Here is a 60948-nt window from a genome sequence, read left to right on the forward strand (position 1 = left end):
GGAACAACAACGCTTAGGCCTCTACTTCCAGCATATATATTTTATGGACACAGTCTATTTTACAATAGTTCTATGTTGTTTGTGTTTACTCCTGTCCTTCCTCTACCCTCAACCTCTCCCTTCTATTTCTCATTTCTATTTGCCATATCTTTCAAACTGTGCTCTTTCACAACAGTTCTTAACCTATCACCTATTTACGTTTTACGGACACAGTATGTTTTACATTATTTATCTTGTTGTTATTAGTTGTTGTTAGTGCCAACCTTCAGCTCCATTCAACCCCTCCCATCTATATCTTAACACCATCCATATTGGATTTCTATTTGCATTATATGTTTCAACTTTGCTGTGATGTTTCACAAAAGTTCTGAACCTTTCTATTCTCATGGTTTCTACAGATTGTAAATTGAAAATAAATGTTTTTGCTAAAAGTATTATTATATTATTGATCAATTGACTATGACTTTTTAGATCACCCAGTAATGCTATCTGCAGGGTTAGTTCCAGGTAAATATTTCAATTCTTCAGCCATTCCTGGACCTGTGACCAAAAACAAGCAGTACCAAAACAAATGATCTAACGATTCTGTCTCTTCACAGCAAAATCTGCAGAGCTGGGAAGGTTGTATCCCCCATATAAATAACATTACATTGGTTGCAAGAATTTTGTATAATAATTGTAATCGAAAAATTTGATTCGTTTTGCGTATCAGTTCATAAACCATGTGCCATGGAATCGGTACGTCAAAAATCTCTTCCCAACTATTTTGTAATCTATATGGCACGGCTGTCAATTTTTTGGTCCTTAAATGAAACTGGTATACTTTTTTATTTATCGCAATTTTCTTTAACCAATTATGGTCTTTAATGCAGGGCCAACAGACAAGTTCCTTACTTTTTCCCCCTTCCACTTTCCTCTTCCATTTTTGCGGTAATGCTGCAATTAGTTGGTTGTAATTTTGGGAAGAGCAGATATTTCCATATGTTTTTGTTAGCTGCATGTGCGACATAACTCCACCAGTCCTACCTATGATATCACTTACGAAGATTATACCTTTTTAAAACATTTTTTCAAAAAATAACATTTTTTTAATCAATTAGTATATTTGAGTTTAACCACAATATTTGCTGTATTATTTGTTCTGTCTTTTCTGGTGGATGAAATTGAAATTGCAACCAACTTTCTATGGCTTGTTTTAGAAATAGTGATATTTGGGAGATTATTTCCTTTTAAAATAACTGAAAGTGAGAGGTTGTAATCTGAATAAAGGGAAAAAGGCCATTCTTGAACATAGGGTGAGACATTCTTACTGATTTGCTAGAGAACCAGTTCGGATTTATGTATAACTTTTGTATGACTGAAGCCTGTAGTGAGAGGTCTAATGCTTTAATATTAAATAATTTCTGCCCTCCGAATTCATATTCATTATATAAATAGGTCTGTTTAATTTTGTCTGGCTTGCCTTTCCAAATAAAATTGAATCTTTTTTTCTCATATAATTTAAAAAACTGTAGGCAAGATGTAGGCAAGACCATAAACAAATAGGTAAACTGGGATATTACTAAAGAGTTAATCAGGGTGATTTTTCCACAAGTAGACAGGTATTTACCTTTCCATGGTAGCATGCAAACTTTCTATTAAAATGTATTGGAGTGAGATCATTTCTTTCTTTCGGGATATGTATACCGAGTATATCCACATCACCATCAGACCATTTAATTGGTAAACTACACGGTAATGTAAAAGTTGTATTTTTTAGTGATCCAATATGTAATACAGTACACTTATCATAATTTTGCTGTAATCCAGAGAGGTTAGAAAATGTATCTAGATCCTCTGAGGCTGTGGAGGGATCCAAGTTGTGGATTTAAGAGAAAACATAAATAATCAGCGTACAATGACACCTTTGTTTTTAAGCCCTGGATTTTTAATCCCTTGATATTATTGTTGGATCTGATTTTAATAGCTAACATTTCGATGGCCATGATAAATAGATACGCCGATAGTGGACAACCTTGTTTTTCTCCTCTTGACAATTTAAAACTTTCTGAGAAATAGCCATTATTTACTATTTTACACCTAGGGTTACTGTGTTGTTGGCTAGCTTCTCTGAACAACAGTGTCCTGACGAGTGCGTACATTCTCCATGCCAGGTGAAATCGCACCTCATTAGCTCATTGTTATGGATGTATCCAAATTAATGTCACTAGAAAACAGCTTAAACAAATATAAATCCATCTACTTTGCTGTTATTCTGGCTGCATTTTTTGACGTGACTGTAAGTTAGCCGTGGTTGGCTAGATAGCAAGCAAGGGATAAGAATGTTGCCAGCCAGTATGGCAATGAAACATATAGAACGTATCTGTCCATAGATACAGAACAAAAAGACTGAACGACTGGGTCGCGTCTCTGGCAAACGAACCAATAGATGAAATAGTTGTATTCTAAAATTGATTACAATTAGTTTTTTCCATCAATCTACACACAATACCCCATAATGACAAAGCGAAAACATGTTTTTAGAAGAAATGTTTGCAAATGCATTAAACATAAAAACAGAAATACCTTATTTACATAATTATTCAGACTCTTTGCTATGAGACTCGAAATGGAGCTCAGGTGCATCCTGTTTCCATTGATCATCCTTGAGAGGTTTCTACAACTTGATTGGAGTCCACCTGTGGTAAATTCAATTTGATTGGACATGATTTGGAAAGGCACACACCTGCCTATATAAGGTCCCACAGCTGACAGTGCTTGTCAGAGCAAAAACCAAGCCATGAGCTCGAAGGAATTGTCAGTAGAGCTCCGAGACAGGATTGTGTCGAGGCACAGATCTGGGGAAGGATACCAAAAAATGTCTGCAGCACTGAAGGGCCACAAGAACACAGTGGCCTCCATCATTCTTAAATGGAAGAAGTTTGGAACCACCAAGAATCTTCTTAGAGCTGGCCACCCGGCGAAACTGAGCAATCGGGGGAGAAGGGCCTTGGTCAGGGAGGTGACCAAGAATCCGATGGTTACTCTGAGAGAGCTCCAGAGTTCCTCTGTGGAGATTGGAGAACCTTCCAGAAGGACAACCATCTCTGCAGCACTCCACCAATCAGGCTTTTATGGTAGAGTGGTCAGACGGAAGCCACTTTTCAGTAAAAGGCACATGACAGCCTACTTGGAGTTTGCTAAAAGGCACCTAATGGACTCTCGGACCATGAGAAACAAGATTCTCTTATCTGATGAAACCAAGATTGAACTCTTTGGCCTGAATGCCAAGCGTCATGTCTGAAGGAAACCTGGCACCATCCCTACGGTGTAGCATGGTGGTGGCAGCATCATGCTGTGGGGATGTTTTTCAGCGGCAGGGCCTGGGAGACTAGTCAGGATCGAGGGAAAGATGAATGGAGCAAAGTACAGAGAGATCCTTGATGAAAACCTGTTCCAGAGCGCTCAGGACCTCAGACTGGGGCGAAGGTTCACCTTCCAACAGGACAACGACCCAAAGTACACAGCCAAGACAATGCAGGAGTGGCTTCGGAACAAGTCTCTGAATGTCCTTGAGTGGCCCAGCCAGAGCCCGGACTTGAACCCGATCGAACATCTCTGGAGAGACCTGAAAATAGCTGTGCAGCGACCCTCCCCATCCAACCTGACAGAGCTTGAGAGGATCTGCAGAGAAGAATGGGAGAATCTCCCCAAATACAGGTGTGCCAAGCTTGTAGCGTCATACCCAAGAAGACACGAGGCTGTAATCGCTGCCAAAGGTGCTTCAACAAAGTACTGAGTGAAGGGTCTGAATACTTATGTAAATGTTATATTTCAGTTTTGTTTTATTATACATTTGCTAAAATTTATTAAAAGCTGTTGTTGCTTTGTCATAATAGGGTAGTGTGTAGATTGATGAAGGAGAAAAAATAATTTAATCAATTTTAGAATAAGGCTGTAACATAACAAAATGTGGAAAAAATCTAGGTGTCTGAATACTTTCTGAATGCACTGTATACCTTGAGATTGTCATTTAGTTGCACTGAAGCAAAGGCCATTGTTTGCAGAGCTAATATCAGAGCAGCATGCTACATAATCAGATGTTCATATTTTGTAAAACACCACGGCAACTAGAATAACAGAATATTCATTAAAATCCAGTTTACTTGCGATTTAGACGGAAATTGGATTCTTCTTCTGTCCCTTTCATACTGCTGCGTCATCCCCAGAATCCCCAGAGTGACAATGGACATTGAAAATGTAATATTCAGTCCCTGCTATATAAGACTTCATTTAATTTCTCTCTTTCTCTCTCTCTCTCTCTCTCTCTCTCTCTCTTTCTCTCTCACGCGTTCTCCCTCTCTCTCTTTTATACTAGACCCAATCGATGCCTTGCATATGCTCTGTCTTCATACTGATTGTAAATCTCAGTTTTTAACAAATAAATTAGAAAATAGTTTCAAATAGCCTAGTATTTATAGGACATTATTTAAAAAGAACTTTAAAATACTTCAAATAGAAGTATTTGAAAATAGTAATCAAATGAATAGAAAATAAGTATTTAAAATACAAATATGTATGCATTTGAAGCCAGATCTGCTGACCTCCAACTCCTCCATGTGTATGTGTCTAAATCATAATTTAGGCTATATTCTGTCTTGTTTTAAAATATTATTCCTGACCACGTCGTGTGCTTTGCCAGGGGCTGTGGGTGGGAGGGGGAATGTAGGGGAGATTTGGGGTGGTCCATAACGGGCTCTGGTTGGCACACCTCACACAAAGCCACACCACCAACCCACAGCCTAGGTTACAACACGCGCATTTGTCAAGGCAATCTGGAATATACCGGGGCTGGTTTTGCGAAGACTGCGGTTGCAGCATCCTTCTCTGATCTGTTCTACCCTGTTGGAGTTTCATTTTCTTATTCTGCCTGGCGCTTCGACTTATTTCTCTTATTATGATATTTTCCTTATATAACACGGACTGGTTGTGATTATTCTATGTGTGAGAACAGTTCCTCTCGATTTGCTATTCAGATGCACGGGGAAAGAAGACAGGGCAGCTGCCCTTCAAGAATGTTTAGTCCTAAAATACCCGATTTTTGTGACGACATTTGAAACGGTTGCGTTGCTTTTCTATGGTGTTTTTCACGAGCACCTGCCTTTTACCCACTATGAATTTATGAGGTAAGAAAGTAGCTTATTGGATGCTTTGAGGTTGATCTCTTTTATTTATGTTTAAAATGTGTTTTGTGTGTAGGCTCTTAAGAATAATAAAATGACCGTTATTTGATCATTTAAAAACATAAAAAGTATTATTGAGGCCATACCTAGACGTCTAGCCCATTTTGTAGGCTAATCATCTTCGAATGAAAGCGTATTCTGTTGCACTGCGGTAAATCACATCTCGGCGCGCTGTCGTCGATTGTTCGCTGTCACATCTATCCTGTGACTTGGCGTTGCGCGAGAAATTACTTTTCCACAGGTGCCGCCAGCCTTTTATCACAGTGTTTTGCATTAGACTGCATTAGATCACTGAATTCCTACACCTACATAATAGGGAAATAGCTTTTTATTCAAAGGGAAAATAAAACACTAAACATTTACAGAGTAAAAATAAATGTTTATTATTGACACATTTTGGGATTTAAACTTATGGGTTGTGTGCCACCAGTATTGACGAACAACTTCTTAGCTACGTTAATTTGTATTTTAGATCAATTCATTTTTAAACTGAAAACCATCGTTCTTATCTGTGAAGTATAGAGATTATAGATATTAGTCGACTAGAGAAGACCTTACAGTATAAATAGCACATGAAAGAGAAATTAATAAATATTGGCAAAAATGTATCCTCGAGGCTACATGAACAATTGATGGTATTTAAATCAATTATGTTCTGTTGATTGTAATAGGCCTACTGCGGATGGAGATCTGAAGATGGTGGAGTTCTTTTAGATGGAATCTACATCAAATATGACCATTATGGAAATTAGAATCTTCATTATGGAATCTTAGATCCTAGGAATCCTAGTCTTTGACGTTGTATGCTATCTCATTGCATAAGCTGTATTTTGTGGTTGCCTGCTGCTCAAAGTACAGAAAGGCTATGGAACATAACAGCAATAACAACAAAACATCAAACTTGGGTTTGATTGATGTATTTGACAGTATTATACGAAGGTCATGCCTTTATTACAGTTCTATAAAACAACAATTATAATTCGTTTTGTAAGGTCACAACAGTAACTGTCTAGGAAGAACATGTATGGGATTCAAAACACTAACATTTTATTTCGTGGTGAGACTGTATAATGTAAGCCGTTTTGCTGCTCCTACTGTCTCTGTGTGGGGATTCTATACAGCATGAATAATCGTTCTAAAAGTGTTATCCTATTTTTATTATTTTTTTTGCTCCGCCAGGATCTGAACAGACTGCATCATCTATCTAAATGAATGAATTCAGCCATGCAATGTTCCTGGAAGGCTGTGATTCTGCTAGCCTTAGCGTCCATAGCGATCCAGTACACAGCCATCAGGACGTTCACAGCCAAGCCATTCCAGATGTGTCCAGTGACAGTCTCAAACCCTCTGAACTGTGGCATGCTGGGGCAGGATGCGGTGGACTCATCCTTTGACCAGCGGATCTGTGACGACTTCCTTTACTTCACCTCCAACGTCTCCAGGAAGACCCACGTTCTCATCCTGGCCACGACCCGCAGCGGCAGCTCCTTCGTGGGTCAGCTGTTCAACCAGCACCAGGATGTGTTTTATCTGTTTGAGCCCCTCTACCACGTCCAGACCACCTTGCTTCCCCGCCTGTCCCACAGCAGGACGGCAGGCGACACTAGGGTGATGCTGGGGGCCAGCAGGGACTTGCTCCGGAGCCTCTACGACTGTGACCTTTACTTCCTGGAGAGCTACATCAAACCCCAGCCGGCCAATCACAGCACAGATAAGCTGTTTCGGAGGGGAGCAAGTAAGGCTCTGTGCTCCCTGCCTGTCTGCGACGCCTTCAGTCCTGGAGAGTCGAACATCGATGAAGGAGAGTGCATCAGGAGGTGTGGAGGTCTCAACATGACGCTGGCGTCGGACGCCTGCCGTGAGCGGCGCCATGTGGCCATCAAGACAGTGAGGATACCGGAGGTGAGCGACCTCAGGGCTCTGGTGGAGGACCCTAGGCTCAACCTCAAGGTGATTCAGCTGGTCAGGGACCCCCGAGGGATCCTGGCCTCCCGCATCGAGACCTTCAGGGACACCTATAGACTCTGGAGGATCTGGAGGGCCACTGGGAGGAGGCCCTACAACCTGGACCTCACCCAGCTCACCATGGTCTGTGAGGACTTCTTGGGCTCTGTGACCACTGGCCTCAGCAGGCCCCCCTGGCTCAAAGGGCGGTACATGTTGGTCAGGTATGAGGACCTGGCCAGGAACCCTCTCCAGAAGACCAAGGAGATCTATGAATACCTGGGTCTGATCATGGACAAGAACGTAGGCGACTGGATCCAGAACAACACCAGGGGAAGCAACGATCTGTCCGCCAAGCATAAATACGGCACTGTTCGGGACTCAGCTGCCAATGCGGAAAGCTGGAGGCTCAAATTGTCTTATGAAATGGTTGATTACACACAGACTGTGTGTCAGCAAGTTCTACAGGAGCTGGGTTATAAGACTGTCAGTTCCCCTGAGGACCTGAAAAATCTGTCTCTGACTCTCATCGAGGACAAAACTTTTGTACCTTTTTTGTAGTAAAGCAAGGTCTATCACAACAACTATTTTTGATATATTTATATTGTTGCCTTAATTTCTTCTCAGATTTGCACTAAACCTCAGAAACCTTGAAGACTCCTGTGGTAAGATTCAAGTCAAGACATTCAGAAGAGCACAAGAAACATAATTTAGTAATGCTCTTTGAAGATATCAGTATCAATGTTTTAACGATATCGAAGAGACAGTAAGTAATGTTAGTTTAATTGACATGAACAAACTTACAGTAAAGCACCATCCTACTTAAGATCCCTGAATGCTGGCTGTTGCATTGACAAAAGTGAATGTTGATATTTGTACATCAAGTAAACTGGACCTACTGTAAAACATTGTTAGGGAATGTACCTAATCATACCTTACTGATAAACGCTGATGTGTGTGTAGGCCTATGACAACAACCATGCAATAAAAATGTGAATGTTGCAGTCAACCTTAATCGTGTTGTTTAAGTTTTATTGAGGGTTAGGGTAATAATTAGGGAGTGGCCTTTTTATCATGTTAATATAGTTTAACTGAGGGTTGTCAAAACTCCCATCACCAAATAATAATGAGTGCAGGACAACAGTGATTTGACAGTGAATGCATTCCACATGGCACCCTATTCCCTATATAGTGCACCATTTTTGACTGGGGCCCATTGCAGGTCTCGAATTTCCCACCGGCATCGACGGCAATGCCCCCTTGTGTGGCCCTAATGCTCCCCCCAAAAAACATCCATGCCTTGCGGCCAAAGTGGTCTTTGTGCCCTTGGGCTGAATATAATAATTAATTCCCTTCTCCCGTGATTGCCGTGCTCCTAAGCATCTCTCACTCACATGCAATGTTCCCTCTAAACTGCGTGGGTGCGCAGTAGCCCCGAGACTGCTGCGCAGCTCGCCCCAGGACTGCCCCACAGAAGAAATATCAGCCCACAGAGAGAAGCACGAGATTGAACTTCACTCAACTTTCTAGAGCAGTGGTCAGCAACCGGTTGATCGCGATCGACTGGTCGATCTCCAAGGCATTCCTAGTCGATTGCCAAACATTTCTGTAAAAAACCCAAAGATAAAGCCTTGTGTTCCTATTTTTTTTATTAGTCTCAGGCTGTTGGCGATAGGTGCACCTGATTCAGCTGCCCTGCCATTGTGAACCAACATATAAAGTCCAAAGAAGAAGAAGAAGCCTGAAGGAAGCCTGAACTTGGTTTACCATTTTATCTGTGGATTAATTGTTGGAGTAGAGGACCTTGTGCATTTCAGGTAAAATAACAACCCAATGTTTATATCCCAGGACAAATTAGCTAGCTAGCTAAATTGCCATGAATGTTTAATGCTTTTCGACCTGTCCCCAAGTTAATATAGTTGGTTCAGAGTTCGTTTTGATATTTCAACATGCGTGTCCTGGTCGTGTCTAGTGTGAAAGGAAAAAATCTACATGCTGGCGATGGCGCACACTGAGTGCGGTCTGGTCAGTATGTAATCAACTTGCGCGCGATGGCTGCTGTGCGCGTGCGTCCACATGCGCTATTGCGCGCAAGGTGATTTTGTCCCCCCCACACCAGACACGATCAGGACATGCAGGTGAAATATCAAAATAAACTCTGAACCAATTATATTAATTTGGGGACAGGTCGAAAAGCATTAAACATTTATGGCAATTTAGCTAGCTAGCTTGCTGTTGCTAGCTAATTTGTCCTGGGATATAGACATTGGGTTGTTATTTTACCTGAAATGCAAAAGGTCCTCTTCTCTGACAATTAATCCTTCTCTGACAATTAACTGCCTCCGCTCAGATTTCAAGGTGGGTGATGTTGCAGTGCGCGACATGCACGGGTCTTTCTCTCCTATTGGAATTAACAGTGAATCAAGCCTTTAGATATTAATAACGATCCTACATTACATTTATCAAACATGACTGGATTTTAGCCTATATAAATGTAATTAAAAGTCTCATTAAGGTTTGGCTACAGTTGCCTCCCTCCTGTAAGCATCGGTCTGGACATGACAGGCAGTAGCCAATACTCATAGGCTATCACCTACACTTATGTACATTTATGTATATTTACATATACTTATGTTTTTCTTAACAGAATAGCTACTGTTTTTCGGTTTTCAAATCAATTTAATTGGCTATTGGGGGGGGGGGGGTTGAAGGTCAAAAGTAGTGCACTATGTAGGGAATAGGTTCCATTAAGGACAGAGACAGAGTTTGCCTGGATTGACCAAATGTCAGCTAGGTGTTGGAATTGTTTAATTAGACTTCCAGGCCATCTATTGGCGATGTGGAGCAGGCAGGCAATAGGAGACAGCTGCTGTTGCTGATTAGTCCTATAAAGCATTAAGTAAGAAATAAACTAGCTGCTGTCTTCACAACATTGTCAGGCTAGTGGGTTTTATGGTCTCTGGAAGGAATATAATAGAAATAGAATATATATTTTATGTTACATTTTTTCTACAGAAATTGATAATTTTGCTGCCACAATAATGTGAGGAAGGCCCTTGTTATTGCTTTGCATAAAACCGTGACAAGTACAGGTGGGGAACTGACCTTTCCCAACCTCCTTTGAATATTCTCTGAAATATTAAGGGGGTGTCATTCATAAAGTTGAGTTCTTTACTCCTCAAAGACACTGTTTATAAGGTTGCTGGTCTGGGAAAAGATGATGTCTGTCCACAGTGTCTCAATCCGAAAGACTCCATCTACTTTGAAATGAACACCCATCACTATCAGACCACGCCAACATGTATTGCTTTTTCATCTATAAACAAGTGTGCTGAGGCAGCAATCCACAGCCCTGTGGTCACTCAATCATTATATCAAGACAATATACTGTATGGCCCAAGTTCAGATACATTTATGTTGGCTATTTACTCATCTGTTGGGTGCAGCACAACAGACAGAGGTAATTTTTTCTACTTAGAATGCAATGCAAATATACTGCCTCATTCTCATTAGTATGCTTTTGTGGGTGTAAAGCATTGATTGAGAAGGATTATTTGAACAAATCGTAGCGATTGATTGGTGATAGTGACTCAATTCCTTTCAATTTTGCTGTAATAATTCAGAATTGTCAACATCCCAATCTTGCCAATACTAAAGTAATTACTTTGGGACTGTCGTGATGAGCACGCATATGGCAAATCAGATTACCATTCTGCCACAGTGAAAAGGCCTCAGGATCCCATCCATCCATTCTCTCTAACCTTTTTTCTTTATGTCTCTAATGATCTGTGCATATTCCTGCCAAAATACCAAAACCCTCCTACTGATGGCTAAGAGGCAGAGAGAGAGAAAGAGAGAGAGAGGGAGAAACAGAGTGAGAGAGAGAGGGACGGAGAGAGAGAGACAAAGAGACAGAGAGAGAGAGAGGTTGAGAAAGAGAGAGAAAAAGCAAGAGAGAGGGTGAGAAAGGGAAAGAGAGAGAGAAAGAGAGGGTGAGAGAGAGCGAGAGGGAGAGAGAGAGAGGAAGAGAGAGGAAGAGAGAGAGCTGTACTACAGTATGAATGGAGGAGAACAATCTGTTCTCACAATGATTTCATTACAGTTATTTTCAGGTTGGCAGAGGTACAGTTCTGTTCTCCTCTTAGTTTTGTACCTCTGTTCAACTCTGCAAGTAAATGAGATGCCCAAAAGGAGCAGAGCCTACCCTAGCTGGCTGGTACAGTAGTCATGGGCAAGGATTGCTGATACTTTAACAAAAGCTTCTGTATAAAGTAACACTGGTCTTTTATACTTTGAAAAATGCAAAGGGATTTACTTACACTTCCCTAATCTGTAAAGGGATCTCAAACCAAGGTTTACCTACACTTCCCTAAACTGTAAAGGCAGAGTGCGAATTACACTGTCACATTGTAATTCGTGGGTACTCCACTACATTCCTAAAGAAAATCATGTACTTTTTACTCCATACATTTTCCCTGACACCCAAAAGCAATTGTTACATTTTGAATGCTTAGCAGGACAGGATAATTGTCAAATTCACACACTTTCAAGAGAACATCCTTGGTCATCCATACTGCCTCTGATCTGGCAAGCTCACTAAACACATGCTTCATTTGTAAATAATGCCTGCGTGTTGCTGTGTGCCCCTGGCTATCCGTAAAATAAAAAAATCTGTAAAATAAAAAAACAAGAAAATGGTGCTGTGTGATTTGCTTAATATAAGGAATTACTTGTACTTTTGATACTTAAGTATATTTTAGCAATTACATTTATTTTTGATACTTAAGTATATTTTAAACCAAATACTTTTAGACTTTTACTCAAGTAATATTTTACTGGGTGACTTTCACGTTTACTGAAGTAATTGTTTATTAAGGTATCTTTACTTTTACTCAAGTTCGCCAATTGGGTACTTTTTCCACCACTGGGGGGGAGTGGGGAGTGGTTAATAATAACTACATAATTTAACGGTAAAAACAGTGGACCTTTTAATGTGGCATGAACACAACCATTCGTGATGCTTTTATTTGATTGTCAAACAAATCACTTCAAAAAGTAGGCTACCTGTGCATGTTGTCCACTCTAAAATAATCCAAACAGTGCAATGCATGTACACTCACGCCATTTGATTTACAAAACACCAAAATGTGTGCCTAATGACATTCGACGATTGCCATTGATGTGCCTTACTGACAAACTGATCTCGGAAAATGCACTGTAAGTGTAGCTATGCCTACGTAACATTTAATAATGTTTTGCCGTGAAAACAGTTCTCATGGGCACACAAATCCAAAATAATGTAAGCCTATGCCATTGCAAAATCAAATCCTTCTAACTGAAAGAGTCAAATATAGGCCTACTTTCATTAATGTTGGATGGATTGGTTGTGCATTGGTGTCTAGCTATAGGCTAGTTGTCTTGTGATATTGGCAACCATCATCAGTTGATCCAGGAAATAAAAAAAAATATGAATAGAAAATAATAAAGCTAAATAAATGGTCTACTTCTTCTGTCCATATAGGGCACAGAGAACACCAATACCCTAGCGCACCTGAAAAACAAAGCAATGAGCGCTCAACAATGATAAATCAATGGATAAATCTAATGCATTGGAATAAAGGCATTTTTTTTTTATCAAGGGCGTATGGCAAACCAATGGGTGGAAATGAGCAAGTACAAAGGAAAATGTATGTGTTTAAAGGAGCTCAGCTGAGGCTGAAATTCAGCAGGACTGAGTGGACAGCGCCGTGGACAGGGGGACTGTTTGTGCAGCCACGTAGAAATAAATGGTTTAAACCAGGGATCATCAGCTAGATTCAGCTGCAGGTTTTATTTCTTGAGTGGATGGTCAATTTTTTCTTGAGCGGATGGTCAGGTGGCCGGAACATAATTACAAATAATTTGTAGACTGCAAATTGACCATAAGAAGGCCAAACAGATATGTTTGACTAAAACATAGTCATTTCATACCTTGCTTACAGTTCTATATGATCTATTATATGTGAGGATACTTGGGAACAGATTTCTTAAGTTAAAATCACTTGGAGCTGATTTCCTGGTGTTTTTACAGTCTATTATGTCCAAGATCGAAATAAATGTATTTATTTATTTTTTGCTCAGAAAACTTGGGGGACCAAATAAAACCACCCGAGTGCCAAATTCAGCCAGAGGACCGCCAGTTGGGGAACCCTGGTTTAAACCATGAGAGGTTGGGGTGTTTGTTTAATTTGGAAGCTCTTATTTTCATTTATACAACGGGTGGGTCTAATCCTGAATGCTGATTGGTTAAAACCGCATTCCAGCCGGTGTCTATTCCACAAGTTACCACCTGCTAAATCTATGACGTTAAAATGCCTATTTACACTGTTCCATCTGACTGCGCAATCCACTGTCTCATCAACCGAGTCAGGCACTTTATAAACTTGATCTCCACTATAAAAAGCATCTAGACATTATATCACATTTCTTTTAGACTAACATTTAGTTTTCAACAATCGAGATTTGTATAAACCTTGCTGTCGGTCTCTCTGACATTTGCAACATTGTTTCAATATTCAAATTTGATCTCCAGCTGTCCCATAGTTAGGACGAGACAGACAGGCAGGCAGCGTTTCTCAGCCGGTCAAAATCATGAATAAGCTGGCATCATTTTTATGGATATATACAAAAAAAATGTCAATTGAATAAAGGTAAAACAAAACTAATTTGCAGTCTTTGCAGTTTGAAGTGATTGTGTTACTGTAGCTGTGTTGCTGGGTAGCTCCTCTGAACAACAGTGTCCTGACGAGTGAGCACATTCTCTTTGCCAGGCGAAATCACGCCTCATTAGCTCATTGTTATGGATGTATCCCCCTGGACAGGAGCAGAGACCATGTCAGTAAGAGACAGCTGCTAGATGAAGGCTGACAGTAACATCAGAGATAGATCCAACACCTCCCCTCGCCTAGGTGATTTGGTACAGTTTACAGCACAGGGGAGAGATGATGGAGCACAGCTTGAGCCACTTCCCATATGCTCAGTCCCAAATGACACCCTATTCCCTTTATAGTGCCCTACTTTTGACCAGGGCCCATAGGTGTAATATGTGTGGTGCTGACTGTGTTGCCATGTGTCACTGAACAGATTATAGAGGCATGACCGCAGCTAAAATGAACCGCACATCCACATACAGATGGAATAGAAACCTGAAAGTACATTATTTCACAGCTTTGGAGTGGTTGAAAACAACCCAACCTGAACGTCTATCCTCATCTCCTCTCCTATCACTGCATAGCCACCACAGTATAACGGAGGCGAGTAGAGGGAGAGAATAATCAAGAATGCAACAACACCAGCAGAAGCAGAAAAGTAATACTGAATGATGAGTCAAGGTTACTGAGATTTGAGTCAAGGAAATGTATACTATGTAATACAAAAGCAGACTTTGGAATATTCTGACAAATTTCTCTGCTTTTCCAATACATGATATTGATTTCCTTCCTATCAGCTGGACCTATAACTAGACCCATAACATCCTCTGAGGGTGAGGGTGGGGTAGAGTGACCGAATAAAATGCAACAATCTGAATTAAAATACAGAGTAGCTTTATTTATAGAATACAGCATCAGTTTTTGCAAAAATAGTTATATCAAAGACAGCAATCTACTTGGTCTTAAAAGTCCAGAGATGTGTCCCAAATTGCACCCTGTTCCCTATACAGTGCACTACTTTTGACCAAAGCCCCTATGGGCCCTGGTCAAAAGTGGTGCACTAAATAGAGAATAGGGTGTCATTTGGAACACACATCAGTTTATAGTAAGTCTCCAATACATACAGTACCAGTCAAAAGTTTGGACTCACCTACTCATTCAAGGGTTTTTCTTTTTTAAACTATTTTCTACATTGTAGAATAATAGTGAAGACATCAAAACTATGAAATAACACTTATGGAATCATGTAGTAACCCAAAAAGTGTTAAACAAATCAAAATATATTTTATATTTGAGATTCTTCAAAGTAGCCACCCTTTGCCTTGATGACAGCTTTGCACACTCTTGGCATTCTCTCAACCAGCTTCATGAGGAATGCTTTTCCAACAGTCTTGAAGGAGTTCCCACATATGCTGAGCAATTGTTGGCTGCTTTTCCTTCACTCTGCGGTCCAACTCATCCCAAACCATCTCAATTGGGTTGAGGTCGGGTGATTGTGGAGGCCAGGTCATCTGATGCAGCACTCCATCACTCTCCATCACTGGCGTATCGCTGCAGAATGCTGTGGTAGCCATGCTGGTTAAGTGTGCCTTGAATTCTAAATAAATCACTGACAGTGTCACCAGCAAAGCACCCCCACACCATCACACCTCCTCATCCATACTTGATGGTGGGAACCACACATGCGGAAATCATCCATTCACCTACTCTGCGTCTCACAAAGACACAGCGGTTGGAACCAAAAATCTCAAATTTGGACTCATCAGACCAAAGGACAGATTTCCACCAGTCTAATGTCCATTGCTCGTGTTTCTTGGCCCAATAAAGTCTCTTCTTCTTATTGGTGTCCTTTAGTAGTGGTTTCTTTGCAGCAATTCGACCATGAAGGCCTGATTCAAGCAGTCTCCTCTGAACAGTTGATGTTGAGATGTGTCTGTTACTTGAACTCTGTGAAGCATTTATTTGGGCTGCAATCTGAGATGCAGTTAACTCTAATGAACTTATCCTCTGCAGCAGAGGTAACTTTGGGTCTTCCTTTCCTGTGGCAGTCCTCATGAGAGCCAGTTTCAGCATAGCGCTTGATGGTTCTTGCGACTGCACTTGAAGAAACTTTCAAAGTTCTTGAAATGTTCCGGATTGATTGACCTTCATGTCTTAAAGTAATGATGGACTGTTGTTTCGCTTTGCTTATTTGAGCTGTTCTTGCCATAATATGGACTGGGTCTTTTACCAAATACGGCTATCTTCTGTATACCACCCCTACCTTGTCACAACACAACTAATTGGCTCAAACGCATTAAGAAGGAAAGAAATTCCACAAATTAACTTTTAACAAGGCACACCTGTTAATTGAAATGCATTCCAGGTGACTACCTCATGAAGCTGGTTAAGAGAATGCCAAGAGTGTGCAAAGCTGTCATCAAGGTAAAGGGTGGCTACTTTGAAGAATCTAAAATCTAAAATATATTTGTTTAACATTTTCTAGTTACTACATGATTCCATATGTGTTATTTCATAGTTTTGATGTCTTCACTATTATTCTACAAATGTAGAAAATAGTAAAAAATCAAGAAAAACTCTGGAATGAGTAGGTGTGTCCAAACTTTTTACTGGTAGTGTATATTAACTAGCAGAAGTAAGTGCAGAGGAAAACAGTAAAAAAAACAGGACAAGAGGAAAAAACATTCAAATGAAATAGGCGAAAGTTGTCATAACAATAAACAGCATATTGTGTACAGGAAGAAGGGAAAAACAACCAGTTGAAGCATGCGATGCATAACGTAAGGCCGTGGACATACCATGCCAAGTGTGTTCTCTTTCTATAGACTTCAAATAAAAATGTACTCAGTGAATATTCAAATATAATCAAAAAGAAAAAGGAGATTGGTGTACATTTCATGTCTCATCAGAATGGACAGTAATTCAGTACTATGGTAATAATGTAAACAATGTGGAAATGAATTAGCCTGGTTCCAGATCTGTTTGTGGCATCTTGCCAACTCATTTTCATGCCAAACAGATTGGCACCCATGCTACAAGTGGGATTCATGGAAAGAAAAAGCAGGTTTGTTTTCAACTGTCCCTCCTACTCCGGGAATGTCAGTGTAAACTATCAACTATCAATACTTATCTATCTAATGTATGTACATTGTACAGGTAGGCACATAAATACAGATTTGAGTAAAGTCCATACAAGTGAATGTCATAGGATGAGTCCCACATGGCACCCTATTCCCTATATAGTGCACTACGTTTGACAAGAGAGCCCTGGTCAAAAGTAGTGCACTATAAAGGGAATAGGGTGACATTTGCCATGCAGGCATGAACTATGACCCTTGACCTTACATACGTGTGTTTCCTTGGTGGTGAAATGGTGTTTCATTTATTTAAACAGCTCAGAACCTCTGCTGATATATGTAACATTAATGCGAAAAGGTCATTTTCAGGATTTTTTAGATCAGTTTTTATGTAATAACACGCTTTATTTAACACGTCTCCAAATCATGAAGCAAAATAAAAATCCCCTCACCTGCAGTACAATAAAACATCCAAGCTGCAACAGAGTTTCAAGGCTGCAAGGTCCCTCTCCTACCTTCTCTATCTGGATCAATAGGATTCACGTACCTATTATTCACATATCTATTATAACACATACATATTCACATACACACATTGTTTGGCGTGTATTCCCCAATCACCGATGTCAAACTGATGAAATTAAGTTGTGTAAAGTACCTTTCACTTTGTTTTAATACTGATGTAAAGATGCTGTTTCATAATAAAAACCGGAAGAATGTAAATCACCTTAAGTCTTTGAGAAATGTAAATGTGTCCTTACTGAATCGCTACCAAATTGTACTTGTGCATGACAAACATCGTGCGTGGTCGTCATATTATTATGCCCTACCCTTCCCACACCCAGATCAATCAAAAAGACATGAGATCCCTCTCAAAAGTACATAGGCAGTAAGTTCAACATTCTTGTCAATTCCATATCCAATTCCAATTCCAATCATAACAAATCCCATCAAATTCCCTCTGTAATGCTCCCTTAAGGTAGTATTCTGACTTGAGATCCGCAAGCTTAATTTGGCTTTTCGCGCAAGTCTCCCATTGATGTCATTGAATGATTTATGTGGAAATCCAAGTTACTTGCGCTTATCTCAACTCTGAATCGTTACCATTAGTAACCAGATGGATCCTATACACAGCAGACAGATAAGGAAGGACACATATGTAAACTAGATTGGGGTGGTAGTTGGGTCTAGGCCTAATCAGACTTATCCTTTTTCTTTGGTGTAACTTTACTGGCTACTGCGGACCCTACCGCCCCAACTCCTCCCGTCACCACGGAAACGCCGCCTTTGACTAATCCTATGCCGGCGGCCGGCACGCTGGTCACCACCGTCTTGGTGATGTCATAGCTCTTACAGCCCACCCAGGCCACGCCTCCCCATGTCGCGCCGACCGCCCCTCTGGTCATGTTGAAGAGACCGCCGGTCACCCTCCAGATGACCCCCGCCTCTTTCTTAGGGTGGTCCTTCTCTCCATCTGCAGGGAGAGGGTTGGGAGAGAGGGGGAGAAGGAGGGGGAAATGAGGGAGAGAGAAAGAGAAAAAATACATTATTTATAGATTCATAGTTTGTGTCTAGGTGCCTGACAGAAAGTACCAGGTGAAACCTTTCCATTAGTCTTCTTCAGGGGTGTTCTATGGCTGTAGATCTTAGACAGAGGAAACAAAGCAGGTGACTTTCCCAGTCCCTCAGAGGAACAACAAGGACCACAATACGGCAATCCATCATTATACATTTCCAACGTCTCTCTGCGTCATCCTATATTTCCAATGTCACCCTATTCTACATAGTGGACTACTTTTGACCAGGGCCCAATCAGGATATGGTCAAAAGGAATGCACTATAAAGGGAATAGGGCTCCATTTGAGACACAGACCCTCTCTTTAATAATGGTCCTACCTAGAATACAACATCTCAATTCAAAGATTAATGTCACATATCTGCTATTTACTTAATTAAGGAGAATGTTGAATTGGTGATTGACTGTATCACTCATTATTGTAAATAGTTATTGTCTGACCTAAAGCCTCAGGTCCACAAATAAGGTCTATTACATGGCCTTACTGATAATAAGCTGATGACAGGGACTTAGAGCTCACGCTCATATTGAACTATTCAGACCCCTTGACTTTTTCCACATTTTGTTATGTTACAGCCTTATTTTAAAATTGATTACATCGTTTTTTTCCCCTCATACACAATACCCCATAATGACAAAGCAAAAACAGGTTTTTAGACAACACTCCTGCGTTGTCTTGGCTGTGTGCTTAGGGTCGTTGTCCTGTTGGAAGGTGAACCTTCGCCCCAGTCTGAGGTCCTGAGCGCTCTGGAGCAGGTTTTCATCAAGGACCTCTCTGTACTATACTCCGTTCATCTTTCCCTCGATCCTGACTAGTCTCCCAGTCCCTGCCGCTGAAAAACAACCCCACAGCATGATGCTGCCACCACCACGCTTCACCATAGGGATGGTGCCAGGTTTCCTCCAGATGTGATGCTTGGCATTCAGGCCAAAGAGTTCAATCTTGGTTTCATCAGACCAGAGAATCTTGTTTCTCATAGTCAGAGTCCTTTAGGTGCCTTTTGGCAAACTCCAAGCGGGCTGTCATGTGCCTTTTACTGAGGAGTGGCTTCCGTCTGGCCACTCTACCATAAAGGCCTGATTGGTGGAGTGCTGCAGAGATGGTTGTCCTTCTGGAAGGTTCTCACATCTCCGCAGAGGAACTCTGGAGCTCTGTCAGAGTGACCATCGGGTTCTTGATCACCTCCCTGACCAAGGCCCTTCTGCCCCAATTGCTCAGTTTGGTCAGGCGGCCAGCTCTAGGAAGGGTCTTCGTGGTTCCAAACTTCTTCCGTTTAAGAATGATGGAGGCCACTGTGTTCTTGGGGACCTTCAATATAGACAGCTATGTGCCTTTCCAAATCATGTCCAATCAATTTAATTTACCACAGGTGGACTCCAATCAAGTTGTAGAAACATCTCAAGGATGATCAATGGAAACAGGATGCACCTGAGCTCAATTTTGAGTCTCATAGCAAAGGGTCTGAATACTTATATAAATAAGGTAGTCTAAAAACCTGTCTTCGCATTGTCATTATGGGGTATTGTCTGTAGATTGATGAGGAAATAATTTAATTTAATCAATTTTAGAATAAGGCTGTAACATAACAAAATGTGGAATGCACTGTATATACAAAAGTATGTGGACACCCCTTCAAATTAGTGGATTCAGCTATTTCAGCCACACCCGTTGCTGACCCGTGTATAAAATCGAGCACACAGCCATGCAATCTCCAAAGACAAACATTGGCAGTAAAATGGCCTTACTGAGTCAGTTCGTCAAAATGTCTGCCCTGCCAGAGCTGCCCCGGTCAACTTTAAGTGCTGTTATTGTAAAGTGGAAACGTTTAGGAGCAACAACGGCTCAGCCGCGGAGCGGTAGGCCACACAAGGTCAGAGAACGGGACCGCTGAGTGCTGAAACTGCCTCTGGTAGCAACGTCAGCACAACAACTGTTCGCCAGAAGCTTCATGAAATGGGTTTCCATGCCCAAGCAGCCACAGATTACCATGCGCAATGCCAAGAGTTGGCTGGAGTGGTGTAAAGCTTGCCGCCATTGGACTCTGGAGCAGTGGAAACACGTTCTCTGGAGTGATGAATCACGCTTCACCATCTGGCAGTCCGACGGATAAATCTAGGATTGGCGGATGCCAGGAGAACGCTACCTGCCCCAATGCATAGTGCCAACTGTAAAGTTTGGTGGAGGAGGAATAATGGTCTGGGGCTGTTTTTCATGGTACGGGCTAGGTCCCTTAGTTCCAGTGAAGTTCCAGTGAAGACCATACAGAAATGGTTGTCGAGATTGGTGTGGAAGAACTTGATTGGCCTGCACAAAGCCTTGACCTCAACCCCACCGAACACCTTTGGTATGAATTGGAACGCCGACTGCGAGCCAGGCCTAATCGCCTAACATCAGTGCCCGACCTCACAAATGCTCTTGCGGCTGAATGGAAGCAAGTCCCCGCAGCAATGTTCCAACATCTAGTGGAAAGCCTTCCCAGATGAGAGAAGGCAGTTCTAGCAGCAAAGGGGGGACCAACTCCATATTTATGCCCATTTTGGAATGAGACGTTCGACAAGCTTTTGGTAATGTAATGTACATTACAATATACAGGTAACTGCCAAAATAAAGGAAACACCAACATAAAGTGTCTTAATAGGGCGTTGGGCCACCACGAGCTGCCAGAACAGCTTCAATGTGCCTTGGCACAGATTCTACAAGTGTCTGGAGGGATGTGACACCATTTTTTCATGAGAAATTCCATAATTTGGTGTTTTGTTGATGGTGGTGGAAAACGATGTCTCAGGCGCCACTCCAGAATATCCCATAACTGTTAAATGGGTTAAGATTTGGTGACACACACACAAACACACACACACACACACACACTGAACAAAAACATAAACACAATATGTAAAGTGTTGGTGCCATCTTTCATGAGCTGAAATAAAAGATCCCAGAAATGTTCCATATGCACAAAAAGCTTACTTCTCTCCAATTCTGTACACAAATTAGTTAACATCCCTGTTAGTGAGCATTTCTCCTTCGCCAAGATAATCCATCCACCTGAACGGTGTGGCATGTCAAGAAGCTGATTAAACAGCATGATCATTACACAGGTGCCCCTTGTGCTGGGTACAATAAAAGGCCACTCTAAAATGTGCAGTTTTGTCACACAACACAATGCCACAGATGTCCCAAGTTTTGAGGGAGCATGTAATTGGCATGTTGACTGCAGCAATGTCCACCAGAGTTGTTGCAAGATAATTTAATGTTCATTTCTCTACCATAAGCTGCCTCCAACTTCGTTTTAGAGAATTCGGTAGTACGTCCAACCGACCTCACAACCGCAGACCACGTGTAACCACGCCAGACCAGGACCTCCACTTCCGACTTCTTCACCTGCGGGATCGTCTGAGACCAGCCACCCAGACAGCTGATGAAACTGAGGAGTGTTTCTGTCTGTAATAAAGCCCTTTAGTGGGGAAAAACTATTCCTGATTGGCTGGGCCTGGCTCCCCAGTGGGTGACCTTGTCTCTCCTCATTATTGATTAGAATTTCTACTACAGTGGGCCTATGCCCTCCCAGGCCCACCCATGGCTGCGCCCCTTCCCAGTCATGTGAAATCCATAGATTAGGGCCTATTTAATTTCAATTGACTGATTTCCTTATATGAACTGTAACTTAGTAAAATAGTTGAAATTGTTGCATGTTGCGTTTACATTTTTGTTCAGTATGTATAAAACATTTAATTCCTGAACCAACACTTGACTCCCCCCACCCCAGCTCTGACTTTGCTGATAGCTATTATTATTATTTTCTTTTTATCCAGAGAAACTTACAGGAGCAATTAGGGTTAAGTGCCTTGCTCAAGGGCACAGACAGATTTTCACCTAGTCGGCTCGGGGATTAGAACGAGCGACCTTTCGGTTACTGGCACAACGGTCTTAACCACTAAGCTACCTGCCGCCCTACTTTATTGAAGAAAGGTGTACTTACTATGCCTGTGATATGAGGTCATCCCACCTAGCTATCTTAATATGAACTGTAGTCATTCTGGATAAGAGCATCTGCTAACTAAAATGTAAAAAATGTAAGTACAGTGGCTTGCAAAAGTATTCACCCCCCTTGGCATTTTTCCTAATTTGTTGCCTTACAACCTGGAAATAAAATGTATTTTTTGGGGGTTTGTATCATTTGATTTACACAACATGCCTACCACTTTGAAGATGCAAAATATTTTTTATTGTGAAACAAACAAGAAATAAGACAAAAAAACAGAAAACTTGAGCATGCATAACTATTCACCTCCCCAAAGTCAATACCTTGTAGAGCAACCCTTTGCAGCAATTACAGCTGCAAGTCTCTTGGGGTATGTCTCTATAAGCTTGGCACATCTAGCCACTGGATTTTTGTCCATTCTTCAAGGCAAAACTGCTCCAGCTCCTTCAAGTTGGATGGGTTCCGCTGGTGTACAGCAATCTTTAAGTCATACCACAGATTCTCAATTGGATTGAGGTCTGGGCTTTGACTAGGCCATTCCAAGACATTTAAATGTTTCCCCTTAAACCATTCGAGTGTTGCTTTAGCAGTATGCTTAGGGTCATTGTCCTGCTGGAAGGTGAACCTCCGTCCCAGTCTCAAATCTCTGGAAGACTGAAACAGGTTTCCCTCAAGAATTTCCTTGTATTTAGTGCCATCCATCATTCCTTCAATTCTGACCAGTTTCCCAGTCCCTGCCGATGAAAAACATCCCCACAGCATGATGCTGCCACCACCATGCTTCACTGTGGGGATGGTGTTCTCGGGGTGATGAGAGGTGTTGGGTTTGCGTCAGACATAGCGTTTTCCTTGATGGCCAAAAAGCTCAATTTTAGTCTCATCTGACCAGAGTACCTTCTTCCATATGTTTGGGGAGTCTCCCACATGCCTTTTGGAGAACATCAAACGTGTTTGCTAATTTTTTTCTTTAAGCAATGGCTTTTTTCTGGCCACTCTTCCGTAAAGCCCAGCTCTGTGGAGTGTATGGCTTAAAGTGGTCCTATGGACAGATACTCCAATCTCCGCTGTGGAGCTTTGCAGCTCCTTCAGGGTTATCTTTGGTCTCTTTGTTGCCTCTCTGATTAATGCCCTCCTTGCCTGATCCGTGAGTTTTGGTGTGTGGCCCTCTCTTGGCAGGTTTGTTGTGGTGCCATATTCGTTCCATTTTTTAATAATGGATTTAATGGTGCTCCGTGGGAAGTTCAAAGTTTCAGATATTTTTTTATAACCCAACCCTGATCCGTACTTCTCCACAACTTTGTCCCTGACCTGTTTGGAGAGCTCCTTGGTCTTCATGGTGCCGCTTGCTTGGTGGTACCCCTTGCTTAGTGGTGTTGCAGACTCTGGGGCCTTTCAGAACAGGTGTATATATACTGAGATCATGTGACAGATCATGTGACACTTAGATTGCATACAGGTGGACTTTATTTAACTAATTATGTGACTTCTGAAGGAAATTGGTTGCACCAGATCTTATTTAGGGGCTTCATAGCAAAGAGGGTGAATACATATTCACGCACCACTTTTCCGTTATTGATTAGTTATAATTTTTTGAAACAACAACATTTTTCTCATTTCACTTCACCAATTTGAACTATTTTGTGTATGTCCATTACATGACATACAAATAAAAATCAATTTAAATTACAGATATGTAATGCAACAAAATAGGAAAAACGCCAAGGGGGACGAATACTTTTGCAAGGCACTGTATCATGATAATATCATATTGTGAGGTCCCTGGCAATTCCCAGCCCTATATGTGTCTATATAAACTTTATTGAAACTGTCACCCACACAAGCCTGTTGGTATAAATAGCTTATTAGTGGAAACAAGGCTTTACAGCTTGGGGAAAATAAAGGCACCTATAAAATGGGTAATGGTGTTTATGGTCTATGTAAGGTATGTGGCTGTAGTGAATCACAATGCATGTTCATGGTTGTTGCCACTGCTAACAGCTGACTGAGTCATAGGCTAAGGCTTTAAAATGTGGCATAAAATATGGACAGAAAAAGCTAAAAGTAACTTCATGAGCGAGAGAGAGCGAGAGAGAGCTTAGGCAATATGTACATGCAATTAAGCAATTGAAATTGGGGGGAAAGTAATTGAGAGAGAGAGAAAGCGAGAGGTCCTTGAACTTGTAATGGCTCTCCCCAAAGTGTACCATGCTAATTAATGTCTCTAGCGTTTAGTGAAGTCACATTCATTACCTGATTAATGCATCTCCATTTTTGGGTGAATCCAGCCCATTGACTTCATTGTACAGTAAATAGGCCTTTGCAGCCCCATCACCTACTGTCCCTAGCACAGATATCATGTACCACTTCACCCACGGTGATAAAGTACCCCCTATCATGTCCTTGCATGATTTGGCACAGTGATGTATATTCTCCCCTCTCAATCCAAGCATAACATTTAGGTGACAGCACTGTATGTCTTTCAGCCCCCTTTCCCCTCCCACACCCTTTGGCTTGACAAACATGAATTCACTAATGTAGTAGCTAGCGAAGGGTGAGTGGGAGAGAGACACTCAGGCAGAGTGAGCTTCTCATGTCATCCTTTTTACACTGACAACATGTCTTTATAGAAACCATTAAGATTAGCCATCCTTTTCCTCATACTCCTCCACCACTGGGCTATCAGACCCACCACTGGGCTATCAGACCCACCACTGGGCTATCAGACCCACTACTGGCCTATCAGACCCACCACTATCTGACTGAGAACTGAACAACTGACTGAGAACATGAACATTATACACATAGGCTACTTCACCTTTCTGCTAAAAAGCTGTATAGGACAAACAGGCCCCTGTTTAACTGTTGTAACAGTAAAATAAAGAAAGTGAAGTAGCCAAATATGAATCTTCAATAGGCCTACTGTTCAATAACTACCTGGAATAGTCTACTATTCAATAGCTAATTAACCACATTTCCAGTAGCTTCGTATCTGCATGAGGTACAGATATAAAATCAACTGCGTATTAATATGTAGGCACGCCAACAAATTCTGTCTCTTTCCCAGGCTGTGCCAAGTGTGTTGGCAGAGCCGTTACCATATGCTATTTACAGACATCTTCATCTGTGGCTGAAATAAACACATCCATGCACCACCTCTTATACACACTGTCATTTTCTTCGCCACGTCAACCTGCAGCTCTGAATGGTGGTAGGTCTGTAATAGCCCTTTATTCACATGGCCCTAGTCAAAAGTTGTGCACTACTATATAGGGAATAGGGTGCCATTTGGGACATGTGCCCTAGATCTCTTTCTGCTGTCAATCCTCAAACATAGATGCTTCTCATTAACAATAATGGAGGCCAAGACACACTAACACCAAATGTCACTAACGCTCGGTGTCACATCCCTGAGGGGTGAGCTATAGAAGAATGTTACAACCTTACACCTCCTAAGCAACACCATAACATTCTACATCATTAAGAGTAGGCCTGCCAGGAATTCTGCCTGGGTATGAATTCTCTGGAGATGTACATCATGTTGGACAAGCACCAGGGCTCCATACTAACATTTCCCCTGGTGGCACTGGTGCCAATAACTTTTACACAGAATTTTCCCATTTCTAAAGTAAATCTCTATTTTTTATGTAAATTGGCTGTTATAGAAGGGTCCAGACACTTTTTGTGTGATTTGGCTTGTTTTTGAGAAACTTACCCCAGCTGCGATTCACTTCCTCATTGCTCGTTGTGTAGTATCAGGGCCCATTATTGTGGAAGCACCTCCTCTAAGAGTATGAAGTAGGCTGTTTGAGAAGGTTTGAATCCTAAGCAACCTGCCTACACATAGTTTAAAGTACAATACCAACATAGCTACTGTAGTAGGTCAAAGCTGTGTGCTGGAAAACCTTGGTAGAGCATGGGTGGAGAAGGCATTGTGGTGCTTGTGAATTTCCTTTCTTTTTCGGCTTCAGACCAATGCCTAGTCTCACTTAACACAGTTCTTTTTTTCTTCTTCTAATAGAGTATACATTTTTACTGAAGTATCTCAAATCTAATTAGAGGTCATCACAATAAGCTTATCCTTTCCCAGAAGTCACTTTAAGCAGGCCCACACACAAGTCAAAATTCACATATGAAATAATTATTGTCCAATACTGTACAGTAAACCCCTAAATCAGACAAAAAAGTCAAAAGCAGTTTTGATTTTTTATTCCAAACTTGAAGTTGTGAAAGTATTGTGGACTGCATACTGTGACTTTTAAGAAATCCTCTAAGGCACAGAGACACGTTAGAACTAAGAATATCCATTCCTTTGAACCTCTGAGCTTTTGAAGAACAGTTGTGGTACTGCTCCCTGAGGAACCCAATAAGCCACATCCTTGTGTTAACCTGGGAAGAAGGCAAGTGAACACAAGGAACTTTAAAGCAGCTGTGTCTGAAATGACACCCTATTCGTGTGTATGCTTGGATGAATGGCGGATGGATCCTCAATGGAGGATCAAGCCAGTGAGGGTTTGAAAGTCTTTCTATGAGGCGACTGAGGCAGTGCTCTGGCCCCTATGGATAGCCTCGTCCAATACAACCTGATCATGCACCACAGCAATAGGCTGTCTCTTCTTATTTACTTTTATTTATTCAGTGGAGCCCAATTGAGACCAGTGTCTTATTTGCAATGGTGCCCTGAGGGAAAAAAATCCATCAACACAACAAAAAAAGATAAAAACTACAAGACAGCTATAAATACATTACATCAGGATATTACAATAAGTTACAGTATAATAGTCAATTGAAACAATTGCACAAACTCATTTTACAACAGAGTTTTAAACTGCCTGATCAGCACCAGGGAATTTGTAATTTGTTTTGTAAGGTATTCCATTACTGAGGTGCATTAAAACTAAAAGGTGGATTTACCAAACTTTGTGGAGACAAGCGGGAACTCAAGAGTTAACCAACCCTGCGAACTGGTTTGGTATCTCATATTTTTATATTTCAACAGGGAAGTGAGGTATGTTGGAAGCTTGTGGAGCAGAGCTTTGTAAACAAGAAGCGAGTAATGAAGTGATCTATGGGACTTTAGTGAGGTCCAGCCAACCTTCTGATACAGGATGCAGTGATGAGTATTAAAACTGTCACCTGTAATAAAGCGAAGGGCGCTGTGGTAGACGGTATCCAATGGTTTAAGAGTAGTGGCTACTATATAATCTATACAGTGTTTCAGCTCGGAACCAACCCACTAATTCTACACAGCAGCCTTTCCATCCTCTGCAGTAAGAATGTGAGATACATCAAATCTAGGCCTATATACCATCCATAGTACCTCATTTCACTGACCGATAATAAACCGAGCTGCTGATGGAGCCAAATATTCCCTCACCGCCTGTGTGCTGGAACAACCTCTAAAACCATATTTTGCCTGCGTCCTAAATGGCACTCTATTCCCTGCATAGTGCACTACTTTTGAACAGAGCCCTATGGTAGTGTAGTGTACTATATAGGGCAGGGGTATTCAACTCTTACCATATGAGGTCTGGTTTTCTATTCTGCCTGATACAGTGGGGGAAAAAGTATTTAGTCAGCCACCAATTGTGCAAGTTCTCCCACTTAAAAAGATGAGAGAGGCCTGTAATTTTCATCATAGGTACACGTCAACTATGACAGACAAAATGAAAAAAAAAATCCTGAAAATCACATTGTAGGATTTTTTATGAATTTATTTGCAAATTATGGTGGAAAATAAGTATTTGGTCAATAACAAAAGTTTCTCAATACTTTGTTATATACCCTTTGTTGGCAATGACACAGGTCAAACGTTTTCTGTAAGTCTTCACAAGGTTTTCACACACTGTTTCTGTTTTTTTGGCCCATTCCTCCATGCAGATCTCCTCTAGAGCAGTGATGTGTTGGGGCTGTCGCTGGGCAACACAGACTTTCAACTCCCTCCAAAGATTTTCTATGGGGTTGAGATCTGGAGACTGGCTAGGCCAATCCAGGACCTTGAAATGCTTCTTACGAAGCCACTCCTTCGTTGCCGGGCGGTGTGTTTGGGATCATTGTCATGCTGAAAGACCCAGCCACGTTTCATCTTCAATGCCCTTGCTGATGGAAGGAGGTTTTCACTCAAAATCTCACGATACATGGCCCCATTCATTCTTTCCTTTACACGGATCAGTCGTCCTGGTCCCTTTGCAGAAAAACAGCCCCAAAGCATGATGTTTCCACCCCCATGCTTCACAGTAGGTATGGTGTTCTTGGGATGCAACTCAGCATTCTTTGTCCTCCAAACACAACGAGTTGAGTTTTTACCAAAAGGTTCTATTTTGGTTTCATCTGACCATATGACATTCTCCCAATCCTCTTCTGGATCATCCAAATGCACTCTAGCAAACTTCAGATGGGCCTGGACATGTACTGGCTTAAGCAGGGGGACACGTCTGGCACTGCAGGATTTGAGTCCCTGGCGGCGTAGTGTGTTACTGATGGTAGGCTTTGTTACTTTGGTCCCAGCTCTCTGCAGGTCATTCACTAGGTCCCCCCGTGTGGTTCTGGAATTTTTGCTCACCATTCTTGTGATCATTTTGACCCCACGGGGTGAGATCTTGCATGGAGCCCCAGATCGAGGGAGATTATCAGTGGTCTTGTATGTCTTCCATTTCCTAATAATTGCTCCCACAGTTGATTTTTTCAAATCAAGCTGCTTACCTATTGCAGATTCGGTCTTCCCAGCCTGGTGCAGGTCTACAATTTTGTTTCTGGTGTCCCTTGACAGTTCTTTGGTCTTGGCCATAGTGGAGTTTGGAGTGTGACTGTTTGAGGTTGTGGACAGGTGTCTTTTATACTGATAACAAGTTCAAACAGGTGCCATTAATACAGGTAACGAGTGGAGGACAGAGGAGCCTCTTAAAGAAGAAGTTACAGGTCTGTGAGAGCCAGAAATCTTGCTTGTTTGTAGGTGACCAAATACTTATTTTCCACCATAATTTGCAAATAAATTCATAAAAAATCCTACAATGTGATTTTCTGGAAAAACTATTCTCAATTTGTCTGTCATAGTTGACGTGTACCTATGATGAAAATTACAGGCCTCTCTCATCTTTTTAAGTGGGAGAACTTTCACAATTGGTGGCTGACTAAATACTTTTTTTCCCCACTGTAATTAATTGCACCCACCTGGTGTCCCAGGTCTAAATCAGTCCCTGGTTAGAGAGGAACAATTTAAAAAAGCAGTGGAACTGGCTTTGAGGTCCAGAGTTAAATTTGAGGGATATAGGGAATAGGGCGCCATTTAAAAGGAAAGGGGGATACCTAGTCAGTTCTACAACTGAATGCACATTTAGGACACATCCTTGTCTCTTCTTAGTGAGGAGCTCCTCTCAGGTGGCCAGTATATTGCAGAGGTAAGGTATGCCTGACATAATGCTTGCCATAAATAATAATCCCATAAAACTAAAACACAATGGCTCCCTCCCAAATTGCACCCTCTTCCCTATGTATTGGACTTCTTTTGACCAGGGCTCTAGTCAAAAGTAATGCACTATATAGGGTATAGGGTGCTATTTAGGACACAGACAATAAACCCGTTGAGGGTATCATATCTGCATGGTAGTTAAACTCTAACAGAGGTGGGAGTTATAGCAGCCTGTGGGCTAATTCAGCCTCTGCTAAGTCTCAGGGAATAGGGCTGCATGCCAAACGGCACCCTATAATAGCATTCCCTATACAGCCCTATTGTTTCTGGTCAAAACTAGTGCGCTATATAAACAATATGGTGCCATTTGGGATGAACTCTATGAGGAAGAGGATCTAGACTGCAGCATGTAGATACTGCAGTGTGGAGACTACCAAGTCTCAGATGGACCATTAGAGACACACACACACACACACACACACACACACACACACAGACACACAGACACACAGACACACAGACACACAGACACACAGACACACAGACACACAGACACACACACACAAGACCATTAGAGACTAGCTTTAATGTGCACTGATAAACATACAGGGAGCTGGGAGCTGCTGCTGGTGGCATGGCATCATCTCTCTCCTTTGTGTGTGTGTGTGTGTGTGTGTGTGAGAGAGTGTTACATGGGACCCTGGTGGATAAGAAGCCCAGGAGACCTCTACTGTACAGTATATAGATCCTCACTCAGCCCCTACCTTTGCCTCCTGCATAGTAAACATCTTAATGGGAATCCCAGGCCTGCTCCTAAGTGATTGCACAACCAAGAGCTCCATGCATGCTGCTATAACAGACATCTACCTGGTCCCAGATACTTTGGGGCTGTTTTGCCAACAGTGTTTGGGGTGACAATGACAATAGGAGACAAGGTTATATACTGAGAGTAGGGCGGGGAACTCACGATACGATATTATCACGATACTTAGGTGCTGATATGATATGTATTGCGATTTCCACGATTCTATATGTATTGTGATTTGATATTGTGATTTTATTGCGAATTGATGTCCCAAACATATTGATCACCATATGTCTGCTGCAGAGGGACAAGAGAGAGCCATGAGAACGAGTTTTGATCAGTCATGGAAATAAAAGTGCTGAAAACAAATTGGCTCCCTATTTAAAAAGAAGATAGCTATGAAGGAAAAATACTGGAGTTTTGTTACAGGTACAGCCAACTAGTACAAAAATAATATTGCGATATTGTCAAAACGATACGGTATATCGTCAAAAGTAATATCCCTATTGATTTTTTCCCCCATCACTAACAGAGCAGATGCCATTCGTCCTAGGCCAGCATTGCAGCTTAAAAAGCTAACCAGGACTTTTCTGTGTTTATTTATTTGAAAGCTTTGTGCGAAATACCGCTAGCCTCTCTGATCCTTTAATATCCTTATGTGTTTAAGTAAGTATGACTTCACACTTGACTGGTCCATAATAAAATCACCAACAGAATTCTTCTGCATGCACGCAGACACACACATACACACACACAGACACACTCGCTCTCTGCTCTCAGATAAGGTTATAGTGTTTAGCTTTCACAACAAACACAGCTTTGCTTTTAGTGTGTGCCTGGACCTTGAATTCTTCAAACCATTTCACAATCACAGTTTTTTGTTGTATTAGATTTGTCCTATTTCTCGAACCCGGCTTAGTGCTCAAACAATGCTATACACAAGGATGTGAAATAGAGAATGATATCAATAGCATACTGCTCTCTCAATCGATAGATAGCTCAGAGTATTTGGGACAAGGTGCAAAGAGGGAAGGCAGGAAGCCTCAAGGTAAATACAAACACTGGTCTGTGAACAAGGAGAGCAGTCGGAACTCAGATAAATAAATATAAATAATATAATAATAATAATATAAATAATATATAAATAATATAACTCAGGAGATCTACAGTGGAGACTACCACCACACCTGTGTCTCATTGAGGGAGATTACAGGAGACACAGAGAAACATGCCATCTGGTATAGGCTGTTAGTGTCCACAACAACCTGGAAATAGTTGGTAAGTACACAACAAACACACTAATTTAGATAACAGTTTTCCAGATTGAATGCCTTGTAATATAATACATGTTATGTCTACTTAAAGGAGTAATAGACTGGCTCTGTGTCTAAGGCTGAGTTTACACAGGCAGCCCAATTCTGATATTTTTGACCTATCAGATCAGCTCTGAAAAAGATCTGATGTGAAAATATATGATGTGAATGGTCAAAAGATCAATTAGTGGAAAAAATGTCAGAATTGGGCTTCCTGTGTAAACACAGCCTAATTGGTTTGACTATTGACCTAATCTAAAAGGCAATGGGGGTAGAAATTGACAATAAATAGACCTGTTATTTAAATCTAAGACCGAGTTTGGACATTTTAGAACCAAAATAGACCCCAAATCACACATTTGCTCACAATTTGTAGACTAATTCCACAGAGTTTCTAAACCCAGAGGCCCAACATCGCCATACTTCCGGGAACACTTTGCGAAGCAGACTCGACAGACCAGACAGGGGTTTGGGGAGTCAATGGGAGAATTGAAAAATTCTTCCTTAGTTGTTAATTTTCTCCAAATCTAAAGCCAAAACCTAGATTCGAGCCAATGTCTTGCGTAGCTAAACATGTTATTATTCCAACCTTGTGAATGTGACAAACTGACACATTTTCATTTCCGTCAAAAACAACTTTATATCGAAGGAGTGCCTTTGATTGGACGGCCTGCACATGCGCAGTTCGGCGCGAGACGACCGTTAGACTCGATGACGTGTTTCTGCATATTAGCATAGCTAGCCAACGTCGCAATGACATCGCCTACAAGCGTGATCGAGGATTTCTATTTGGAGAGGGCAGTTTCTGGATATCTTAGTTTGTAGTATATTTGCTAATTCCACACTGTTTCTCAATTACCTGAAAATAAAATGTCTGTTCACCGTCTGTTCATTTTAGTATAAGAAAAGATTTCACCCTAACAGCTAGTCAGTCTCAGTCTCTCTCGCAATGCTTCTTAATTAGTGGTGTCTCCAGGAAGACAAGGCAATGCGGAGCTGAGCAGTGCTGACTGAGGTGATGACTCTAGTCTCGGTGAACTCAAACCTTCTCCACGGCACAGCACACCTCATATACGCAATGCAATTAAAAGTTAGCTGCAAGCATCTCGACCTAGCAACTGGTAATTATGTGTTTCTCACTCAATTGCCTTGGAGCGGTGCTACACTAACACTTTAAGTGTTGACCAGAGCAAAAGTAGTGCACTATAAAGGGAATAGGGTGCCAGTTGGGACGCAGCCTAACACTTTAAAAACTCACTCTGTTTTGCTTAGCTTCAAGATCCTCGGCGTACACATCGCGGTGTATCCATCACGGCGTACACATGTGTGTATACTGTATTCTAGTCAATGCCATTCCGACATTGCTCGTCCTAATATTTATATATTTCTTAATTCCATTCTTTTACTTTGAGATTTGTGTGCATTGTTGTGAATTGTTAGATACTACTGCACTGTTGGAGCTATGAACACAAGCATTTCGCTACACCCGCAATAACATCTGCTAGATTTGTGTATGTGACCAATACAATTTGATTTGACCTAGGCCTACCTAAGGAGGCTTCAAATAGGACACTTACTCGGCTCGACTCTCTTGTTCGCAGCAAGGCCAGATCCTGTATTTGTTTTGCTTCCGTTCTAGAACTGGCAGGGTTTATACCGGATTGCATTCTATATAAAAATGTGACTTGCTACCTGCACACTCAGTATTATTAAAACAAACTCTAAACATCGGCTGAGCAATAGGTTTGAGTTCGTAAGCTCCTTATATTATAGGATACTGAAATAGCATGGATAGGGCTAAATTGAAATGTTTATTACAGAAGAAATTAAAATGCATAACCATGGTAGCAATTGAAAGGGAACGGTTTGGAGATAATGGGAAAATGTGAGTACACAACCAAAAGGTGAGTACACAACAGTTCACCTGACACAAGACTGAATCCAAACATTACACTGTTGATTTTATGTGCATTTTACATTTACTGTACTTTTCGTGGCATTTGTTGATAACGAAATCTGAAAATACTCTGGATACATTAAATAACATGATAAGACTATTCCTGGAAAATGTGGGGTAGGTGCAGCATGAGACAAAAAAAATGACAAGGGTTTGAGTGAGAGAACTAACTGGCGTCTCCAAGTGGCCACACACCTCTCCAAAGTATGCACAGTTCCTAAGCAATTCCAATGCACATTTATGACTCAAAGAAGAGTCTTCAACTATAAGGTACTTTTTTGAGCTCTCCTAGCTGTGCCGTTGAGGAATTAGAGCAAGCACACTTGTAGTTGTTTCGTTTTGGAACACAACCCTGCAATCACACAATCCAAAAACAGTCCATTATTAACCACAATCTGGGTCAAGTGGGAATGATTTGAAAGCTTGTTCTATTGCCAACATGACTAGCTAAGTTATAAAATACGATCTTACAGTGTTACCTTTCAAAAGGCAATAGAATGGAGCCATGGGTGCATTCAGGTGTGTGTGCGGCAGCTAATTTTCTTCACAATAACAAACATAGGCTTATTCTGTTCAGAACAACCCAGGGTATGACGCCATGTCATCTTGTAACTGTACATCAAACACAGTGATCATAAACGTTGACACTGTATGAGATGTATGATTTGGAGATGTGAAGTGCACATTTGGACGGGTGTTTGTCTTGCTTGTATGACATCAAAGAGGTATTTATTATAATCCTCAACATCTCATCTTTCAAAATACATAGAGGCATCTTAATTTACAGCATTTCCCTCACTCAGACAACCAAAAATTGCTAAAGTTGCCCAATTACCGGAAGGGATAGGGGCATCTTCTCATTGCGCGTGTTGCTCAAGTTCAGAACGGTTGTCAGTCAAAACCCATACAGCGCTGTGAAGCGCAGAGCTCTAACGTCATGTATAGCATGTTACTGTACAGCCATTACGTTCTAATTTAGGCACTTATTAGTGCCCAAATCTGCCATTTTCAACCCACATACAGGTATGTTACCAACACCCTCCAGCCCCCACCCCTCCCAATTTGCCAGTTACCTACTGATATGTATAAAAGGGGTAAATAGGGGGTGATATAAACATTGCCTTTGTTTTTTTAACATCTTCTGTCTGAAATGGGTAATACAGTCAGTCACACAGACACATGCACAGGCTTTGCTGACAGCCAGTGTCCGTGCCAAGCTTGCTAACTGAACATGGTCCCCACAGACAGCAGGGCTAGTCAGCGCCAGACAGCCCTAAGGATAACCAGGGCAGGGTGATGGAGACGTGTACAAGCATCAGAGAAGCCAATCGTGTCACCTTGTATTTGCCCTCATGACTCTGCATACGACCCCACACTCCTCTCCTCAAGGCTGCATAACTCAACGTAACTCCCAACAACACAAATTTCTAGGGCTGGGAATTGCCAGGGCCGATATTATCACGATACTTAGGCGCCGATACGATATGTATAGCGATTCTCACGATTCTATATGTATTGCAATTCAATAATGTGATTTTATTGCGAGCCATGAAAAAATGAGTCCCTCCCTGCCTCCCACCTCACTCTCCCTCTTTCCCTCCCACCTCCCACCTGTCAGACTGTCTGTGATGATATGTTCCTTCTAGTAAACTACCGTTACACTGTTAATGACTGTTGTTGAATAGAAGTAGATAAGTGTCTAAGACGGATCACTGTTCAACAATTAGCAGCCTTTAGCAGTGAGGATACCAAGCAGGCATTCAAATAATAGATCAGTCTGTCACAGAATGGAGTGCCTGTGGTAAATTACCTCATGAATCTGGGTAGGAGTTTGTGTGTGTGTGTTATTAGTGTTCCAGCCAGCAGCACTCACAGAATTTCAATACATGTTTTAGAAGATGCTAGAATTAAAGATGCACTCTCAATCTTTTGTACAATTTCAGACAGTAGTTTTGAAAGTGGTGCTCACGAGCCAAAACGGGTCCCCGTTTTTTGTGTACTACGTCATCCAATTGTGTACTACGTCATTCATTTCGTGTGATATATCATATGAATTGTGCAATTCGTGTGATATCTTACAAATCCAATTTGTGCAATATGTTACCAATTTGTTGTGCTTATGATCCTGGACTGCATCTTTAAAACTCTGTGGTCTTTCCCTAAAAACGTAAAGACCTAAAGTTACTCCTCACAGAGCTTCTAAATAATTTATTCTCTTCAGCTCAAACCTCAAATAATCATCTTGTTTGAAGCAAGCCACAAAATAATAACACTTTCCCTTTCTCCAGACTCCTTCTGGGGAAATAGCACTTTGCTCTTTCCAACAAAAGTGTTAAAGATCAAGCCAATTCCACAGTCATGAATAAAATGTCACTTTGTCTTTTGATATATGCCACAGAACTATGACATTTCAATGGTTTGATGAAAAGGTTAAGATATTTTAAAAGATGTTGCTCTTTCTATAGGGACTTAACCAGGAGGGAGGGAGGTTCTTCCAATGAGGTGTAAGCAGCTCTCACTGTAACGAAGTTCTGCTCACATTTTCTCTCTGCACCTTAGCAGCCTGGTTGAGTGTAGAGTTGAGTCCCACAAATCTACAGCAGGTCTCACCCCACCCAAGAGGGGCTGAGGAAACACCATGCAGCCTAATGACTGGTGAAATTTCAAAAGCCTGAATGAGAAAGTAAGCTACAGTATATTCTCAATATCCGTAGATATTAAGCTGTGTTGTACCTACTAAGTCTAACTATTTTCCTGTGGGCATCCAACATTCACACTGAAAAACATCCCATATCATCAGTGTCCCCAAAGTAAAATTCTGAAAATTATTTTCAGTTTAAATATTTTCCAATAACTGGGAACCAATTGCTCCCTCCCTCAGTCTGTGTATTGTTAGGCTATATTTTCTCTCAGTTCTCCTTAGAAAAGTAAAGTGACACCCCTGGCTGCATATCAAAAGGCCACTCACTACCTATGGTGATAAGTGGTTTGTGAAGTGTGTGCGATGCGTCCCAAATAGCACCCTATTCCTTATATCAGGTATGGGCAACTTTGATGGGGTGGGGGCCACAACACATCTGAACTCATCGTGAGAGGCCACAGTTGCTCGCGGGTTCAAAATTCTTCAAGCTCTGTCAAATTGGTTGTTGATCATTGCTAGACAACCATTTTCAGGTCTTGCCATGGATTTTCTTGTAGATTTAAGGAAAAACTGTAACTCGGCCACTGAGGAATATTCACTGTTTTCTTGGTAAGCAACTCCATTTGTTTTAGGTTTTTTTCCTTAATTTGTAAGTAATTTGTAAAAAAAAAAAATATATATATATATACATAATTCCACTTTGATATTATGGGGTATTGTGTGTAGGCCAGTGACAAAAAATCTCAATTTAAATTCAGGCTGTAACACAACAAAATTTGGAAAAGGTCAAAGGGTGTGAATACTTTCTGAAGGCACTGTATATGGGCATACTTTACTTCCATCAGTAATACTCACGATTCTATATGTATTGTGATTCGATAACCAATTTTATTGCAATTTTACGTTCCAAACATATTGCTCACTATAGGTCTGCTGCAAAGAGACGAGACAGCATGAGAAAATGAGTTTTGATCAGTCGTGGAAATAAAATAAGATGGAGAACAAGCTATAGGATGAAACATACAGGAGTTCTGGCGCAAGTACAGCCGACTAGCGTTAGCTAACGCTACTTATGGAATATATATTTTTTTAAACAAATTGATAATTGGGGTCAAAGAATCGATATAATATTGTCCAAAATAATATTTTATGTTATGTTTTACTTTATGTAACTGTATCGATTTTTCACCCCGTCACTACTCAGTAGATCGTAATAGAACGATTGAACATTGTGCATTTGTTTGCCCTGATATTTCCTCATCATTCTTGCCAGCCAGACGCGCCAACAGCTCTGACTCCGGGCTATATCATCAACAAAGCAGCGTAATCAAACAAAAAGGAGCATGTTCTGCAGTAAGTCAATAGGAATCGTGTTCCTGATAGTGAATTGTTGTAGGCTACTGTAAAGAACAGCTTGACAAACAATCACCATATTCTGAGTCAGATAATAGTTAGATAAAACCTTTCCCATCCAAGCACGCAACTTCTAATTTAGAGGCTGAGACTGCTGTAAGGCTACAGTTTGCTGGTAAAATGATTCCTACAGTGGCTTCAGAAAATATTCACATGCCTTGACCTTTTCCACATTTTGTTGTGTTACAGCCTGAATTTAACAAGGATTAAATTGAGATTTGTCACTAGCCTACACATAATACCCCATAATGTCAAAGTGGAATTATGTTTACTTAAAATTACTTCAAAATTTAAAGCTGAAATCAATAAGTACTCAACACCTTTTTTAAGGCAAGCCTAAATAAATTCAGGAGTATACATTTGCTTAACAAGTCACATAATAATTTGCATGGACTCACTCTGTGTGCAATAATAGTGTTTAACATGATCTTTTAATGACTACCTCATCTCTGTACCCCACACATACAATTCTCTGTACACTCTTCGGTTGTCACTTTATTCCTAGTTATATGTACATACTGTACCTACCTAAATTACCTTGTATACCTGCACATCGACTCGAAACTGGTACCCCGTGTATATAGCCAAGTTATCGTTACTCATTGTGTATCTATTATTACGTGTTTAACTTTTCTATTATTTCTCTATTTTCTTTCTCTCTGCATTGTTGGGAAGGGCCCGTAAGTAAGCATTTCACTGTTTGTCCATACCTGTTTACGAAGCATGTGACTAATACAATTTAATGTAATTTTATTTGATTCCTTTGTTTACATGGTTGAAACTAGAATCTAGCCTTCGAAAGCAAAACAATAGAGTACTCAGGGTAGATCAAATGTCTTGTCAACCAGCAACCTTCAACCACTATACAGTATCTTATTGATTCATCAACTGTGTGATTCATCCTGTTTCTTTTGTAATATCACTGGTAGGCTGTAATCACTTTGTGTGATTTCCTTTCCCCTGGCTCTTTGTCCACATAAAGCCTGGTTTAAAGCTATAGTCTGTGATTCAAAAAAACAACAAAATCGGGTCCCCGCCACTTGTTTTGGTACATAATTGAGGAATGTGGCTATAGTAATGACACCTTGTCTTTTCGGTTATGATAAAGACAGAAAGTGGTACTCCAAAAGTATTGAAATTATACAATGAATATGAGGTTAAAATGCAGACTGTCAGCTTTAATTTGAGGATATTTTCATCCATATCGGGTGGACTGTTGAGAAATTACAAAACATTTTGCACAGTCCCCCCATTTTAGGGGTATTGGAACAAATTCACTTATACAGTATGTGTATTAAAGTAGTACAAAGTTAAAGGTGCAATTGCAGAAATCGCTCTACCATTTCCTGGTTGCTAAAATTCTAATAGTTTGCTAATTTAAGTTTATGTGACAAAACAAACAATGTAGAGAATCATTGTACCATCTAAACCGCTGTGAAATATATTTTTTCAAATAAACAAAAATATTGTATTTTCAGCTGTTTGAAGCTTGTGTACAAAACTGAAAGTAAAAGATTCTAAAATTAAACTTAAGAACGGGAAGCATAGAAATAGCGCATATAGAACAGATCTACTGCTTCTTATACTTGCTTTCAATGTGAATGACAGATCTTTAACTCACATTTCTATGTGAATTTGGTCGCCTTGCCCAAAAAGTTACATATTACAGCTTTAAGTATTTGGTGACATATTCATAGCACGCAACGACTACATCAAGCTTGTGACTCTACAAATTTGTTGGACGCATTTGCTGTTTGTTTTGCTTGTGTTTCAGATTATTTTGTGCCCAATATAAATGAATGGTAAATAATGAGGCATAAATATCATACCCCCCAAAACATTCTAACCGGTTATTGTAATGGTGAAAGGTTAGCATGTCTTTGAGGTATGATATTTGTGCGTCTGTAACTTTCTCACTCATCATTATTTACGATTCATTCAGGACTATCCATAATCATCGTAGCATCCACATTAATGTAGACGTGTTTAGAAATCATATTCTGTTCTTATTTACAATAAAAGTGACTCCAAAATGACACAATACATTATTTACCATTCATTTCTATCAGGCACAAACTAATCTGAAACACAACCAAAACAAACAGCAAATGCATCCAACAAGTTTGTAGTCACAAGCTTGATGTAATCATTGCATGCTAGGAATATTGAACCAAATACTAAACTTTTGACTACTTTAATACACATATGTGAATTTGTACCAATACTTATGGTCCTCTAAAATGGGGGGACTATGTACAAAAACTTCTGTAATTTCTAAACGGTTCACCTGATATGGATGAATATACCCTCAAATTAACGCTGCACTTTAACCTCATAGTCACTGTATCATTTCAAATCCAAAGTGCTGGAGTACAGAGCCAAAACAATACTTTTGGAGCTTACTGTAGGTTATATTCTCCAAGAATCAATTGGTATACATCAATAATTGAAATATCCATTGAACAGCTTCCAGAATCCCAGACTGCCTGCTTTAAGTCCAGCTCTCTCCTCCCTGAGCTCCTCCCCTCAGTCCACTCTTGACACTGACTGACAGACAGGATGAGAAATAAGGCTGAATTTCTGCTGGCCCTGACAGGACCCAATCCCTCTTCCTCATCTGCTGGGATTTATGGAAGAAAATCAAAGTTGTTCAGCTCCTTCCTCCAGCCTGCATCACGCACGAACACGCACACACACACACAATCTTGTGTCAGTGTTTGTGCTTCGGGGAGATCTAATAGAGACATCCATCCATCCTCCGAGCCGTTTCCACGGTAGCCAGACAGGGTATTACTGCTTGCCTCTGGGATGTATGGCTACATTTGGATGGGTAGCGGGTGCGTGTGTGTGTGTGTGTGTGTGTGTGTGTGTGTGAGTGAGACAGACAGACAGCGAGACAGACAGACAGACCGAGAGAGAGCAAGAGACAGACAGAGAGACAGACACAGAGAGAGAGCGAGAGAGAGCCAGAGAGCGAGAGAGAGAGCGTGACAGAGAGCGAGACAGAGAGCGAGACAGAGAGCGAGACAGAGAGGGAAAAATAAAACATGTAAGATTAGATCTGACAGAGTGGATGTGGATATGTTGATGGGCCAGCCTGCCAGTGTTCAGGAGGCAGCAGCATGCTCCAGCATGTTCTCTCACCAGGAGCAGACTAGTTGACTATCTGTCTGTCCATCTGGCTGACTGTCTGTGTGTCTGTCTGTCTGTCTGTAGCATCTAATAGCAGGCAGACCGTTTCCTTTGATCAAGTCAGAGTTGAAAGCTGACCTGGTAATTTAGATACTCAATATTTCATTTTCAGCAAAGATACACTATATATACAAAAGTATGTGGACACCAGTTGAGGCTGCTGAGAGGAGGACAGCTCATAATAATGGCTGGAATGGAGTTGAATGGTTGGAATGGAGTGAATGGAATGGTATCAAACACATGAAAACAAAACTAAAACGTGTTTGATACCATTCCATTCACTCCATCCCGGCCATTATTATGAGCTGTCCTCCCCTCAGCAGCCTCCACTGGTGGACACCCCTTCAAATTTGTGGATTCAGCTATTTCAGCCACAACCGTTGCTGACAGGTGTTTAAAATCGAGCACACAGCCATGCAATCTCCATAGACAACACTGGCTGTAGAATGGCCTTACTGAAGAGCTCAGTGACTTTCAACGTGGCACTGTCATAGGTTGCCACCTTTCCAAAAAGTCAGTTCATCAAATATCTGCCCTGCTAGAGCTGCCCCGGTCAACTGTAAGTTCTGTTATTGTGAAGTGAAAACGTCTAGGAGCAACAACGGCTCAGCCGTGAAGTGGTAGGCCACACAAGCTCACAGAACGGGACCACAGAGTGCTGAAGTGCGTAGCGCGTACAAATCGTCTGTCCTCGGTTGCAACACTCACTATCGAGTTCCAAACTGCCTCTGGAAGCAACGTCGGCACAATAACTGTTTGTCGGGAGCTTCATGAAATGAGTTTCCATGGCCGAGCAGCCGCACACAAGCCTAAGATCACCATGCACAATGCCAAGCGTCGGCTGGAGTGGTATAAAGCTCGCTGCCATTGGACTCTTGAGCAGTGGAAACTTGTTCTCTGGAGTGATGAATCACGCTTCACCATCTGACAGTCCGACGGACGAATCTGGGTTTGGCGGATGCCAGGAGAACGCTATCTGCACCAAAGTTTGTTAGAGGAGGAATAATGGTCTGGGGCTGTTTTTCATGGTTCAGGCTAGGTCCCTTAGTTCCAATGAAGGGAAATCTTAACGCTACAGCATACAATGACATTCTAGACGATTCTGTGCTTCCAACTTTGTGGCAACAGTTTGGGGAAGGCCCTTTCCTCTTTCAGCATGACAATGCCCCCGTGCACAAAGCGAGGTCCATACAAAAATAGTCTGTCGAGATCGGTGTGGAAGAACTTGATTGGCCTGCACAGAGCCCTGACCTCAACCCCATCCAACATCTAGTGTAAAGTCTTCCCAGAAGAGTGGATGCTGTTATAGCAGCAAAGGGGGGGTACCAACTCCATATTAATGCCCATGATTTTGGAATGAGATGTTCGTTGAGTAGGTGTCCACATACTTTTGGTAATGTTGTGTAGCTTGTTAAATGGGCTCATTTTATAAGAGCAAGAAAAAGGCGTCAGGTAGCCTAGTGGTTAAGAGCATTGGGCAAGTAACTAAAAGGTTGCTGGTTTGAATCCCCGAGCCGACAAGGTAAACAATCTGTCGATGTGCCCTTGAGCAAAGCACTTAACCCCTTGGACGCGCTGGATAAGAGTGTCTACAAAATGACTAAAATGCAAAGAAAATATATATATGTAAAAAAGGAAAGTACTACCGATCGACATCTAGTCTAGTTGACTGAAAATGAAGCCCACTGAATTGTTTTCAACAAATGCAGAAATATAAACTAGTCGACATGTTAAGATGTCGTTTCTTTTCTATTTTTACTATGTACAATATTATGTTTCTTGTCTATGATCACTTTGTGCACTAAACTGCATAATGCATGAAGTTACACCTGGAGGTTAATGGAAAGGTGAGAGGTCAGAGGTTAAAGATCATTTTCAATAATTCCACACACATAGGCATGTGGTGTTGGCTTGGAGATATGGAAGCTTACCGTGTAAGCTATGCTCTCATCTGAGCCAAGGTTCTCTAACCTACTGTATCTACTTGTGGTACAGCCATATGGCAGAACAGAAGATACAGGCAGTGTTGAAAAGTGAAGGTTTTTTGACAGGCTAGTAGATTATCATGTTTGTAGCATGTCTCCCTGACCAATCCCTTGTGTCCCTGGAAACAAAAAAAAGGACCAAAGTGAAAGCAGTACTCTGCTCTCATCTCAGCCAAGGCTATCATCTCACCTACAACGGTTGTCCTTGTGATATGGCAGGAGATACAACAGCAGTATTTAAAAGTGAAGGCATTGTGAACTACAGAACAGTAACTTCTAACAGGTTGGTTGGTGGTAATGTTTGTACCACCTCTGATGGCTAGCATCCCCTTGTGTCCCTGAAAACCAAAGAGGGCCAAACATTTTCCTCTGAAACCATTGATTTATTTATTCGATATCCAGGCACCTGGGGCAGACAAGAAATGTGACTTACACTAGAAATATGAGTAGCTGAGCCAGTTTAGGACCAGACAGAGGAGCTTGGCTAAATACACACTCCCCATTTCTCTCTGCTGCCGTACACCTCCACATAACAACGCATGCTAAGTCACAGTGGCCTCTGTCCTCCTTTCCCACCACTGTGGGTACTAGACAGTATAGGCTATTTCTCCACCCAACACATGGGACACTCACAGCTGCTCGTAGCATGACCAAAAATGGTGGTAGAGCAGAAACAGAGGGAAATATGACCTCTAAATGTGGCTAGATTAACCCCTTCTCTTTCGGACATGATTCTTTATCATGCGCTCCCTGATTCCTTACACCACAAAAGGTAGGCTATATACTGTAGGTGTCAGGGAGAGAGAAAGAGACAGAAGAGACAGGAGAGAGAAAGAGACAGAAAGAGAGAGAGAGAGAGAGAGAGAGAGAGAGAGAGAGAGAGAGAGAGAGAGAGAGAGAGAAAGGAAAGAGAGATGGGCCAATAAAGTAATGACGTGTCATAAATTGCCAGTACAGATGGCAGGCTTGGCGCCTTGCTGAATGTCGTTGTTCTTACAGAAAGTGTGCTATAGAGAGACTGTCAGTCAATGGAACACAGCAGCAGTGAGGAAGGAGAGTTCTTCTCACAACCTGTCAGCCCCACCACATTATCAATGTATGCCTTCTGACAGAAAGGAGCTGATAAGAGAATATAACACGGTGTGGAAAATAATTGGATGTGAACATCCACAACACAAACTTCAACACAAACAGCTTGCTTTTCTTAAAGGCCCAATGCAGTAGTTTTTATATCAATATCAAATCATTTCTCTGTAACAATTAAGTACTGTTATACTATAATAGATTTCCATTAACATTGGCAAAAATAGTTTTTTGCTAGGACTGTCTAGGAGTGGTCTGAGTGGGGAGGGGAAAACTGAAAACAAGCTGTTATTGGCAGAGAGGTTTGGAACTCTTTCTTATTGGTCTATCAACCAATTTGCTGCATGGTGATGTCACCATGGAAAGCCGAAACTATCGCCCATGCAAACCTGATGATTAGAAGGTCCTGTGTAGATTGTATTTTCAACCAACAACTATCAGGAAATAACACTGATCAAATGTTTTCACACTTTTATAGTGTTGGTTTCATCAGCTGTTGTACAATATGATATAAAACGCAGAAAAAAAAGATTTTTGACTGCACTGGGCCTTTAATCGAAATTGTAGACATTTCATCCTCTCTCCCTCTTTCTATCTCTATTTTTCTCTCTCCTAGAGCAAATGTTGTTTTCATCATTTTGTTCAAATGTCTCGCTTGCTCCTAAAAGCATGTAGCATCTGACAAGCTTCCCAGAGGAGGATTTAGTTAACAGCAACACAGAGATATGAAAAATCATTCAGGAAATGTCTTCAATAAAAATACCTCTTTGCAGCCAAATGGAATACAAATTAGGGCTGGGGGGGTATCCAGATTTTTATACCGTAGCTCAGTTGGTAGAGCATGGCATTTGCAACGCCAGGGTTGTGGGTTCGATTCCAGTATAAAAAATAAAAATGTATGCACTCACGAGCGTCTGCTAAATGACTAAAATGTAAATGTATTACTGGAAGTGCACACAAGAGGCACTATTTATTTTGATGCACAAAACAATTTAGGCAACAGGGATCTTGATCCAGGGAGGGGATTGATTATCTCTGCTGTAAAAAATAAGCTTGATTTTACCATCTAGCCACTTAGCTAGCAAGTTAGCAAACCAAATGCATAACTGGAGTCCTGAGCTGGACATAATTTATTTGGCACATCTTAGATCGTTAACTTATTGTTATAAGCAGTGGCGTAGCATGCACCCCCACAACACCCTCATGGGTATTTCTGGATGATAAACCATGATACAGTTGCGTTCTATTTGTTCCCTCCCTGGGATAATACTCAACTAGCTCTCGCATCCATGTTTCTCAAACGTCAAATTTCTAAGTTGTTGCAAACATCACATTTCAAAGTATTTACGCTTAAGTTGAGGCATTAACTCCGGATGATTAAGGTAAGGGTTACGGTTTGGCATAGGCTTAAACCTAAAATCTCAAAAACTACTTTCTATCGCTGGATTCAAACTTGCAACCTTTGGAATCCGAGGCAGATGCTTACGCCCTGTCCACAACACCTGAGCAAAACAGAAACCTACTTGAAGGTAACAGCGATCACTGCTTCCCCGTCATCTCCCAATGTCCTCAGACATGGATGGACTTCAAATACTGACTTGTATCACGGGTGACCTGGCTGTAATACTGTCTATATTCACAAATGTTAATGTAAGCCACGCTTGTATGCCAATGGTGTGTTCCATACTTGAATGGGTGAGACAAGTGATATTGTTATAGGACAGATGTCCAAACAGAATGCTGACCACTGAGTGTGTGTGCGTGCATGCATGCCTTGGGTCCTCTTCCCTAAGCTTTGATATAGTGTTGTCACACGATACCAACATTTTACAAATGATATGATACCAGGCCAAGTGTCACGATACCGAGTAGTATCGCGATACCACAGTGGAAAGAAATCAGTGGCCTAGCATCCTGTCCGGCCCATCCCCCGGACGCTTGTTCACGTTTTTTCTAAACGTTCTCCAAAAACCTGTCACTGAAATTCACACTTCTACTCAATACAACACATTTAATATAACACTGTTCAGTGTATAATATAATACTGCATATAATGGCTGATTTGCTCATATTTGCAAAGGTATACCTGTGATTTGTCTGGAGGAATTGGAGGAAGGAATATAAATGCATAATGTTCTGCATGTCATTGTGTCAGTAAGGGGAACACACTTAATGAATCCTTCTTTACTCTTCAGGTAACACAGACACACACACTCTCCTTCCCTTTCTCACACTCTCTCTCAGTCTCCTTCACTCTCGTAAACATACACACACACCACTCTCTATCTCCCACAAAGACACACACTGCTCCCAACTTTAAAAACGTTAGGCACCAAACAGAACGTAAGGAGCACCAGAATGAGATCGATTTTTGATATAGTTATGCCTATACGAATCCTACCTTTGAAGCACATCTAATTTGCTTAAACCTACTGTCAAGTTACCAGGTGGTTAGCTAGCTAGGTAACATGACTGAACAACGTTGTTTGTTATCAAACCAATAATTAGTGGGCCGGGATTAGTTTAAAACGGCCCACGACATGGTTTGTGAAATTATATAAAATGCGTGTGAATCCTGATAGAAAGAAAAAAAGGTATCTCTGGTAATATGGGTCATATTTATTTTTACCGTTTCGGCTAGAGACAAGCCGTTTTCTTTGCTGTAAAGCTGCAAGCATGCCATTTTCCCTCTCTGACACTCAGAGGCTGCATGACAGTGCATTTGAAAAGTCTACTCAGACTGGTCTGTGCTCTTGGTTATAACAGGCGATGAAATGAAACAATGTATCAACATTGCTCGCTTTGCACGCTGCTCCAACGTAACAAATGTACAAATCTAACAACCGAAGACTCATCTGGGTCTGCATCCCCGCTCGCCATCACTGCTAAATTATATATATTTTTTTAACTGACGGAGGAATAGATGCGCATGAAGAACAGACGGAGAGAAGCAGGTGAGTGAAAGGCGCTGCATGGTCAATCCGACCTCTGCAGAAGTCAGGGCATTAATACTTATTGCGCTTCCCGGAGCAGTGCAGAGCTGTTGAGTAGAGCTGTTGTGAAGGAAGTTGTCAAGGAAGTGAGTTTGTGTTTATACAAGACTTCCCGCCCCCACCTCACACCCTCCATACGGAGCCTCCAACCACATTTCCAGATCATGCATAAATTAGCTTTGAGGGCTAGGGGAAGCGGCTGGCTGATAACAGGCTGCCACACGTGATATGTGCATGAAAGTGAAGCGGATATTATTGGACCTACGCATACAAGACACTAGTGGCTGTTGCTGAAATTCAACTGAATTTATAAACAAAACTGACTTCATAAGTCATACGTTTTATAACAGGTGCTAGCAGGTTCTTTAGATCGGTAGGGCTGAAAAAGTCAGTAGTATCATATAAAACGGTACTACGGTATTCTAAAATGTTGGTACCGTGATATTCCCGTGGTTCAGGTATACAGTGCAACACTACTCAGGCCAGTCGGTAAATCCAACTACCAGTCAGACGAGAGATGTTGATCGTGAGTGATGGACTGTGATGGACTGAGGAACTTTCTCCTCATCCAACAGTATGACACTTCAGCATTTTATGGCCAGATAACCATTTCCAGTGAGCTGACAACACATCGAGGTGACACAAATTGGAAGTGAGGTCTTCCTGGGAGTAGGAAGACACGGGCAAATCTGAAATGGCAACCTATTCCCTATGTCGTGCATTGTATTTGACCAGAACCCTAGATACATGGACATCTATATACAGATCCCCTGTAGCTCAGTTGGTAGAGCATGGCGCTTGCAACACCAGGGTTGTGGGTTCGTTTCCCACGGGAGGCCAGTATGAAAAATGTATGCACTCACTAACTGTAAGTCGCTCTGGATAAGAGCGTCTGCTAAATGACTAAAATGTAAATGTAAATACAGTCTAGTGTAGGGAATATGGGTGCCATTTTGGATCCAGCCACATTGTGGATGGAGACAGTTCCAGATGGCATCCACACAGAACTTTCACACAATCACAGGATTTGATAATAACAGACAGGGTCTATCTATGGAGTATAGCCTTAGGAACTGATATAATCTGTCTGTGCACTCTATGTTTGCTTTGAGTGTGTGAGTGTGTGTGTGTGAGTGTGAGTGTGTGTGTGTGTGTCCTGCTCATTAAACACAGAAGAGTCTTCCCCCTGACTCCTCCTGTGTTGGAGATGGATACGCTCACAGCAGCCTGAAGGCTGTAAAGTATGAACAACAACAACATAGCCCATAGCCCCTAGCCCCTCCATTACAAGACAAAGTGATAACCTTCCGCTTGATTATATTATTATGAAAACTTTAATGGCTCAACAATAAAAACATACTGATGATAATCATAGCAAGCATCAAACCCTTATTTAAAGCACCCTGATTGTCACGGTATAACCTTCCAGAGCCGCATGAATATTGCCTATACCAGTGCTACAGTATTACTGAGATAAAATCAAGGCTGTGAATCAGTGATGCCTGGGTGTGAGTCATACAGAAGGCTGGAGCTTGGAGGTGTTCTCCTACTAATCAGAAGCGAAGCAGAGACACAGGTGGACAGGCTGTTGGGATAGGACTTTGGGGGAGTAGTACACACACACACACACACACACACACACACACACAGTGTTGCTGAGAGCTCAGCTGTGTGACAGTCCATCCATCACAGTTACACAGCACATCACCATCCTCCCCTGATGTGCACTGGATCTGTCAGCATGATGGAGCAGCCTACACTGCACCAGCAAACAGGACAGGAGAAACAGGGTCAAAAAGTCGATAAAACTTAATTTGGGCCTATTAATAACTCGTAACAGATGGAATTCTAGCCGATACCCTTCAGGAGCAACTTTGGTAAAAGGTTATGACAAGAAACAAACAAGCACTGCGGTTTTGGCTGTTCTGATCTGCAGGTTGTGTTGTAGTGGTTTCTACTGAGAATGTGTGACTGTCAATCATGAGAATGACTGACTCAAGTTGCTTTGTAAATAATTGATGACTGATTTCCAATGAGTAGAGTACTCATACTGTAGAAAAACTTCAAATGTACATCTACTAACTTCACATTCCACAATATATTGAGCTGTAGTGAACTATATAAATTGGCCAATATGATTAATTTCATGCCTGACATAGTTATTGTTCACAAAAAAATAAAAATAAAATAGGCCTATTCAATCTGGTATGCATTATAATGGCACCCACTGTAAATAATCAAGCCTAATGTATAGCCTAGGCCTGTCTATGACTGAAAATATATAATTGAAAGGAAGGTGGCACTATACCTAGTCAATTGCACAACTGAATGCATTCAACCAAAATATTTATTCCGCATTTAACCCAACCCCTCTGAATCAGAGAGGTGCGGGGGGCTGCCTTAATCAACATCCACGTCATCGGCACCCGGGGAACAGTTGTTGTTGGGGTTTAACTGCCTTGCTCAAGGGCAGAACAGTAGATTTTTCCCATCTTGCCTGCTCAGGGATTCGAACCAGTGACTTTTTGGTTGCTGGCCTAATGCTCTTAACCGCTAGGCTACCTGCCGCCCCATACCACAGATGGGTTTTTAGGGCAGGCCTACTCTGTTTACACTGACTGCTTCTGATTGTGTTTTAACATGGCACAGCATATCCTGTTGGGCATTTTCTGTTTTAATCCTGTTTGTTTGGGTCCAGAGAATACAGATTTGTAACGGGTCTTAGACTGGCTCTCAACTGCAGCAGGGTAGAATGGAAAACTGGTAAAGTAGAAAATCACTTTAAGTCCCTTTCCTCCAAGAAAGACTTACATGTACCTCACAGGCTTTTTCTAAAATTACAGTGGAAAAGAACTTGAAATGAATATTAATTTAAACTCTTGCAGACTGAACGATGAGTGATACATGACTCCCTGCTGGGAGATTGTGAAGCACTGAAATTGATAGGATGTAGAAAACACTTAATAATATTCTGTTCCTGTGAAGGGAGTAGTACACAGCATTGTACGAGATCTTCAGTTTCTTGGCAATTTCTCGCATGGAATAGCCTTAATTTATCAGAACAATAATAGACTGACGAGTTTCAGAAGAAAGTTATTTGTTTCTGGCCATTTTGAGCCTGTAATCGAACCCACAATTGCCGATGCTCCAGATACTCAACTAGTCTCAAGAAGGCCAGTTTTATTGCTTCTTTAATCAGCACAACAGTTTTCAGCTGTGCTTACATAATTGCAAAAGGGTTTTCTAATGATTAATTAGCCTTTTAAAATGATAATCTTGGATTAGCAAACACAACGTGCCATTGGAACACAGGACTGATTGGTTGCTGATAATGGGCCTCTGTACGTCTATGTAGATATTCCATTAAAAATCAGCCGTTTCCAGCTACAATAGCCATTTACAACATTAACAATGTCTACACTGTATTTCTGATCAATTTGATGGTATTTTAATGGACAAAAAAAAAAAAGACATTTCTAAGTGAAAACAAACTTTTGAACGGTAGTGTATATTTTATATTTGAGATTCTTCAAAGTAGCCACCCTTTGCCTTTATGATAGCTTTGATTCTATTGGCATTCTCTCAACCAGATTCATGAGGTAGTCACCTGGAATGCATCTCAATTAACAGGTGTGCCTTGTTAAAAGTTAATTTGTGGAATTTATTTCCTTCTTAATGCGTTTGAGCCAATCAGTTGTGTTGTGACAAGTTTGGGGGTGCAGAAGATAGACCTATATGGTCAAAGACCAAGTCCATATTATGTCAAGAACAGCTCAAATAAGCAAAGAGAAACGACAGTCCATCATTACTTTAAGACATGAAGGTCAGTCAATCTGGAAGATGTGAAGAACCATCGCAAAAACCATCAAGCGCTATGATGAAACTGGCTCTCATGAGGACCGCCACAGGAAATGAAGACCCAGAGTTACCTCTGCTGCAGAGGATAAGTTCATTAGAGTTACCAGCCTCAGGGCCTCCCGAGTGGAGCAGTGGTCTAAGGCACTGCATCGCAGTGCTAGCTGTGCCACTAGAGATCCTGGTTTGAGTCCAGGCTCTGTTGCAGCCAGCCACGACCGGGAGACCCATGGGCGCCGCACAATTGGCCCAGCGTCGTCCAGGTTAGGGGAGGGTTTGGCCGGCAGGGATGTTCTTGTACCATCGCGCACTAGTGACTCCTGTGGCGGGCCGGGCACATGCACGCTGACACGGTCGCCAGTTGTACGGTGTTTCCTCCGACACATTGGTGCGGTTGCCTTCCGGGTTAAGCGGGCATTGTGTCAAGAAGCAGTGCGGCTCGGTTGGGTTGTGTTTCGGAGGACGCACGGCTCTCGACCTTCGCCTCTCCCGAGTTCGTACGGGCAGCGATGGGACAAGACTGTAACTACCATTTTTTTTTTTTTTACCAGCCTCAAAAATTGCAGCCCAAATAAGTCCTTTACAGAGTTCAAGTAACAGACACATTTCAAACATCAACTGTTCAGAGGAGACTACGTGAATCAGGCCTTCATGGTCGATTTGCTGAAATAAAAGCCACTACTAAAGGACACCAATAAGAAGAAGAGACTTGCTTGGGCCAAGAAACACGAGCAATGGACATTAGATTGGTGGAAATCTGTCCTTTGGTCTGGAGTCCAAATTGGAGATTTTTGGTTCCAACCACTGTGTCTTTGTGAGACGCAGTGTAGGTGAACGGATGATCTCCGCAGCACGGTGGAGGGGGTGTTTTGCTGGTGACACTGTCTGTGATTTATTTAGAATTCAATTCACACTTAACCAGCATGGCTACCACAGCATTCTGCAGCGATACGCCATCCCATCTGGTTTGGGCTTACTGGGACAATCATTTGTTTTTCAACAGGACAATGACCCAACACCCACCAGGCTGTGTAAGGGCTATTTGACCAAGAAGGAGAGTGATGGAGTGTTTTTCATAGTTTTGATGTCTTCACTATTATTCTACAATGTAGAAAATTAAAACCCTTGAATGAGTAGGTGTGTCCAAAGCTTTGGCTGGTACTGTAAGTATTCAGACCCTTTACTCAGTACTTTGTTGAAGCACCTTTAGAAGCGATTACAGCCTCAAGTCTTCTTGGCTACAAGCTTGGCACACCTGTATTTGGGGAGATTATCCCGTTCTTCTTTGCAGGTTGGATAGGGGTTGGATAGGGAGCGTCGCTGTACAGCTATTTTCAGGTCTCTCCATAGATGGCTGATCGGCTTCAAGTCCGGGCTCTGGCTGGGCCATTCATGGACATTCAGAGACTTGTCCCGAAGACACTCCTGTGTTGTGTTGGCTGTGTGCTTAGGGTCGTTGTCCTGTGGGAAGGTGAACCTTCTCCCCAGTCTGAGGTTCTGAGCGCTCTGGAGCAGGTTTTCATTAAGGATCTCTCTGTACTTTGCTCCAGCCATCTTTCCCTCGATCATGACTATTCTCCCAGTCCCTGCCGCTGAAAAACATCCCCACAGCATGATGCTGCTGTCACCACCATGCTTCACCGTAGGGATGGTGCCAGGCTTCCTCCAGACATGACGCTTGGCATTCAAGCCAAAGAGTTCAATCTTGGTTTCATTAGACCAGAGAATCTTGTTTCTCATGGTCTGAGAGTCTTTACGTGCCTTTTGGCAAACTCTAAGCAGTCTGACATGTGTCTTTTACTGAGGAGTGGCTTCCGTCTGGCCACTCTACCATAAAGGCCTGATTGGTGGAGTGCTGCAGAGATGGTTGTCCTTCTGTACGGTTCTCCCATCTCCACAGCGGAACTCTGGAAGTCTGTCAGAGTGACCATCAGGTTCTTGGTAACCTCCCTGACCAAGGCCCTTCTCCCCCGATTGCTCAGTTTGGCTGGGTGGCCAGCTCTAGGAAGAGTCTTGGTGGTTCGAAACTTCTTCCTTTTAAGAATGATGGAGGCCACTGTGTTCTTGGGGACCTTCAATGCTGCAGACATTTTTTGGTATCCTTCCCCAGATCTGTGCCTCGACACAATCCTGTCTCGGAGCTCTACAGACAATTCCTTTGTACATGCACTGTCAACTTTGGGACCTTATATAGACAGGTGTGTGCCTTCCCAAATCATGTCCAATCAATTGAATTTACCAATCAAGTTGTAGAAACATCTCAAGGATGATCAATGGAAACAGATTGCACCTGAGCTCAATTTTGAGTCTCGTAGCAAAGGTTCTGAATACTTATGTAAATAAGGTATTTCTGTTTTTATTTTTAATAAATGTGCACACATTTCTAAAACTCTGTTTTTACTTTGACATTATGGGGTATTGTGTGTAGATTGATAAGGGAAAAAAATAATTTGATCAATTTCAGAATAAGGCTATAATGTAACAAAATGTGGAAAAAGTCAAGGGGTCGGAATACTTTCCGAATGCACTGTATAATAGCCTCCCATTCTGGCAATGCCTCTGTAAATTATGGCAACATATTGTTCCAAATATGCCGTAGTAATTGCTTTGGTGAGTCAGATTGCAGCTATAATATATCGCTCTCTCTCTCCCACTACTCTCTCCTCTTCCATCCTATCATCTCTTCCCTCTGCTCAATCCTTCTCCCTCCAATCTCCTGATTCTGCCTCCTCAACCCTCCTCTCCTCCCTTTCTGCATCCTTTGACTCTCTGTGTCCCCTATCCTCCCCGGCCGGCCTCGGTCCTCCCCTCCAGCTCCGTGGCTTGATGACTCATTGCGAGCTCACAGAACAGAGCTCCGGGCAGCGGAGCGGAAATGGAAGAAAACTAAACTCCCTGCCGACCTGGCATCTTTTCACTCCCTCCTCTCTACATTTTCTTCATCTGTTTCTGCTGCTAAGGCCACTTTCTACCACTCTAAATTCCAAGCATCTGCCTCTAACCCTAGGAAGCTCTTTGCCACATTTTCCTCCCTCCTGAATCCTCCCCCCCAGCCCCCCCTCTCTCTCTGTGGATGACTTCGTCAACCACTTTGAAAAGAAGGTTGACGACATTCGATCCTCGTTTGTTAAGTCTAATGACACTGCTGGTCCTACTCACACTGCCCTACCCTATGCTTTGACTTCTTTCTCCCTCTCTCTCTCAGATAAAATCCTGCGACTTGTGACTGCAGGCCGCCCAACAACCTGCCCGCTTGACCCCATCCCCTCCTCTCTTCTCCAGACCATCTCCGGTGACCTTCTCCCCTACCTCACCTCGCTGATCAACTCATCCTTGACCGCTGGCCATGTCCCTTCCGTCTTCAAGAGAGCGAGAGTTGCTCCCCCTTCTCAAAAAAACCAACACTCGATCACACTGATGTCAACAACTACAGACCAGTATCCCTTCTTTCTTTTCTTTCCAAAACTATTGAGCGTGCCGTCTTTAGCCAACTCTCTTGCTATCTCTCTCAGAATGACCTTCTTGATCCAAACCAGTCAGGTTTCAGGACTGGTCATTCAACTGAGACTGCTCTTCTCTGTGTCACGGAGGCTCTCCGCACTGCCAAAGCTAACTCTCTCTCCTCTGCTCTTGTCCTTCTAGACCTGTCTGCTGCCTTTGATACTGTGAACCATCAGATCCTCCTCTCCACCCTCTCCGAGCTGGGCATCTCCGGCGCGGCTCACTCCTGGATTGCGTCCTACCTGACCGGTCGCTCCTACCAAGTGGCGTGGCGAGAAGCTGTCTCCGCACCACGTGCTCTCACCACTGGTGTCCCCCAGGGCTCAGTTCTAGGGCTCTCCTTTTCTCCCTATACACCAAGTCACTTGGCTCTGTCATATCCTCACATGGCCTCTCCTATCATTGCTACGCTGACGATACACAACTAATCTTCTCCTTTCCCCTTCTGATAACCAGGTGGCGAATCGCATCTCTGCATGTCTGGCAGACATATCAGTATGGATGACGGATCACCACCTCAAGCTGAACCCTGGCAAGACGGAGCTGCTCTTCCTCCCGGGGAAGGACTGCCCGTTCCATGATCTCGCCATCACGGTTGACAACTCCGCTGTGTCCTCCTCCCAGAGTGCGAAGAGCCTAGGCGTGACCCTGGACAACACCCTGTCGCTTCTCCGCCAACATCAAGGCGGTGACCCTCTCCTGCAGGTTCATGCTCTACAACATTCGGAGAGTACGACCCTGCCTTACACAGGAAGCGGCACAGGTCCTAATCCAGGCACTTGTCATCTCCCGTCTGGACTACTGCAACTCGCTGTTGGCTGGCCTCCCTGCCTGTGCCATTAAACCCCTACAACTCATCCAGAATGCCGCAGCCCGTCTGGTGTTCAACCTTCCCAAGTTCTCTCACGTCACCCCCTCCTCCGCACACTCCACTGGCTTCCAGTTGAAGCTCGCATCCGCTACAAGACCATGGTGCTTGCCTATGGAGCAGTGAGGGGAACGGCACCTCTGTACCTTCGGGCTCTGATCAGTCCCTACACCCAAACGAGGGCATTGCGTTCATCCACCTCTGGCCTGCTGGCTCCCTTCCTCTGCGGAAGCATAGTTCCCGCTCAGCCCAGTCAAAACTGTTCGCTGCTCTGGCACCCCAATGGTGGAACAAGCTCCCTCACGACGCCAGGACAGCGGAGTCACTCACCACCTTCCGGAGACATTTGAAACCCCACCTCTTTAAGGAATACCTGGGATAGGATAAAGTAATCCTTCTACCCCCCAAAAAAATAATAATTGTAAAGTGATTATCCCACTGGCTATAGGGTGAACGCACCAATTGGTGAGTCGCTCTGGATAAGAGCGTCTGCTAAATGACGTAAATGTGCCCTTGAGCAAGGCACTTAACCCTAATTGCTCCTGTAAGTCGCTCTGGATAAGAGCGTCTGCTAAATGACTAAAATGTAAATGTAAATGTAAATAATAAAATAATATGCCATTTAGCAGACGCTTTTATCCAAAGCGACTTACAGTCATGCGTGCATACATTTTTGTGTATGGGTGGTCCCGGGGATCGAACCCACTACCTTGGCGTTACAAACGCCGTGCTCTACCAGCTGAGCTACAGAGGATCAGCTATTTCCAGTCCATGGCCAAAAATAGTGATGTTTTCTTTACCAGGGAGAGAATTAACATAACCTAGTTGTTTTGTAGTGTCTATAAATTCCATAAAAAAGAGAGGCATAAAAATACTTTTCTCAAAAAGAAGATGAAGGCAGAGTTCATATTCATATTCCATTTTATGTTTCCTAAAATGTACTGACAGATACATGCTTTTTTTGCACATGGGACTAGGACCAATACACTTTTCACCTCTGAGGTGAATAAGGCCCACATTTCTTTCCATTGAAGTTTGATATTGATAGGCACATTTTGGCTAGATATGATGAATGCAATGTGTCAGGGTGAGCGTGTGGAAGGCATCAGTGTGAAAGCCAGATGTATGACTGTCTTCATCTTAACAGCAGACCTCGGTTTAAATACCCCATGCTGTGCACATTGGAATACATGATTCTAGTGCAGAAAAATTGGTTGAATTAGGGGGTAAATTTGAAATGTGAAGTAATGACTAATAACCTTAAACTTGTAGCCTGTATAATAAGCACCACACATCACAGATATAGCCTAGATCTTAGGATATGGTTTCACTGCCACCTATTGCTTTTAGGTTGTCTTACATTAAATGATGATCAAAACCTTCTGTTGGCCTATATACCCCTCTACAGGCCACACTGCATTATCAGATACTGTATGATCAGATCGATACCCATGACCACAGTTACAGGCTGAATGACAGAGCTGATGACTTGACTCTTTCCAACCTACAGATGGACGCCCTCTCTGAGCAAATACAAACTGGTGTTACAACCGTTCAAGAGTGGAAATTCATTCATGTAAGCCAGGGCTCTCCAACCCTGTTCCTGGAAAGCTACCATACTGTAGGTTTTTGCTCCAACCCTAATCTTGCGCACCGGATTCTAACAATTAGCTAGTTGATAAGCTGAATCAGGTTAGTTACAACTGGGGTTGGAATGAAAACTTACAGGAGGGTAGCTTTCCAGGAACAGGGTTGGAGATGCCTAATGTAAGCTACAGTTGAAGTCGGAAGTTTACATACACCTTAGCCAAATATATTTTAAACTCAGTTTTTCACAATTCCTGTCTTAGGTCAGTTAGGATCACCACTTTATTTTAAGAATGTGAAATGTCAGAATAATAGTAGAGAGAATGATTTATTTCAGCTTTTATTTATTTCACCACATTCCCAGTAGGTCAGAAGTTTACATACACTCAATTAGTATTTGGTAGAATTGCCTTTAAATTGTTTAACTTGGGTCAAACATTTCGGGTAGCCTTCCACAAGCTTCCCACAATAAGTTGGGTGAATTTTGGCCCATTCCTCCTGACAGAGCTGGTGTAACTGAGTCAGGTTTGTAGACCTCCTTGCTCGCACATGCTTTTTCAGTTCTGCCCACAGATTTTCTATGGGATTGAGGTCAGGGCTTTGTGATGGCCACTCCAATAACTTGACTTTGTTGTCCTTAAGCCATTTTGCCACAACTTTGGAAGTATGCTTGAGGTCATTGTCCATTTGGAAGACCCATTTGCGACCAAACTTCCTGACTGAAGTCTTGAGATGTTGCTTCAATATAGCCACATCATTTTCTTTCCTCATGATGCCATCTATTTTGTGAAGTGCACCAGTCCCTCCTGCAGCAAAGCACCCCCACAGCATGATGCTGCCAACCCGTGCTTCACGGTTGGGATGGTGTTCTTCAGCTAGCAAGCATCCCCCTTTTTCCTCCAAACATAACGATGGTCATTATGGCCAAACAGTTCTATTTGTGTTTCATCAGACCAGAGGACATTTTCCAAAAAGTACGATCTTTGTCCACATGTGCAGCTGCAAACCGTAGTCTGGCTATTTTTAAGGCGGTTTTGGAGCAGTTGCTTCTACCTTGCTGAGCGGCCTTTCAGGTTATGTTGATATAGGACTCGTTTTACTATGGATATAGATACTTTTGTACCTGTTTCCTCCAGCATCTTCACAAGGTCCTTTGCTGTTATTCTGGGATTGATTTGCACTTTTTGCACCAAAGTATGTTAATCTCTAGGAGACAGAACACGTCTCCTTCCTGAGTGGTATGACGGCTGCGTGGTCTCATGGTGTTTATACTTGCGTACTATTGTTTGTACAGATGAACGTGGTACCTTCTGGCGTTTGGAAATTGCTCCCAAGGATGAACCAGATTTGTGGAGGTCTACAATGTTTTTTCTGAGGTCTTGGCTGATTTCTTTTGATTTTCCCATGATGTCAAGCAAAGAGGCACTGAGTTTGTAGGTAGGCCATTAAATACATCCACAGGTACACCTCCAATTGACTCAAATGATGTCAATTAGCCTATCAGAAACTTCTAAAGCCATGACATAATTTTCTGGAATTTCCCAAGCTGTTTAAAGGCACAGTCAACTTAGTGTATGTAAACATCTGACCCACTGGAATTGTGATATAATTCACTGTAAGTGAAATAATATGTCTGTAAACAATTGTCCTAGATGTCCTTACCGACTTGCCAAAACTATAGTTTGTTAACAAGACATTTGTGGAGTGTTTGAAAAACGAGTTTTAATGATTCCAACCTAAGTGTATGTACATTTCCGACTTCAACTGTATATCTCTATAAGACATCAGTGTCAGAGATTGAATATAAATTATATCCCATTTTTCTAATGTTCACCAAGACAAAAACACACAATCATCTTTTTAGATATTTCAAAAGTAAACTGAAACTTGGATATGAACAAGAAGACCATGATCCTACCTTCAGGAGGTTCTTCACGTAGATAAGGTGGAATTTCCTCGTTGTTGGAGTTGTCTACTGGTGTTGAGCTGCTACTGCCTTCCTCCACCACCTCATTTTCATCGCTAGGGACCTACAGGACAAGACAGTGTGAGAATTGCATCCACATAGGCCTATTTATTTTATTTTACCTTTATTTAACTAGACAAGTCAGTTAAGAACAAATTCTTATTTACAATGACGGCCTATACCGGCCAAACCCGGACGACGTTGGGCCAATTGTGCGCCGCCCTATGGGACTAAATGAATACAGAACATTATATTGGGCAGTTATATATCATATAGTTGTATTTACCAGTCCAGATGAGGACATCATTCATACAACATCCAAAAGATTATGCAGTATGTCTATGCTGATAGTACAGGGATTAAATAAATAAGAAAGTCAACTAAAATAAATGCTTAATATGAAGACTTTATGTTTGATATAAGAATAGAAAATAATAGAATAAATAATAGAATAGAGAATGATGAGGTGGCTCTAGGGCTAGGCTAACGATAATCCTACACCAGGGTTCTTCAATTCCGGTCCTGGAGGGCCGAAACACTTCTGTTTTTTATTTCTACCTGGTAGTTAATTGCACTCACCTGGTGTCCCAGGTCTGAATTAGCCCCTGCATAGAAGGAGAGGATGAAAAACAGAGGTGTTTCGGCCCTCCAGGACCGGAATTGAAGAACCCTGTCCTACACTAACACACATAATTGGCCAGACAATTGAGGCAGCTGGAATCCTGTTGCAGCGTCATGTCAAAGTGGCGACTGTGTATCATGTTTCTGTAACCAACATGAACACAAAGTAACCAGCAACATGTTCTGCAGTAGTGAAGTCACTACATACGTGGCAAACAGGTTTTTGTTTTTCACTGAAAGAGCATCACTACTAGCACTGTAGTAGGCTATGCAGGGGGGAGGGACTCTAGTGATGTCGTAGCTACACGATGTGCATTTTCTTCAGTGTATGACACAATTATGTGATACGTCTGCAATAAAATTGCAATAAAATCATTGTTTTCTTGATCTTGAATACGAACAGTACAGATTGCTACCAAAGACTTGCATTTCAAAAGCATTAACGTTAGCTTACGATTTCAACAAAAACATAATCACCCCTACTCACCTTCATTTTTTGCTAGCTAGAACCAGAAGACTGATCTCTTTCCGAATATTGTAAATTCTGCCACACAAGTAAAATTAGCTAATAAATGTGAACCATAAAACACAAAAGGTGTTAAAGTACCCATATAACGGGGATCAGAGACTAGTATTGCAAAATTTTGCAGTGTTTTGCTGTCAAAATAATAACCGGAAGTGACGTTAGGGATGTTTACTGAATTCTTCTTTAACCTGTAATGATGATTTTCAGTCGCAAGGGGGTAGCATCGAGTCAAATATTTCAACGAGCAGCATAATGGTCCAGCTTGAGGCACTATTAAATCAAATCAAAGTATATAAATACACGGTTTATATAAAGTGTGTAACCTGGTGATAAAAGCTGTTTCCAAGCCTGTTGGTCATGGCTCTGATGCACGTGTATCGGCAACCTTGCGAGAGTTAACATGCTTGAAAGTCTTACTCACGTCGGCTACAGAGATCGAGATCCCCCAATCCTCCTGAGCAACGCTGCCGCTTTTCCCTTTATAAACCGTGATTGTCTGAAGTCCCTGCCACATGCGTCTCGTGTCTGAGCCGTTGAATTATGACTCCACTTTGTCCCTGTACTGCCTTTTGCCTCTTTGATTGCCTTTCTGAGGTTTGTACTCGTCCATATTTCCGGTCACCTCACCTTTTAGGTGACTAGAAAAGAGAAAGGAACAGAAATAGCCTAGATGAGGGCCCGGCAGCCTGTTTAGTTGATCAGGTGCAAAATAGGTGGTATTTAATTACAGTGCAGGTGATAGAGAA

At 41.9% G+C, this 60948-nt stretch overlaps 2 protein-coding genes across 2 annotated transcripts; one reads left to right on the top strand and one right to left on the bottom strand.

Moving 5' to 3' along the window:
* The first annotated feature begins 4780 nt into the window (after positions 1-4780).
* Positions 4781-8172, top strand: LOC121577368 (carbohydrate sulfotransferase 1-like). Its single transcript, XM_041891128.1, has 2 exons — positions 4781-5165; positions 6402-8172. Exon 2 carries the CDS (start codon positions 6435-6437, stop codon positions 7725-7727), a length of 1293 nt encoding a protein of 430 aa, XP_041747062.1. The 5' UTR covers positions 4781-5165; positions 6402-6434; the 3' UTR covers positions 7728-8172.
* Positions 8173-16405: 8233 nt separating this feature from the next.
* LOC121577369 (transmembrane protein 263-B) lies at positions 16406-60337 on the bottom strand. Its single transcript, XM_041891129.1, has 3 exons — positions 60164-60337; positions 59008-59119; positions 16406-18406 (listed from the first exon to the last, which is right to left on the bottom strand). The coding sequence occupies exons 1-3, from the start codon at positions 60167-60169 to the stop codon at positions 18126-18128; spliced, it is 399 nt and encodes a 132-aa protein (XP_041747063.1). The 5' UTR covers positions 60170-60337; the 3' UTR covers positions 16406-18125.
* Positions 60338-60948: the final 611 nt, after the last annotated feature.

The sequence above is a fragment of the Coregonus clupeaformis genome, chromosome 11 (assembly GCF_020615455.1).
Source record: "Coregonus clupeaformis isolate EN_2021a chromosome 11, ASM2061545v1, whole genome shotgun sequence".
NCBI lineage: Eukaryota > Metazoa > Chordata > Actinopteri > Salmoniformes > Salmonidae > Coregonus > Coregonus clupeaformis.

Excerpts from the sequence above, each read along its gene's own strand:
- LOC121577368 (XM_041891128.1), top strand. The coding sequence starts at position 6,435 with ATGAATTCAGCCATGCAATGTTCCTGGAAGGCTGTGATTCTGCTAGCC.
- LOC121577369 (XM_041891129.1), bottom strand. Across the intron at positions 18,407-59,007 it reads ACGTGAAGAACCTCCTGAAG|ATGGAGAGAAGGACCACCCT; the intron begins GTAGGATCATGG and ends CTCTCCCTGCAG.